The 72,089-nt window shown below is 31.5% G+C and overlaps 3 protein-coding genes across 8 annotated transcripts; 1 reads left to right on the top strand and 2 right to left on the bottom strand.

Moving 5' to 3' along the window:
- Positions 1-12,543: 12,543 nt before the first annotated feature.
- LOC143062509 (heat shock protein Hsp-12.2-like) lies at positions 12,544-13,017 on the bottom strand. Its single transcript, XM_076234181.1, has one exon. It carries the CDS (start codon positions 13,015-13,017, stop codon positions 12,544-12,546), a length of 474 nt encoding a protein of 157 aa, XP_076090296.1.
- A 7,213-nt stretch (positions 13,018-20,230) lies between these two features.
- On the top strand, positions 20,231-68,768 carry LOC143063909 (coiled-coil domain-containing protein 180-like). Of its 5 annotated transcripts, none has more exons than XM_076236351.1 (38): positions 20,231-20,393; positions 25,007-25,206; positions 26,134-26,222; positions 26,662-26,719; positions 28,222-28,273; positions 29,289-29,393; positions 29,884-30,018; positions 30,414-30,509; positions 30,955-31,118; positions 31,613-31,732; positions 32,528-32,607; positions 33,118-33,206; positions 33,618-33,740; positions 34,262-34,435; positions 35,117-35,232; positions 35,735-35,858; positions 38,543-38,596; positions 48,168-48,203; positions 49,174-49,397; positions 50,013-50,094; positions 52,840-52,933; positions 53,262-53,442; positions 53,799-53,945; positions 54,615-54,791; positions 55,165-55,348; positions 56,082-56,217; positions 57,393-57,498; positions 58,327-58,388; positions 59,036-59,171; positions 61,996-62,055; positions 63,363-63,510; positions 63,859-64,003; positions 64,795-64,955; positions 65,554-65,691; positions 66,015-66,126; positions 66,599-66,715; positions 67,219-67,343; positions 67,840-68,768. In XM_076236351.1, exons 1-38 carry the CDS (start codon positions 20,325-20,327, stop codon positions 67,966-67,968), a joined length of 4,548 nt encoding a protein of 1,515 aa, XP_076092466.1. In that variant the 5' UTR covers positions 20,231-20,324; the 3' UTR covers positions 67,969-68,768. The 5 variants fall into 5 exon arrangements, with proteins under 5 accessions (XP_076092466.1, XP_076092468.1, XP_076092469.1 ...); XM_076236353.1 differs by lacking the exon at positions 61,996-62,055 and adding an exon at positions 60,298-60,336; XM_076236354.1 differs by lacking the exon at positions 61,996-62,055 and adding an exon at positions 60,225-60,248.
- LOC143063906 (arrestin domain-containing protein 4-like) lies at positions 43,663-47,675 on the bottom strand. 2 transcript variants are annotated; one of them, XM_076236348.1, is made up of 2 exons: positions 47,527-47,675; positions 43,663-44,987 (listed from the first exon to the last, which is right to left on the bottom strand). In XM_076236348.1, the coding sequence occupies exon 2, from the start codon at positions 44,948-44,950 to the stop codon at positions 43,811-43,813; it is 1,140 nt and encodes a 379-aa protein (XP_076092463.1). In that variant the 5' UTR covers positions 44,951-44,987; positions 47,527-47,675; the 3' UTR covers positions 43,663-43,810. The 2 variants fall into 2 exon arrangements, with proteins under 2 accessions (XP_076092463.1, XP_076092464.1); XM_076236349.1 differs by lacking the exon at positions 47,527-47,675 and adding an exon at positions 46,101-46,122.
- Positions 68,769-72,089: the final 3,321 nt, after the last annotated feature.

The following is a 72,089-nucleotide window of genomic DNA, read 5'->3' as shown; positions in this document are numbered from 1 at the left end:
GGTGTCTAAAGTTCAAATAACTAGCTATTCAGTAGCATAGTCGTACAAAAATATACGTAGTTTCACACCTTGTGTTTAAATCTTATAACATTGATGTTTATTGTTGACTAAAACTGTAAACCTTCATTAGGTGTTTATTGTTCATTTAAAACATACATTGAACAAACTGCAAAAATGTCACAGTTAGCTAAATGATATCCACAGGGGTAAGAGTATTTACCAATGCAAATGTGTGATGGCGTTTTTCTTTGAATCATATGTATTACTAACCTTTAAAAGTATTAAAGTGTCAGAAAGTAAAATAACAAAAATACAGAACTCCAAGTAAGATTCAAAGCGGTAAATCCTTATCAATTGGCAAAAAAAAGCTCAAACACATCAAACTCATGGAAAACACATTTCATATATTCCTGACTTGGTACAGACATTTCCTTATGTAGAAAATGGGTAATTAAATCTTGATTAACCTAACCATGTGCCTGTCAGGCTAAGGATTCTGTCCCAGTATTTAAAATCTTTCAATCCTTTATGGGGGGATTATTTAACATTGATAAATAGAATCATATATTATAACAAAAAAGCAATAAGTGAGGTTGTTAAATTTAATATATGCCTTTTTGTGCTTCTTTGTTATATATTTGTTTGTTTTTGTAGTGATTAAGATTTTAAGACAATGTTGACTACTGTGTCCCTATTTTTGACATTTTTACCTATTATGACTGTGAGTTTTGTTCACGCATCGTTTTCAATATAATGGAATGTGATGCGATTGCCATACAAGTGAGAGGTTTAGCTACCTATAAACCAGGTTCAATCCACCATTTTCTACATAAGAATATTCATGTACCAAATCAGGAAAATGACAGTTGTTACTATCAATCCGTTTGATGTGTTTGAGCTTTTTATTTTGTCATTTGACTTGCAACTTTATGTTTTGAATTTTCCTTGGAGTTTAGTATATTGTGATTTTACTTTTTGTAAGGAAGATCTGTAATTTCGGTAAATATAAGAGATCGAAAGAAGAACCCGTTCTTATTTTTTTTTTTTTTTTTTTTTTTGGTTAAAAGGAACGTTTAAATCGCTAGTGTTGTTCATAGCTTCCAACCGATAAATGTTATCGATATGAAAATGAAAGTTACATAATATTCAGTGTTACTCATGAATGTGTCCTACCGAATTAGACTATTTACCGGGTTTGTAATAACATAAGCAACACGACGGGTGCCACATATGGAGCAGGATCTGTTTATACTTCCAAAGCACCTGAGATTACACCCAGTTTTTGCTGGGGTTCGTATTGTTCAGTCTTTGGTTTTCTATGTTGTTTCTTGTGTACTATTATTTTTCTGTTTGTCTTCTTCATTTTTATCCATGGCGTTGTCAGTTTATTTTCGATTTTTGAGTTTCAATGTTCCTCTGGTATCTTTCGCCCCTCTTTTCATACATGTTCTTGTGAAATATTGAGATTTAATTACCTAAAATCATTATATATCATCGATGTAATTGGGTATGTTTCGCTGTTTCATCACTGAAGATACCAGAAAGAAATACGCAAATTAAATTGTGTCAGACTTCTTATCCGTGACATTTTGAACGAGCCTAATTTCACTTGGTATCGTTCTACATTTGGATTCTTTCGGGTTTTTTTACAAACTTAGACAAAACTGTTTGACTTATAATAAAGAAACGATTTTTAAGTCTAGATTGCCAACTTTCCTTTTTGGACGGTGATATTCTTTTAGGTCCCTTTGGTTGAAATTATTATTTTCAGTAGTATTATATACACTTTCATGAGGAACAGTTGACCTTATATAAGTTTGGCTATTCTTTGTATGTCCCTTTTGGTCATATATGGCCTTGTTTATTTATGCATCCATGATTTTCCTATTTTTGTTTTACAGCGTTACTGGTGAAGATAAATTCAGAAAGGCGCTTTAGACGAAAATAAAAAAGTGTCATTTTCATTAACAATTCATTGCTTTCCAGTTATGAATACTTATGAGTCTTATTATGTCGATATTCCAAAAGACTCATTTCAATGGTATTACAGCAAATATGTCATAATACCTTGACAGTATATTCTGTTTCAGTATACTTTGGTTAAACATGCAAAAAGCCAATTTAAAACAAGGTACCCCAAAAAGCCTGGCAATCTCAAACATATGTGTGTTATTTCTGTTGTTAGACAAACGACAAACACTAACTACAGGTTCCTGGCTTGGAACGGGCACAACCATACAGAATGTGGCGGGTAAAATATGTAAGCGGGGTACCAATCCCCTATAACAACATGAAGACAGAAAGTACAGATATGAAAGTACTAGCAGTTACTGTTAGCTAGTTCAAACTTACTAAATACGGTACATATGGATTTAGCTCATTGAAGAAGGTTCTGTACTGGCCTGCAACTGTTCATATCCTTGTCCGTATGTTTTGGTGGATATTTATCTCATTGACAATCATGCACATCGACTAATTTTTATATTGAACATTCAAAATGGTTTTCGAGTTTTGAGCATAGGTGAAATACTGTTGAATCTAATTTATTTACAGTTGGCCCATAATTTGTTCTTGGTTTGGCGGTTGTTCTCTTTGTAAATATCGACAATTTTGCAATGACTCAAAACTGTGCTACAACTATTAAGAATACAAGAAAATTATCTAATTTTTATTATTGTTATTGATGGCTTTGATACAAAATAACTCTCAATAGCGGACCAATTATCTTTTACTTTTGTCCTGCGTTGACTTATTTCAGACATGTACTTTTGTTTATCTTTTACGCATAGTAAACATACAAACATGTGTACCTAGGGCAAAAAAAAGAGGTAGAGGAAAATAAATTTGGTAGGTTGTTTGTGTACAAAGCAGGTCATTTTTTATGCATTTGTGATTGATTTATTATACTAATTCACTTTCCTATTATTTTTGTTTCTCTAAGTTAGACTCAAATAGACAACAGTATTAGATAATAAATAAACTCATCATAGATACCAGGATTGAAATTTTATATTTACGCCAGACGCGCGTTTCGTCTACAAAAGACTCATCAGTAACGCTCGGATTAAAAAATGTTAAAAAGGCCAAATAAGGTACGAAGTATAAGAGCATTGAGGACCAAAAATTAGTTTTCTTACTATCTGGAAGATATGAGTTAACCTAAGATTGTTGGTGGAGTTCATGTTTTTAAACCCCACATCTGGTCCCACTTTTTTTTATAAATTGATTCCCCAATTTTAAAGTTGATATAAAACCTCGCATATTTCTTATTCTCAGAACGGTTGGTTTTAACTCATTGTTCCGTTACGAACTCAATATCATTGGCTTGTCGTTTAACATGGAATTATACCAACAATTAAAGGTATTTTATCAAAAAACTCCGACGGTTATAAAAGCGATCGTAAGTTACAATGAAATGTTCATGTTTGGGGGTATGTTCACTTGTATAATCTAAATAAAACGCTAGCCAATATCGCGTTTAAATCGTTAGCAAAAATTGTGCCGAAAAATGAAATATCAATGTCTTATACGCTACAAGAGAGGTGAACTAAAAAAACTCAAATCAAGTTCTTACGTTTGAATCAAAAGCTCCAAACACTTATGTCTTCTTTGGTACTATTATAAAAGTACTTTTAAGAGAAATGTTAGCGGCATTAAGGTTTGACGTAAAACCTGATTTTGGAAGTATTAACAAATATTTTATCGTTTTATAGGTGTCAGTAATGTCATGTTTGGCCTTTTGTTCCTTCTTGGCCTTTTTAGATATAACATATCCTATCTGTCTCACTGAACTGGTGATCTTTGCCTCATTATGACAACCCACTCATGAAGATGTTGCGTATATTGCAATACATGTAGTGATTTGTCAAAATTCATTCCTTTCAATTGTTTACAGTTTATTTGCTATTCATAATTCCTTCTATTGTGAATATATATTTATATTTGTTTACTATCTTTCCTTTTGAAGATAATATATAATAGTATATAGTCAAGGATATGAGTTCCTGTATGGCAATGGTTTACACGAGAAAGATATTATTGCACTAAAACGTGTTTATATCATTTCAAGATTCAGTTCAATGGTTTGTATTTTCAGGTGAAATTTGTTGATTTAGAAGTGAGATGCCGAATATAGATACAATATGTTATGATTGTTTGTGTACAGGTTTTAAAAAATAAGGACATGTGGTATGATTGCCAATAAGACAACTATCCACAAACAATATGTAGCCAAAGAACATCCACAACACTTCTTTAAAATTATTAGTGACTGAAGTTACTCTACACTATTTGGCGCATTATTTCATTTAGATCTCTAAGTCCGTACATTTCTTGGACCATTTAACATTTGTCTAGTTCTGTGAGGATAGCATGCATCTGTCAATGTTCTACATATAATCATAGATGACGGGATGTCTCTCATATTATCAGTATAGCCCTAAGTGTGATGATTGATTATAAGCACGTTCTGATGGTACCGTATATGGAACTGTAGGGTTGTTACAGGATAGCTATATACTGATTAAATAAGTTCATCATAGAAACCTGGATTAACACTGTGTACGACAAACGGTCGTTTCGGCTAGAACATACTTAGCGAACGACCATTTAACTTCCAAAGGGGGGGGGGGGGATATTCTGGTCAAGCAGATAATAAAAAAATATTCTGAATGAAATTCCCCCATTAACTTATAGTGTTATTTTTTTTTTAAATAAGAAAATACTTTGACTTAGAAATAAAAAAAAAAAGACCCCCCCCCCCCTTTTCATTGAAGTTAAATGGTTGCTCCCTTATCCGTGACGCTCGATTTAAAAGATGATGTATGTTGACCTTTGTTTCTCCATATCCAGTTATGTTCTTCTTCACTTCTACTTAGGGCTCGTATCGGCATAAATAGTTCAAATTATCTTTTGCCTAGTTCTGTTTATTTCAATGACGTGACTTTTTTTAATAAATAAGTGCATGTTAAGTTTGTTTACAAGTGGAGTAGAATCTTCTCACCCTTCCGGAACACCTATTATAACCCTCAATTTACAGTAGGGTCATGTTGCTCAGACTTTACTAGTGTTAATTTTGTGCACGTGCTTTTCTTTTCTTTCTGTTTCGTTTTTATCATGGTGTTGTCAAATTCTCTTCGACTTATGAGTTTTGATGTCAAATTCAATTTGATATATTTTGCAACTCCCAACTCCCCCCTCACCCCCCTTTCCAAGTTGTATCCTTGTATGATTAAATTAAGATGTGCCGTGCATTTAAAACATAAGACGAAGTTTTTGAAATATCTGTAGGATGGTACTGTAAATAGTAGTTTGTCTTAAAAAAAAAAAGCGATAAATGCTTACTCTTTCGACGTACGTGTTCCACATTCTATGTATTAAAAGCCTTACAGGAGATTTGTCATGTTTTTTTTTTAACTTCGGTTTAAAATATATCTATATATTCGTTGACAGCTGTACTATTGTTTTTTATACCCTTACCATCATTCGTAGCCAGTCTAAATCATTAAAAAAATATGAACAAGGCAAAATTAAAACAAAGAACTTAAAACTCTTGTAATTGATTTTTTCGATAAAAATGTCTCTGAATACATATTTATTGTATTTGTATAAAATTCACATAACTTCAAGGTAATTAGACAAATAAGTACAATTTCATTTTATTTTCTTTCCTCGATTTTGTTCCTTTTTATTCATACTTACAATTTATATTTAGATTCATAAAAACGATTCAAATTGGACTAAACATTCATTTACACGTCAGTTCAACATTTGAATCCAAATATGAATAATGAACTGAAATAGTTTTCTATTAGGCTATTGTCACTCGGACAACAAAAGGGATAAAAATCATTAGGTTAACAATCATATTATTTCAACAGCTAATCAACAGCAAATTGATCTTCGTATTGTTAGGATTTTTTTTTAAATACAACACATTATTGTTATTATTTACAATTGCCGTCTATTCGGGTATGGAGAATATATGCAAAACACTGTAAAAAAATTTTCTTAAAGTCAGATACCACTTCATCTTCGTGTACCGTCGTAACTCCCTTGGAATATCACTGTTGTTTTAACATTGAATTTCCTTTCCATGTCTTAGTTCCCTTATAATACATGTAACATATAGACTAATACACATAATATATACAATACGTGTTTTCTAATATCCATATTCAACCGGAATTGAAACGTCTCTGTTTTTTCGTTGAGAACCAAAAATCGGTGCTTCGAGTGTTAGTTTTCCTGTTCGACTTAGTTTCGATGTTATAAAGTCCGTACTGACCTCGTCTGGAAGGAGAATCTCGCGAGAGTATTCTCTTTTAGATGAATTACTTGGATCCCTGTCCTGATGTCTTGCACGTATTGTAAGATAGCTCCCACTTGTTTTTATCTGGATTTCCTCTGGTTTGAATTGCGACAGATCAAATTCAGCGTAAAATTTTCGTTTTCCAGCTGCGTCATGTACAATGAAGTCATGTGCTTTGTTATCTCCTCCAGTAATCCAGTCATCAGACTCGGTAACAGGGACCATTCGTTTTGAGATAGTATCGGCAAGAGACCATTGGTCAGCTCTTGGTGCTATTTTCTTGAAGGTATCCTCCCATTCCTTTCTTATTTCGTCACTTTCATGAGTCATTTCTTTGTCATATGTGATCCAGTTATCGTCTGAAGTAGAAGGCTTATTCGATAACCTACTGTTGTATGTAATTGGTCTGCTCGTATAACTGGAGACCGGAGTATAGTGGAATGGTCGACTTTTATAGCTGGAGACTGGCGTATAGTGGAATGGTCGACTCGTATAACTGGAGACAGCAGTCTCGTTGAAAGGTCGACTCGTATAACTGGAGACAGGCGTATAGCTGAGCGGTCGACTTGTATAACTGGAGACAGGCGTATAACTTAAAGGTCGACTAGCGTAACTGGAAACCGGAGAATATCCAGAATACGGAATGTCCTTTTTATATGTAGAATATGTGTTAGTATGTGTCGATGGTTTGCTAGAGTACTTTGTTGGTGTGTCCCTTGCGTATTTATTCAACCGGTGATCAATTGGCGTGTAATCACTATAAGTTGGTATACGCCTTTCAGATGTGGTTTTACTTCTGTATGTTTCTCGTTCATATTTAACAGGTACAGTGTCTGAAAGGTATGACATTTTTTATAAAATCCCTCCTTTTTCCTCTGAAGGTCTAGTAAGATAAATGTCTTATGTCAAGGAGCGTTAGATTCAACAATGGCCGCCAGCCACGAGTTGTTGTGTTTCTATGCCCTTGTTTATTTGTGTTTTTGCCAACTACGCCCTGGAAAACTTGCACCACAAAAGAAAAAATGTTCTAGCCTTTTCGCTAATCTTCTTTAATAACATATATTTATTATATTAAAGTTGACCAGAGGAAAAATGTCAATTACTCTATTAAAAAGATATTTTGTCTTTTATATTTACACGCCTCAGCAACTAATACTTATTTGCATCGTTATTAAAGTATACAGTGAAACAATTATAAAGGTGATGGGAGAGTTTAACATAAAATATGATAGATAAATGTTACACATATTTCATTCCGCTTCGATTACGTCCTTTTTAAAGTTATGTTGCAAATTGATATATGTATACCGGTATGTCTTTTTACAAATGTTTGGTTTTACTTTTACTAACTAGAAAATCTGTTTAGTTTCAGTTACTAAATAAACTCATTTTACCAGGAGTAAATGCATTTACGCTAGACGGGCGTTTCGTCTACCAAAGAATCATCAGTGACCTAATATGATATATACGGCGTCAGTAAATTTCATATGGGGTTCGAGCTTCGCTCTCATCCCATATGGAATTTACTGACCCCGTATCCGTATATATCATATTAGGTCACTAACACACTATATAACTAATATTTTTTTATGATTATAGTTCATAACTTTACAATGTAGAATACCTACATATAGCGAAACATATTTTTTCCCCGAAAAGCTCAATTTGTAAATTATTTTTTTTATGTAATTACTGAAGTTCTCATGTACGAACATTCAGACATAGGATAGACACGCGTTCTTTTAAATGCCTTCAATGTATTGTAGTAAGGATAAATAATGTTGCAAAGGTGGTTAGTTTTATGGGAGACATACATTATGATGTCTTGCATTTATAAAATCAGGTAATGGATTTACGAAATGAATAAACCGTACATTGGCATCTTTTACTTAACCAAAGTAACATATTTACGGTTTTCCGAAATCACCATTAATTGACATCTTTTACTTAACTGAAGTAACATATTTACGGTTTTCCGAAATCACCATTAATTGACATCTTTTACTTAACTGAAGTAACATATTTACGGTTTTCCGAAATCACCATTAATTGACATCTTTTACTTAACTAAAGTAACATATTTACGGTTTTCCGAAATCACCATTAATTGACATCTTTTACTTAACTGAAGTAACATATTTACGGTTTTCCGAAATCACCATTAATTGACATCTTTTACTTAACTAAAGTAACATATTTAAGGTTTTCCAAAATCTTTTTATTCACATATTAGACTATGTTGCGTTTTATAAACTGCGTTGCTTGTCTTTGGGTCGTTTTACCGACTTTCATTGTCGGCGTCGTTTTGTCGGTTTCTCTAAGACTTTTTTTTTATTATTCTTTGCCTCATTTTGCATACATAAATAATGTGATTAGAGACTTTATCAGATAAAAAATATTTGTCATGTAGTCAAACTAACAACAAGTTCTTAAGTTTGAAATAAAAGATAGTACATATTTTCTTTTTATGAGCAATCGATTAGTCCTTAAACATGAACAATAGTCCCTTAGCAAGGTTTTGTTCCACTAGCTGGACTGAGTTGTAACAACGAATATTTACCAGATTCTTTTTTGTATTACATAGTTATTTCAAATTCTTGTAAAAGCTTCTGTTCGAGATGAGCTGCATTGAAAATATCGATACATGTATAAATTAAATCTTGAAAATAAATTTTCAATCACTCCTCAATAGTTTTAATTTTACTAGTAAGACTTTGTCTCCGGAAGTAAAGAATCTCAAAGATGAACATAAATTAAAACAAGAAGCATTTAACTGAAGACATTTAAATCAATTATCTATGTAAAAGCAATTTTAAATTTTTGAAATAATATTTTTTTAGCGTTATTTCATATTTTGCTCAGTGATGTAACTTTCGTTTTTCACTTAATGGGAAGTGTTTTACGTTTTAAAAGTTAAAAAACGTATGGTACCGAGCAAGGTTACCTAATGAACGCTTCTCTCGAAACAGGTACGAAGATACCAGAATCGGCATAGAACCACTAGTTGTGTACCCTTTTTATGAATTTTAGTCCGAAGAGAAAACTAACAATTCAGTTGCCAGTGCGTCTCTCATTGGATAATGTTGTTGACTAAACACTATTTTTTTATTTGATAAATTATTTCAGCGATTTAGAAATAAAGGTGTCTTCATGATATTATAACATTGAGATTGGAAATGGGGAAGGTGCCAAAGAGACAACAGCTCGACCAAAGGGTCGAAAGCAACCGAAGGCAATCAATGGGTCTTCAACACAGCGAGTAAATTCCACATCCGGTGGTTGGCTTAATTTGGCTCCTTAACCAAATGTGTACTAGTTCAGTGAACATGAACATCTCAATATAAATGAACTAAAATGTTAAAACATACAAGACTAAGAAAAGCCAGAGGCTCCCGACTTGGTACAGGCGCAAACATGCGTCGGGGTTAAACATGTTTTGTGAGATTTAAATCCTTCCCTGTACCTCTAGCCAATGTAGAATAGACAAACACACTACAATACATACAGTTAATCTCAGTTCAATAGAAGCCCACGTTCGGTGTCAAAATAGGTAACAAAAAAAAAATAAGCAAAGTGACAATGAAACAGAAATTAACAATGGACTACTAGCAGTTACTGACATGCCAACTCCAGACCTCATGTAAACATACCCTGTAATAATGACCTAAAAACAGTATCGGAACTATATCCCTCCTGAATAAGTCTGCTTAAAGGTTTCGTTAGCTTTTGAGGTGAATGCCGACATTTTTGCTTTGTATAGAATATTACTAGAAAAGAAATGGATGTGAAATATCTTACCGTATAAGATGTCTGCATGTTGATTTATGTTAACGAATGATGTCCTTGTACTAATGATTGAATTGAGTAAATGTTTTGACAAATTCGTGATCTTGAAAACGCTGGTGTAATAATTTTTCAGTTATACAGAAATTTCTTTCGTTAAAATCAAATATACATACGACTATGTAGTATCAAATCTAATTGAATGCTAAATTATACCGAAATGTAGTGTAAAAATGTTTCATCATATTTTTTTATGTATTCATTTATTTCACATTCAGTTTGGGTTTCAGCATCCGTAATAACAATTGTAACTTTTTCATATGATTTGATCTTTCTCGAGATTTGGTTTGATTTTTTTGTTTTTGTTGTTGTTTTTGATTGTTGTTGTTGTTGTTGTTTTTAATTTTTATGACATTATACATTTTGAATTACCGCCGATCTAGATAATACGCCTAGTAGGGTCAAAAACAAGAAAAAGTCAACCCTTCCACATGTTAACATCTGTCTTTAAGTTACAGTATCTATCGTTTTGTTGAGAGTTTGGTATTGGTGACAGGGTGGTTTTTTTTGTCAATTTCACTGACGCTTTATTGAAACTAGGAAGCTTTAATTCCGGTATAATCATATCGGAAATTGAGTAGTCAGAGCTTTTGACAGTGCTGTTCTTGCATAAATCAAATAAATTCATCGAATGAAAAGCATTTTTCTAAATGCAACATAAATTTAAACTAATATCTATATTTTATCGTTTTTAAGAAAATATGCATTAAACACAAGCTGTTGGTTAAAAACTGGCATTAGTTTAAACATATTTTAATTTATAATGGATTGGGAAACAAGTTATTGAAACTTATATAAATCCCTTTTCACTTTGCGGGTGCGAGTTCTGCCTTGTAGCGGCGTTAGCCTGCTCTTTTTCAAAATCTACAAGGGTGTCTTTTACGTGCAAGAGATATGACCCTCTCTTAACACGGGTCAGCCATTTATCGTCCCCTTCCGACGGACTATCATCGTTTCCTCAAGACCGTACTCGCAAAATGGTGTCAAGGGAGAGCCGAAAATTTAGTCCCTGAAGTTATCATCCCAGAACGGGAATCGAACTAGTTACTTTTGTGTTAGTAGTCTGATGCACTAACCACGTCTCTGATTAAGGACAATAACTCCTGTAAAGAGTCGACCAACGATTTCAGCAATATTGACTTAATTTCAAGTTCTTGACTTGTAGTTCATTTTCTTTCAAAGTAACTCTTCTATCAAAAATGAAAGGCAATAACGCATGCAATGGTTTAATTTGTCATTATGATTATGGGCATTAACTCTTACTAAGAGTAAACTGACAAATGTCCAGTAAGACCCCTTTTGGCCCCAACATATAGCAGTTTTACAAAATTGGTTTTTAAATATGTAAACTTTGAGCTATTTATTGGAATGTAGAATAGTTCTGCTACATGATTATGGACTGAGTTTTTTTACAAGTAAGTGCTCTTATAATATCGGGTACTAGCATCTTTAAGAACATATTGGGTGTCTTTCGCCATCTTAGATTGTAAAAAAAAACAGAAAATCTAAGGTCCAGATTTTCAATCCAGTTAGCAAAATGTGATGCAGGAATGCAGATAACTAATGTAAATTTAAATTAAAACTTATAAATATTAAATATTTTTACAAGTGTTGATTATTTCTGCTTGATTTTTAATATTTTTTAAATAGGCATTTTAAGGGGAGATAACTCTGAAATAGTGCATTTCCTAAAGGAATCTACATGGAATTTTGATATTTTGTATTTTAGCCGGAAAAATGCACGGTGACCCTATCTTTTCTTTTGATATTCTCAAAAAGTGTTTAAAAAGTGTCCAAACTCTTTCAGCAGATAAATCTGAAATTTGAGGCCAAAACCGGCCCTTACCGGAACTACTACTTTGTCTGTGTAAACCAAATTTTACCACAAATTCTGATTAAGCCATTTCGGTCATGTTGGTTTGTAGATTGGGTCGTCGGATCAGATTTTAAACGAGATACTTTTAAAATAGTAATCATGTAGTTTTCCCTATTAGTTTTAGAGGAGATAATTTTGAAACTAACAGACGACGGACAACGACCACATGGACGCCATGTGATAAGAATAGCTCAGCGGCAAAACATTAAAAAAAAAAAAGAATATCAATGAATTCATGTAGTTTTAGCAAGTCAAACATATTTTAATTGTATAATTTGCAGCAACCTTAAAACGATTTATAAGTAACCACAAATTCAACAATCGAAGAAAGAGACATTTCAACATGATACAATGTGTTTGAAGACCTGATACATATTCTATAAAAGCATTTAATTGTCATATATAAAGCAACATTGTAGATAGCTTACTGTTAAGTCAATATGTTAATCCAAGAAAGCATTGTTAATTTGTTATTCCTGTGTCTAAAGCTAACAGAAAAGTCTAACATTTAAAGTTATTTCCTATGTTCAATTGGAATTAGCTTGTCCCTCCCTCCTGTTAAGGCTGGTAGTGGTGCTTCAATGGTCAGTTTTCCCCTTTCGCTCAATTTTGATGTCAAAAACTCTGGTCTTACTTCTTTTGGTATGACATATTGTCTTGCAAATTCACGGTAAGCAGATCGGTTTGGGTCGTTCTTATCTTCATGCCTAGCATGAACAGACAGTTGATTTCCGGTTGTTTTGACCGTAATTTCTTCAGGTTTGAATTGCGCAACATCGAATTCTAGATAAAATTTTCTTGAACCGTCACGTTCCTGCGTGATAGGATTGTCCATCCTAAAATTTTCTGTTAGGCGCCAATCGTCGACTGTTGGCAAGATTGGTGGCTGTGCTGGTGCTACTGCTACACTTCGAGACATACTATCACACATGCGTTTCATTTCATCGTTCATTCTCCTCATTTCATGGTCGACGCTACTACTCGGCATCACTCTAGTTTCTTGCAAAGGTCGTTCATATTCGAATGGAATCGGGTCTCTGTATGTTGTCATAGGCATAGATGGTTGCATTGACGTTGAATATCTATAGTCATATGAGGGGAAAGAGTCGTGATAAATCGGCATTCGACGCTCATAAGACGACGGCCAAAAGTCTCTTTCATATCGGATCGGCACCGATCTAGGTAACATTGACATTTTGACTAAGTCGTCAAAACTTATTCCAACTTTCCTGTATAAATGAACACTGACAGTTTTTTTTATAGGAAGTCCAATTCAAACAGCTTTATCATCCAGAATCTATAGACGAACTGTATAATGATGTCAGGGCTGTCTTTTTATATACACTAATGAACACTTTTTCTGGAACTGTCTTTTCGTGATCTTACAAAAGGTGAATAAATAAAGTAACAAAGATTCTTTGATAGAGATAATGTCCTAAAGCCATTAATTTATATCACCACATATATCTGGACAGGTAAATTAATCTATTGCTGTATGGATATTTCTCCCAGGTAAAAGATGCTCCACGGCAACTGGTGAATCATGTATGTTTATTTTACCTTTGTTTTATTTGTGTGATTTCATTACCTATTTTATATACCTTTAAAATATAGTCATGTTCTAAAGAAAAAAATAACTTTATTGACTGATGTGATATGACGTCACTTTGAACTGATACACAACTGCAAGACATCAAATCGTATGAAATACTATGTAGCTACAGAAAATTCTGAGATCTCTGAGTGATATACATGTTAGAAAGTTCGTATACTTTGTTAAAAGGATTGCAGCATCCAATAGAAAGTTCGTATACTTTGTTAAAAGGATTGCAGCAACCACGACGGGCATCCATGGAACTGATTAATAATTATTGAAACATTTTAAAATATCACCGTAAACATATACTGATTTTGTGGTCGTTCAAATCAGCTAACACATGCTGAAGTTGTTTGACATGTGAGATGGTCAAATATTAAATTGCAGCAAAATCTTGCTAATCTAATCATGTACTTCAGTGTAAATGTTAGATTGTCGCTGAGATGCAACATTCGCTACATGTTGTTACCTACCTTTAAACTGTAACCAAACCATTACAAGTCAACAACAAACAATGCATGGTGCTCACAGTATGAATTGGTGCGGGTACAATATGTGATGAGGTCACATACCCGTAGCCAGGGGGTTCGGGGTGTTCGTACGACCACCCCCTACAAACTTCACACTTTTCCCTATCTAGATGCGATGTGATAAAACATAAAACACACAGTAAAACACCTACACATGCAATGCAGCTACCAACAGACCGAACGCTAACATGAACAAGGACATATTAAACGGCACATTATATGGAAAGCATTATCAAAATGTTATATCTACTACAGAAAGCTAGCTAAGGTAGCTACGCTTTTGGTTTGATATTCCCGATAAAGAAAATGAAAAAAATCATAAGAGTTGTTCGGTATACCCTCGAGAATGTACCATAAGCTAAGAGCTAACTAAAGGAAAAGTGATTACGTTCCTGACTTAAAGATAAAAAAAATCTGGGAGAAAAAAGTTATATATCTCGTATATTGATCGATATTCTTTGAATACATCTTTAACTATTTTACTTGTATATCTCATTCTTAATCTCACCACATTTGCCGTTGGATATTTAAATGTAAATACACAATGTATTTTCGGTTGCCCGCTAGGCTGTAAACAATAGTACAGGTTAATATGCATTTCTGTTTATTACTACAACAAGTCTAAATGTTGATTATTTATTTGGAGTTTGACACGAAATTTTATAATCGGTTCCTTTTTACTGTCTTGTTTTAGTCACATTTGCGGAATGTTTTCGAAATATTTCTGAATTTTTACCATTCATTGCTCACAAGCAAATTATATAAAGTATCCAAACCTATAAGAAGCCCAGAAAACACCATGACAAACAAACAGATTCCAGTAACTGCTGATGGAATGTAATTTTCTTAAACCAATAGAATGACATTATTTACAAAATGTATATTTGAACAGAAGTATAGATGTCCACCTGCATCGTTATAAAAGGTGAAACTTTCTAGAATTACAACCTGGACTTGTATTGAATGTCGAATTTCATTTAGAATTAAAATAGTTGATACCATAACTAATTGATAAATCTGAAACAATTTAATACAGTTTATGTACCAAACAATTCAAATAAAACAAACACCATGGTTCTCTGTTAAAGAATGTGATTCAACGCAATTTTAAAAAGATATCCAAATCAAATTCTAGATTGTTACGACTGTATTTCTATTTTTCTTCTAATAATTTTGATTTCTAATCAAATATTTCAAAAAAAAAAAAAAAACGTTTTTATAAAATTTTCATTCCCCCTCTCTCACATCCTCTGTCTTTCCCTTTCCACAACCACTCTCTCTGTCACCACGCAAACCCCTCCGTGCTCTCATTCTTTTCTCTCACACCCACCCGCGCACACATAGAAACTGTTTTTGCTCTCTCCAAAACATACCCAGACACTGAGGCAATTCTCTCGCTCACAGTCATTATGTCTACTCTGTCCTCTCACACGTTCTCTCTTATTGTCTTCTCTCACACGCTCCTGTGCTCACATACTTACTCCTCTTTCTCTACTCCCAAACACCCTATCGCTTCTCTTTCACCCACTCTCTCCTCTCACACTCATTCATCTCTCACCTTGCACACTTCTCTCTCGCACACACATACTATGCTCTCATACACATAATTCACACACTCACCTCTCACACATTCACACACAATTTACACATTCACCTCTTACACACTCACCTGTCACACACTCACCTTTCACTCTCACACATTCACACTCACCTGTCACTCTCTCACTCGCACGTCACTCTCGCACTCACCTGTCACTCTCCTCTCACTCTCGCACTCACCTCACACTCACTCTCTAACACTCACACTCACGCACTCTCCTCATGCACTCTCCTCTCACACTCACCTCTCACACTCACAAACCCTATAAATCCCAAACCCTACAAATCCCAAACCCTACATGACCCAATCCCTACCCCTTACTCCTTGCCCAGAGAATGCTCTGTATACGACTATTTCCCATCCACATGAGAAATATCAATATAAGAGATATTCGTCACGGCTGTGTACACCACAGTCCATCGGAGAGGACGCCACTGTCTACCGTTGTCTGAGAAAGGTTGGTACTCGTCCCTTCAGTTAGTCTTCATTAGGTCAAAGTACAACACCATATAAGAAAACATATGCTTTTTATTGAAATGAAAATGTCATACTTCACCGGTCTTTTAACATTTTACTTTTTGCAATATATACCTGTATGAAGAACCAATTTTTTGTGTTTTCATTTGCATATCACTTTTTAATATTCTTGACCCTTTTTATGTTCGGTTAGCTATAAAAATTCTTGCATTTTGTATGCACAAAAAATATTAAATGAGATGAAATAAAGGGTGCTAACTGTGACAATTCTTAAGTCATTGTTAAATATAACGTAACAAATATACGGCTAATTAACAGATTGCATAATGTATGTCAAAATCAGTTCACTTGTAATCATAGTAATCTCTGAACTGTTAGAAGTATCAACTGAACATTAATAATTTAATTTTGGATGTAACGCGTCTTCTGATTGGCTGACGTTATTTTGTTATGAGCCCATAGACATAATTTAGTCATGTGACCGTAACGTCATCAACGTTTTTTCATGGTTTTCTACGGTTTAAAATGAAATTTAGAATTAAATTATAAGAAATGACTGTAATATTTTTTCTGTCTATTCGAAATAACATAAAAAAGGTGGTCACACTGTTAAATAACCCGCTACGCGCGTTATTCAGTGTGCACCAAATTTTTAAAGTTATTTCTTCATAGACAGAAAAAATAATACAGTCATTCCTTAAATATCTTAAATTTTAATTTACATTATAAGGTTTTTTCTAATGAATTAAAAGTGGTTATACAACTTTTTTTATCTGACTCTCAAAAACTCTGTTTAGGAGATAACTGTATTGTATTTTAAGCTCCGACGGCATCAATTGGGGATTTGATGGTCGCAAATTAAGTTTACTGGCGACGCGTTAGCGGAGACAGTAAACGGGTATTTGCGACCATCAAATCCCCAATTGATGCCGTCGGAGCTTAAAATACAATATTGTTATCTCCATTCTAATGAAACTTACAGAAAACAACGTAAAAACATGTATTTAAAATCTGTCGTATGCCGTCTGCGCTTGTGCGTATGTCCCATAGCATCAATTGTCAATTGATGCCATGTAAGAAAGTGACGTTATCCAATCAAAATGAACGTTACAAACGTTGTTGCATTAGAATGAATAATATCAGGCCCTGTTGTTTCCTATTATCTTTAGTTGGTCCATTTGTTCATCATATTTGTGATGCTTCAGGTCATCTCTTGATTTACATTTTTTTATTGTTGAATTTCGCCGTTTCAGAATCTAATGCATTCTGGGTAATATTTTCAGAAGTGTACACCAAAACGTCATGATTGGTTGAAAACGTCAATAACAATGGAAATTCAACCAATGTCGTGACGTTATTTTCATTTTGGGGTACGAACAATGAAATTACCCATAGTCCTTTATATTCTGAAACGGTCAACTGCACTTAGTTGTATTCTTTCTTCTTGTAATGTCTTTTTTTTATATAGCCTTTTAATTGAGCATTATTCGTTGGATACCAGCTTTCGTTGATGTTGTGGTTTCATGTAATCCACAAATTTGATGTTTAACACATTATCTATAACTAAATATCCACGAAAATAAATAAATTCACAGTGATTTTATCTGGTAGCTCGTTGATTTCCGCTTAATGTATTTCGCACATAGGTTATAACATTTATATTTGTTTTAATCAATATCTAAATTCAAACTTGATTTAAGGAAATCATTGCTATCCCTGCATGCAATAATCTTATATATATCAAGCACCAAATTGCCAAATATGAGAGTACAAGGTACAAGGGGAAAGGCTGTTGATTTTTTATTTTTTAAAAAAATCCTTATGTTTATCATTGAATCAACACTAGGGGCGTGTTTTATTGGTCTCTTGACTTCTGCACATCTTCAGAATGTCTTCTGGTGAAGAGTGAAAGAAATTGAATCTGGACCTCTTCTGGAAATATTCTACGGAAGATCAATAAAATAGAAATTCAATTTACCGTCGAATATAGCCGGTTTAAGTTATGTTGGATGACATAAATTAAGTTTATGATTTTTTTCCAGAAAATTAAGATACTGTCCTTCGGAATTCAGTAAATGAGGAGATTAAATTATTTTAAACATCCTGCTATCTGAGGTGTTTATTAATAAACTGAATATTATTATCTTACTCGAGCGATCTCAAATTTAAATTGTGCGTACAAATTTTTTTTTTAAAGGCTGGGGCTGAGTATTTTCGGTACGGCAGCAAACGAGGGGCGAAAGATACTAGAGGGACAATCAAACTTATAGATCGAAAATAAACTGACAACGCCTTGGCAAAAAAACCCCAAAAAGATAAACAAACAAATGATAGTACAAAAGAAACAACATAAAAAAACAGCAAATTATGGTACGCCGTATTTATATTTCCTATCTATAATCCTATGTCCAAAAAAATACCCTACCATACGTGTCACTGACATCTTTTACAGAGGAAAATGAACCAAAACATAATTTTAAATTTGTCGACTATATTTCTGATTGTTCCAGCCGAATTCATTCAATTTAAATTATAAATAATTATTTCTAATTTTACAAATCAAAAACTAGGAAAAATCTGTGTCCTTTTTATAATAAACGCTGGACGAGACATCAATCAGTAATGAATATTCAAAACAGCATTCAAGATATTGATAAAATGGAAAATCGATGAAATAAACAAGGTTTTGTCTTTTTGGTCTTCGTATTATATTTATTTCCGCTAAAAATGCGTCAAACCAAAATGAATCAATCATTTATTCAATCAACCTTTTCAAAGAAGTAAAAAGCTTAAAATATCTAGACTGTTTCAAGTAATTCATTACTGTTTGTTGCATACATGTAATTTATTTGCTCCAAACATAGATAAATTGTTCACTTTCTTGATGACTGCGCATCACCTAGGGTAATAACTTTGATGATTGTAATTATAAACAGGTGAAACTATAACATCATGATTTGTCACTTTTAATAGTATCACACCCTGTTGCATTTTACATGCCTCGAGTTGTTTACGAATACATGATGCTTACTAAGACGAAAATCTTTTAAAAATCGCACGTTTAACATATAAGTCATTGAACGGTAGAGCACACACACAAAATTACTAAGAGCGGCTGAATATGGGAAATTAGAGAAGGAAAACAAATTGAATTGAAAGTTTGGAAAAAATAAACAATGGCTGAAATAAATGAGGTTTAGATATGATAAAGACAATGAATGAGAATACAAAGTGACGGAAGGTAAAAAGAAGAAAGATATAGTTAGAAAAAAGGTATTGAAATGGGAATAAAGCTACACCGTGGCAATCCGGTCTCTATGTTGTAGTATCTTATTTCAGTATTTGATTTGATACTCTCTTTATTTTTATATCATCAATAATAGTACTATGAATCATAGTTATATAAAACACATTAATGATAGCAACCAGCCACTATAGTGGAATTTTATTTTGTTCCATTTTTTCAAAAGTAGTAAGAATGTCTTTAGTTTGTCTTTTGAACTTAAAAGCTCGACATGGCGTCTCCATCCGATTTAGTTATAACATATACCTTATATACATACAGAGACATGGTATAGAACATTAAAATGATTTATTTTTTTTAGTATCCCATCGGACAGGTTTTAATTTGTATGTTTCATTCATTTATTTATCATCATTTTTGAATAACTATTTAAAATATATATGAAATTCATACCACGAACAGTTTATGTTACAACAGACGTTGTAATTGTAAAATTTTGAATTAAGTACGTTTTTGTATGTCCTCTGACAAATGCTATTATTGTGGCATTAGTTGAACCTTAAAAGTATTTCTAACAAAACGAATTTTAGTTTTCTATTTACAAAAAATCTTTATGAATATCATCAATGGTTCTTCATATTAATATTAAAACAGAAATAAAAGAGAAAAATATAAAAAAAATCCCCAAATTCTAATCAAATTACAAAAATAGTTCATTGATATTGACATTCGTTTTGTGATACAGTCCGTTTATATGTTGCTGTGGAGATAAGCAATATGGCGGCCAAAATTTTATTTTTAATCTGACTTTGTTTTGTTTGCTCTGAAGCGACGTACCGTAGATAAGATGTCAGAAACAGCATCTGCCAGAGTTGTCCCAAGTGGAAAAATTTACCGGCAGATGTTTGATGCCCAGGTTAGAGATGGATTTTCGAAATCTAACCCAAAATTCTGCTTGTTTATATGATACTGTTATGAAAATGTTTTCAAATTTAAAAACAAAAATCTGTATTTAAACTTAGTAAGATTAGGATAAAAAAATAGACACCATAAGCCTCATGGTGTCAAAACATGAAACACAAATAAGACATACCATCAGGGCTCACACTACTTCAGAATTATAGGGAGAAGTGACTTCTCTTTTTGAAACTGATAGGGAGAAGTGGTGAGATTTGAAAGAGAAGTGCTCATTCGCGCGGGTGCGCTACAATGTTTGGATTTTACAATAGTATAAAGGGCCATATGTAAATAATGTTCTTTTTATGTTGTTCAATTCATATGAGTAAAAAATTACAATTAAAGTAACATTTGAAATTAAAAGTTGTTTAAGTTTTACTAAGGTTCTTGTGAGAAACTACTAACTAAATATCTAGCACTAAAAAAAAAAAATTTATTTTAAAAAATGTAAAGAAATTATATCAATTACAATTTAATTAAAAATTATCTTGTGTATGAAATTCAGTGTTTCTCATAAAAAAAATATAAAAGTTATTAAGCTGGGCCATAATATATTGATATTAGTATAATAGTCTCAGAGTTAAGCAACTTTAATCAATAGTTTGAAACATTCATAAAAAATATAGGGAATTATATACACCAATCAATTAGATGTAACCAAAAGTCTCTTAATGCGTGTGGGATGCGTAATTTTTCCCTTTGGGATCAATATTCTTCTGTCAGCTGTTCCATCCGTGCGTCCGTAGTAATTATTGTAAAAGTACGGATTTCGGTCATAGCTGGTCCAGTTCAGATCCGTAGTTTAGAAATCGGTCAATGGCGGACGAATGCAAGAAAATTTACAAAAATAAACGATGTTTGACAAGTTATTTGGAAAGGAACATGACGGTTTTAATGCAATAAATGGATTAAACATTTACTGGAGGCAACTTTTATCACGTTTAAATGAAGTAACAAACTTATTTTGCCGCCGAAATTTAGGTTGATGTACGTTTTCGAGTAACAAGCACCGGAACTTGCGAAAATGCACGAAGTGATAAAAAGTTGTTTTTTTATCAAATAACCTGATACACACTGCGAAGACAATGCTTCAACCTCTTTTCTAAAGATAATGAATAGTTTATGTCTGAATTTCTTTAATTATCAGTAAAAAATTGATGTTTCATCAACTTGGTAAAAATTGATTATGTCCGATGACGGAAGCGACTGAAAGCGACTTTCGTCAAGAACAGGGCGACTTGTTTTCGCTTTTGGGGGTCGGGGAAAGCGAAGTGACGGTCGGGAGGGCGACTTCTTCGCCCAAGTCGCCTGGTAGCGTGAGCCCTGACCATACACCCAAAGCAAATAGATTGAAATAATAATAATATGACAGGTGCTCCCTCTGGCCATATCCTACTGTAGTCTAAAATCGTTCATCTTGTCAGTTCGTTAGGTATTTGTGTTTGAACTTAACACACGGGGAAACTCCGCATTGACGTCACTTCGCTACTTCCGGCGTAGAAAAACAATGTAGAATACATTTTTTCTGCACTTTTGAATAAAAAAAACATTTCTGAAGGTACATGTAAGTTTTCATTGTTGTTCTCAATTATTGCTAAAAAATGCCAAATTTCTAATGCCCGTTTCAATCCCGACTTCCGAATGTCTAAAAGCATTCTAGAACTTCACAAAATCCCACTTCCGGCCTCCATTGCTTTGTGTACATTCCATTCAGCATCATCAATCTTGTGGCAGGCAATACAGGTCAAGCAAATCGTATTTTTAGGAATTTTAAAATGACATACTCCTTACGTCTTTCGCGATTTTCCCGCGAAAAAAGCCCAACCAAAATGAAAGGAAAACTAATTGAAAAAACAATGCTCATGCCATAATTTTGTACAGGAATATAGAGTAGGTTAATGAAAAATAATTTACATTTATTTTTCATAGAATTTTCTTTTTATTCATTATAAAAAGATCGATATTCTGACCATCATGACTGTAGATAAATATTCATTGATGTCAAAAGGGATGGCAAAAAAAGAGTTTTCCTGTTGAATAAAACCCAAAATTATTGCAAACTATTTTGAAGCAATATCCCACAAAGAAATAACGTAATTGCCGTAGACTGGAAAATCCCCTAATTGACAGTAGAGCAATTTGATTGGGTAGAACGAATTGACATCACGTGATTTTGACGCCATTGAAATTTAAATGTAAACAAACAAGGTCAGAAGGTTCAGTATGGGACAGCATCGTACATTTAGTTACTGACAAATAATTATGAGTTACCAAGCTTGGCAATGCATGGTTATAAAAAATGAAAGCTAAGTGTACAGAAAAAATAAGAAAAAAATAGCCTTAGGATAACGACTTATCATTACACCTGGGTACACCTTATCGCTATTTGTTGGGTCTCACTAATTAGAGACAAGAAGCGACAAGAAAACATTTTTTTTATTAAATAAAAAGAAATAAATTGATAATATTATTTCCTTTCTAACAGTACACTTCATTGGTATTGATAGGAACAACATTAGATGTGGCTTCACCCTAAGGCTAAGGTAATAACAGTGCACACACTGTGGAACATCATATGAGATTAACGAGGCGCCTGTCCCTTGTTTTATTGCTACAATAACATCCAGTTAACACCTTCGACTTTGAAACACGCGTCGGACTATACAATTACACGTGCCAGAATATATAATCAGTGTAAATAGTGAACACCTGTTGAAAACTCATGATTGTCATTCCTGTAATCTTCAATCAATATGCATAAACATGATAAATATCGTTAAATGAGGCAATACACAAAATAAATTGATGAAAAATATTCACATTTTAATTTTGTTTTCCTCTTGTTTGATTTCAGTTCATTAAGTCTGTATTTTCTGGGCTATGATGCACAAATAACGCATCTTGCAAGTTAATTATTATTGTACAAAGAGAGCCTTTTAAAAAACAAATTATAAGATAAATATTTGTTCTAAAACACAAGTAAAAGTAATATCATAATATAGGGTAAACATAATACTTGCTGTTATACGTAATAAATAATAAAATATCATGTAAATAAATGTAGCATTCAATAGATCTATGTTTCAACTTTTTTCTATCAATATTAACGCTAAAATTGTTTTCTTTTGCATATTTTTTAGATATTTATTTGGAATAAGTAATTTTAATGAAAAAAAAATGTTTTCTTGTCGCTAAAAGACTTCTTGTCGCTAATTAGTGAGACCCCTATTGTCCACCATTACTGGACATCACACAGGTTCTCGTAAAATTTTGACGTCATAATACAAAATATCTGACGCCACAATGGAAAAGTGTTTGTTGTATGAAGTCAATAGTTCGAGCGGGACATATTCTGGGGTCAGCCCGGATTGGGTAACACGAATGACCAAATAACACTGTTATTATCCGAATAACACATGTAATGACCAAATAATAACACTTGAAATTTTCATATTAGCACATATTGGTGACTTTTAAACATTGATAATAAAATAATAATATATTATCGATGTATTTTGTAACTTATAAATGATTTATATAAAGCCGATAAATTCATAAAGATCATTTTAAATTTAGTGTGTACATCGAACATGGCTGCCATTGTGATTTCCGTGGTCACCATTTTGGATGAACATGCTAAATTTAAAAAGTTTTTAATGAACTTTTCTGATTTCTGTAAATCATTTATAAGTTATAAGATACACCGATAATATACTATTATTTAATAATCAATGTTTAAAAGTCAACAATATGTGCTAATATTAAAATTTCAAGTATTATTTGGTCATTACATGTGTTATTCGGATGTTAACAGTGTTATTCGGTCATTCAAGGTACCGGCCCGGATTAGCGATAAGGTGTATTGATAAGCTCCCGTTAATAAAAGTTTATTTTGTTTTAACATCATACTCTTTGTAAGCAGATTTAAGTTTTTTCAAAGGAGTATGAAGTGTAAGACCCCAGTTTGGCCCCTATTTCCAGCTTAATTTTAAAATTAGGATTTCATGGTCATAAGACGTTATTTAAATTCAGACGCATTATTAAAAAATTCTGTATTGCATTACATGCTTTGTAAAAAAAATTACAATAATCTATATATTGTTATCTTGAAAGAATAGGACCTGTGAAATTGTGTGAATCCTGCTATGCAAAATTTGATGGACACAAAATCCATTTTTTGGAGTCCAAAAATAATATAGGATATTCTAGAAAATATACATGGGTAAAACTATTTTGCAAATTGTATTAGTAGGTATTTTGAAGCTTGAAAATCAGAAAAAAAAAAAAGCATGCAAGAGTTTATTAATATAAAGCTGAAATTGAAATAAAAACCAAATTACTATAATTTAACTTTTTTCCCTATTTTTAAATATTTAGATCATATATAAAGTCAGTAAATCTGAAAATTTAGATAAAAGTAGATAGTACATATCGGCTGTTGTCTGCTCTATGGTTGGGTTGTTGTCGCTATTTTAGTACACATAAATATTTTACTGATTGATGATTGTAGCTGAGAACTTTAAAAACTGTGATGATAAAACATTATAATGAACAATGTTATTTTCTTTTCAGCTACAACTGACACAAAGTTTAACAAAAATAAAGAGAGAAGATACACAAAGTAGTAAGGCTCTGACAAGACAAAGTACAGGAATACCATTAGTAAAACTTACTAGAGATGAAGTAAGTCATGGTTTACTTACTGAAAGACAAAGGACTTGGGCAGATGGTTTCCCTAATGAGCCATATATTGAAAATCCAGCACTTCACAAGTAAGTTTATTTACATAATCATGGTCCAATATATTTGTTTGATGTTATGTATTAGTTTTGTAGAAGGAACCAAGTTCACAATGACTGTTTTCTTGCAATTGTGCTATTTAAGTGAAATATTAGCAACATTCTTTCAAAAAAGTATGGTATCATCAGAATACTTGTTTCCATAAGGTGGTCTTAAGGGCTTGCTTTGGAAGTCACAACTTACTCTTAATCATGGAAGCAAAACCAAGATATTCACCAACCTAGAACTATAATCCACATTACTTTATATTAACTTTTACTGATATTTTCAATTCGAAGAGTCTGTATTACATTTTTTTTATGTACGTAAAATTGAGAATGGAAATGGGGAATGTGCCAAAGAGACAACAACCCGACCATAGAGCAGACAACAGCAGAAGGTCACCAACAGGTCTTCAATGCAATGAGAAATTCTCGCACCCGGAGGCGTCCTTCAACTGGCCCCTAAACAAATATATACTGGTTCAGTGATAATGAACACCATACTAAACTCCAAATTGTACACAAGAAACTAAAAGTTAAAATAATACAAGACTTACAAAGGCCAGAGGCTCTTGACTTGGGACAGGCGCAAAAATGCGGCGGGGTTAAACATGTTTGTGAGATCTCAACCCTCCCCCTATACCTCTAGCCAATGCAGAAAAGTAAGCGCATAACAATATATTTTATGTTGATTATCAACTAAACAAGATTGTTTGTACAACCATAAATAGACATATTAATTTGTGTTGGCCTTATAGCAATATGAACACAGAAGCAGACTTTATGTTTGCAAAATAACTTTTCATACAAAAAGAAAACTTGGAAGAATTCCGTTAAGTCATATAAATATTTGATTTGTTTTATTTAACTAATCTCTAATATTATTAGATTGCTAAAATGAACACTATTATTTTATAGGCAGTATTCTGAGTTTATTCAGGCAACACAGAAAGAAAGTGAAGGCAGTTTATTTGGAAAAGAAGTACAAGGTCTGCCAGATGTTGTTGGTAAGATATTGTGATAAAAAGGTTACTGCATCCATCTACATCCATGAACATGTTTTGAACATGTTCTTAATTAACTGCTATTCTAGAAGAAGAAGAAATAAATGAATTTTGGTTTAAGAGGGAAAACACTTCATATTACAGCCTTCAGCAATGCGCAAAACCAATACAATATAGTTAGCTTTATTTATATTCATAAAGTTAAACAACCGTTTACAAAATACCTAAAAAAAACCTAAAGATTCAGCCACACAAACTGCAACTGATATTGTGGATAAACTCGGGTTGTACTTAAAGATCAGCGGTTCCTGCTCCACCATTTACATTTGTCAGAAAGTTCATGTATTCAGTACACCAAACACTTTATTTATATCCAATAAAATCTTCAGTTCACAAGGGTTCAGTTATAAGTTTCTACATTTTATTTCTTCAATATTTTCAGTTCCTGCAAAAATGGGATCTAATATAATTGATAGAATTGCAGCTAGCAGAAAAGAAAGGTATGTCATTGTTGAGACTTACTCAATAAGTCATAGCAAAAATATTCATCCAGTTTCCCTCTTATTTCAATCATCTACAATACTTCCAAATTGAAAGGTTAAGGTATACAATGTTGGGCTCCAGTCTTGGAAATCAGAATAAACAAATCAAACAAACTAGATTATTCAGAAATTAAACCAATGCATAGATACTATTTTTTTTTTAAAGTTGTGCCGCTTGGAAAAAATACCGATATGGAAAATTTCATTGTTAGCGCTCTCGTCAATCAATTTTGAATGAGTTGTGTCACTTGGAAATATATGTAGTATGAAAAATTTGCCTTGTTAGTGCTCTTATGTTTACTATTCTTGCCATATTTTTATAAAACTTATATCTAAGGTTTATATCAGCAATGTTTTGGACAAATTTGAAAATCAGTGCTGATCAATAAATTTTAAGAAAAGTTATGAACTTTGGAGATATATGTTCCATGGAAAATTTCATTGTTAATGCTCTCATGTGTACAATTCTTTATTTTAAATAACTTTGTATATCATTGGTTTATGTAAGCAATATCTAGGACAATTTAGAAAAATAGTGTGTATTGATCATTTTTATCAATAATTTTTATAAAGAGTTTTGCCCCTTTGGAAATATTAAGTTTATTCCAAATTGCATTGTGTTTGCTCTCAAGCCTACATTTCTCTAATATATTTTTAAAAGTTCTAAAGAACATGAAAAAAATAGGTTTTTCAGTCATTGCCATTAGATAATTAAAATATTTGCAATGAGGGGGATATTGCCACTCTGTTATTAGGTGTTTTATATATGCAATATCTAAGTTTTGAGAAAAAATTTGAACAAAAATCAGGTACTTAAATCCTTGATTTCAACATAAAGTTGATATGAATATCATTGAAAAATGACAGATAAAATTCTCGTGTGTGTCATCATTAACTGTCATGTGAAAACAAGTTGTATGCACTTCAGCAGTGGCGGATCCAGGGGGGGGGTCCGGGAGTTGGAACCCCCCATGTTTTTGGCCGATCAATGCATTTGAATGGGAGCATATAGTTGGAACCCCCCTCTTTACTCTGTGTTGGGAACCTCCCTTTTTAAAATGGCTGGATCCGCCGCTGTTCAGGTAACATCCAGGAAATACAATATGGTGCTAATTGATATATGATCTAAATAACAATACCTTCTTGAACATTTGATAATTTGGTCATGACATTTACAAATAAATCTTCCAAGTATCTGATGTGTTATTTGTGTTGATACTTTTCATAATGATAGAAAAAGATATTTTTATTGAGTACACAGATAAACAAACAAAAGTCATACAAATGTGATAATTGAAAATTTAAATTTAGTTTTGTGTTGTTATGATACATGTATATTTAGTCTTAATTATGACCAAAGCGATATTGTTTTGTTTATCATGTTTATATATATATTAAAACATTGAACTTGTTTTTCTATTATTTCTTTACAATTAATTTGTTATTATTTGTTTCTATAGACATGAAGCTGAAGTTGAAGATATGCATCAAGAACTTAGTGTGATTAACTCTGTAAGTTATTAGGTATTAAACTCCCTTACATCCAGCTCCAAATGGATACAGAAGAAAATAAAAATGTGAAAAAAAATAATTCATATCACATAGATACAGGTCTATAATTTAATTTTGGATGTAACGCGTCTTCTAATTGGCTGAGGTTATTTTGTTATGAGCCCATAGACATAATTTAGTCATGTGACCGTGACGTCATCAACGTTTTTTCATGGTTTTCTACGGTTTAAAATGGAATTTAGAATTAAATTATAAGAAATGACTGTAATATTTTTTCTGTCTATTCGAAATAACATAAAAAATGTGGTGCACACTGCTAATAACCCGCTACGCATGTTATTCAGTGTGCACCACATTTTTTATGTTATTTCTTCATAGACAGAAAAAATATTACAGTCATTCCTTAAATAAAAATAAAGAATAAGTCATTGAAGGTACATTGGACAACTAGAGACAATACATAAAAAAAAAACTTCTGTATAAAGATGATTTGATCTGAAAATTAAAACTAGGATCTTTCCTTGTCTAATTACAGTAAGTACATGTGAAAATAAATCACATGAAATAGAGCTAGAAAGGGCTAAACGTGAAATAAAGTATCCACTAGAATAAGTTGGTTTACAGTATTTGTGTTATATACTAGATATACTAGGCATCTGTCTGGCATCAGTTACCAGTTAAATTCCAGGTTTTGTGACTGTTTTTTTAGTGCATAAAGAAAGCATGCCCTTGCAAGAAGGTGATATTGATAATGGAAAGGGACTGAGTTATTATGGTTATAAGGTTGTATGTATTCCTCCTGAAGTTGTATGAAATATTGGTCACTTATGGAACTTATCAATAAACAAAATACTCAATCAGTATATCAAAAAAAAAAATCTTTCGGAAAGACATATTCCTTAAATAGGAACACTTAATTGAATCAATATCTGTATAAGATTATCAGCATAATAGACTTATTTTATCAATTTTATATGAATTATTTCTTTTAAAATGTAGAATGATTTGTTTTTAGGACATAGAACCAAGAATAGAAAAGAATTGTGAAACGCTGATGAATAAACTGGAAGAAAATGATGAACAAATAGCAGAAATTCTAGAGAGAATCAAAACAGATGAGGTATATAAGACTGAATAGACTAAAAAAAATATAAACATAACCAGAAGCTTTACTTGCTATACTGTTATTACTTAATTTTTCTCAAGTCTGCAAAGATGAGAAATAGGGATCCCACTTTTGGGCGTCAGTGTAATCAATAGTTAAGTTCAGTCTGTTGTTTAATTCTTTTAGACATCAATAACCTTGTAAAACCTTCAGGGAATATATATTTAATTCAAATTTGACAGACGCTTCTTCATGATGAAAAGACAGTATCCAGAAGAACATTTAGTTCTTAACAGATGTATGGATTTAGTTTTTGTAGTTTTGATGTATAATAGATTAAGGTTGTCACAGCCTGTCTTGTTTGTTATTTTATTTTGTTTATAAGGGTTTTTATGCAATCAACATTACACTTGCAATAAGTGTAATAAATACTATTTATAGTTAGCATTGGAATTTTTAAATTATGAAAAAAACAAAATATGTAACCTTGATTTTTTCATTTCAGGATATTTTGACCTACACCTTAGATGATTTGTATGTAATCTGGGAAGAAGTGCAAGGACATACATACAAACGACAGGAATGGATTAAGTTTCTAGACGTACAGTTGTCTGAGATAGAAGATGAGAGAATGGATAGGGTAAAACAAATTAACGTGTAACCCTTAAAAATTACAGTATACTCAGATATTATCCAATATTGTTATTATTGTGAAATATCAGACAGGATAGGTTTTGCAAAAAATGTAATTCATTTTAATTCATTATGTTAATGTAAATTCTTTATCAGCAATTAAATGAATTTTCAATTTCATTCTTGAACAGGTAACTCACTGTTTTTTATCAGATAGAGAACATCAACTATTTAAACTAAATCGCTGTGAAATGGCCTAGAAAGGGTTAGATGTGAAATAAAGTCATGGCGAAAATTATAGTTTACAGTAAATGCCTCATTTCTTAAATTCAGGGCTTTTTATAAACCAGAATTAAGAATATTTCAAGGTATTGATCAATCAAACTTTATTGATATTTATAGATCAGAGATGTTTTTCTTGACTATGCCAAGAAACTGGAAAAGATATCTCATTTGATGTCTCCAGATCTACAAAGGTTCATGGACCAAGAAGCTCAGGTTAGTTATCAATGTACTCAATCCTAATGACATTTATTTTAATGGGAAGTTCTTTACTTTAGAATGATTTTTTCAGGTAATGATTTGTACAGAATAGAACAAAACATTTGATAGGTTTATAATATTATAAAAGTGGTTGGTATATAAGTTATAGGTATATCATAAACCAACGATTTCAAGTTATTTCTTTTTTTGTATTTGTATCAAGGGGATACATTAATAAGGGAACAATGTTTAATCTTAATACATGTAATAGACTACCAAAGATATTCCATGAACACCAAATCATTTTGTTTGACAATAACATTTAAGATAAAATCAAAAGTCGGATGGCAAATTGTCCAATTGTTTTAGACAATTATTGTTGAAAAGTTTAATAGATATAAATAATTTCATGATAAGTTAGGTAAAGAACAAATAAACTGATGTCATGAAATATTTGTAGGTAATTAATCAGACCATGTTGAGTAATAGAAGAGCTTACTCTGACTTGTTTGTCAGACTTATGTCATCTGACATAGAGAGGGAAAAGACACAACATACGACTTGGAAACGACGTGTAGAGGACTGGCGACAGTTGAAGACGGACCTTGCCATTCAAAAGTTTATGTAAGTTCTTAACTTACTGAGGAAACCTAGTGTTACTGTAGATTACTGAGTCTTTTATAGACAATTCATGTCAATTTATGTTTACAATTTGCCAACTTTTTTTTATGAATAAGGGCAGATCAAGATGACAAATTTACAACATTTATTTGCATTATTTTTGTTAATAGTTGGCTTACAATTTTTTCAAAATTTTTAAAAGTTAATGGTAGCCAAATTCCCAAACAAAAACTTTTTTAAAGTTTCACACAGTCAGTAGTTAAAAAAGATTGTTTTCTTCAGTTTCATATTTGTACAGTTTATTTTGAATATTGTAAGTGTGAATGTGTTCGTTTAATGAGTTTCATATGAGACTTAATATAAAATTTGAGAATATCATTGAATGAGTCAAGATACAAGCTTTTCTCTGTAGAAAGATCAGACATTTCATTTACCGATAGATATTATATTATTTGAATAAAATAAAGTATAAGAATGTGGTAGAATTTTCCTTTCAGTGATTATATCCAAGGAGACAATATAATAGACCCACCCAGTGTACAGAAGGTTATGCGACAACTGGCTGAAGATCAGAACATACTCAGTAATAAGAGGAAAGAACTAGTCATACAATTAAGGTAGGTCTCATACCTTTTTTTTTCGAAGGATCCTCCGTGGCCAAATTGTCTTATTAGTCCACTTTCTGTATCACTAGCCTGTCAACTCTGAGATTGTGAATTCAAATCCTGCAGGATGGAGGTTTGTTGGACTACAATCTTAATTGGTTAGAATTGTAAGATTTTCATGCCGAATGTTGGTTGTTCTCTCAGGGCACTCTGGCTTCCTCCACCAATAAAAACGGACTGCCACAAAATAGCCAATAATGCTGAAAGGAGCACGCATGAAATATAAATAATTCAATCAATCAAATATTTTTTGATAATATTTTTATTGAGGATAATGTATTAGTTATTGGAGACAAATTTAGTATAACTGACTGAAGCTTGTTTCCTAGTAATATATTTAATAACATAATGATTGTTTTAGATTTTTATATGTCAATCTAACTGATCTCTCAGTTTTTCTTTGTTACTTCTAAAATTAAGGTGGTACCCAACACTTTCATTAAAATTAATTTGGCTCGTTTAATTTTCATGGACAATGTATTTACTTTGACCCTCTAACAAAAATATAAAAAATTCAAAAATTTTGAACCAACGGTTTTGTCAGAAAAATTACACTGGTTGTATAGCAGTTTGACGAACACCAATTTTGATTATTGAGAAGCTTAACATTCCCTTTACAACACAACGTAATTAAAACGTTTAGCTGACTTTACAGAGTTATCTCCCTATAGTGTTAGGTACCACCTTAATACAAAACATATAAACATTCAGCTTACTTTTAAAGGCTGTCATATTTAAACATTTCAGGGATTTAAAACCACCAGCATCCACCAAGTCAGCTGTTTACCAGTGGAATAAAAATATTCAAATGGTATCAAAAGAAATAGGTTTGTACTATCTACTTATATTGCACTTACAAAGTACAATCTTTAACACAGTACCCATTGCTCACATTGAACAGCAAGCTGTAAAGGGACCCAAAATGACTAGTGTAGAACAATTCAAACAGGAAAACCAACGGACTAATCAAAATAAAAGATGAGAAACAAAAAACACCCATGAACTACACCAACAAACGACAACCACTAAACAACAAGCTCCTGACTTAAGACAGATGCATAAAAATGAAGCAGGTTTAAATGTTTTAACAAGTGCAAACTTAACCCTAACCTAAGACAGCAAGGTAACATTACGTCATAAAAAGACACACTATAAAATATCAATTGAAATGGCTTAACTCGATCTTAACAACATTTAAACATAAACAAGTAAACAATTAATGGACGCCTTCAGATGTTTTTTTTAAGGTTAAACTGTTTCATATATTAAGGTTCTAAATGATAATGCTTTCCTTTTTCATGTTATTTTTTAAGTATAATCATTTCTTCTCATTACAGATAGTACAAACCAGATATTTTTAACTAAACTACACGAAGAATATGAAAAAGTTTGTCAAGATTGTTTAGAACAAGTTGATGCAATAAAGGTAAGTGCTTTGAATAAGCTTAAAGTATAGATTTTGAAACTATGTTTCAAGTTTATTATTGCTTTTTTTTTAAAGAATGCCTGCGGGCTCAAAAATGTCAATTGTGAATTCATAGTAAGATTTGTATTGTTTTGTTTCATATTATAAAAAGGTCTTGAATTTCAGACATATTGGGGATGAATTCCTAAAATAGACCTTTGACAATCATGACATATATTTTTGTAAATTTTAGTTTTTAAGTATTCAAGTTTGCTTTTTTTATGTCCATGTAACACAAATCTAAGAGGATAATTTGAAATTTAAATATTTTTCAAGTAAATCTTATCAGCTGGAAACAAAATTTTTATTGGAAATAAATCATATATTTCAATATTGCCACAAAAGTATATATGACTCATATTTTGTTTACAGAAATATATGATAGAAGCAGGAATTTGTGGTTTGTTGAAAGCTAAACACATAGTGGAGAATAAGATGTTACCATTGGTTGGTGACAGACAACGAGTATATGAAGAAAACTTAGAGACCATGGAGGTATGGCCAAATCAATTTCATCTTTCATATTTGTGTTTAAAAAGATACAGCAGAGGAGTTTTTTTTTTAAATAGTTCAAATATCTCAATAACATTGGTCTTAGCTTATACAGTTTATTCAGAAATTTTTGTGAAAATTTATAACAGCAACAGGATAAGTTTTGCCCAAATGAAAAGTTTGATTTTTGTAGTAGTATTTATATTCTGATTATTGCGACATACGCAATATTCACACAAATTAAAAAACCTCACAATAATTTCTGAATTTACAGTATTGCGATTTTGGGCAAAACTGCATACATATATATATATATATGTATAAATATCAGAATGAGATGTTCTTATTATTACGACACTCACCCAGTTGCATTCTTCATATCTATCAAAAAAAAACTCAGAATAATTTCTGAATTTACAGAATGTAATTTGATGAAATTAATTATTCAGCTTTAAGACAGAATTTTTTTTAAATACAAAAATCATTCCAGAATATATAATATGTTAACCATTTTTTCTCTCTAGAAAAATTTAGATGACCACAATACAAAGACGAATGATCAGCTGAAGTCCTTATTTAAGTATGCACAAGGGTCAGCCCATGTCTGGGATGTACATGAAATTGGATTGGCTAAGCAGGAGAGAGCTCTACAGGAGAAACTGGAAAACTGTAGACAACAACATGACAATCAAAACCAGGTAATAAGGTTATCCTAAAAGGAGAATTATAAACATTAACATCAGAATCAGATTATAATGGGAGATAACTCTAAAAAAAACTTTGAGAGAAAGCAGAAACACAGAAACATTGCAAATAAAAATTAGTGATAAGGGTAGATAACTCTGTAGTATATTGATTGAGACTCTTAAAGTTGTTACTCTACCAGTTGTACTATTTTCTCATGGTCAGTTGTATGGAAACTTGTCAATTGAAATTTTTTTTTATTTCATAAAGACATAATTCCTAAGGGGATTTAATACTGAAGCAAGGGCAGATAATATTGCATCCACATTTAATGCGTTGTTTTCTTATTGGTGCATATATGAACTTTTAGTTGAATAAATTAAGAACAGATTGGTTTAGCCTATGGTACCAATCAATTACTGTCAGAATGTAATGTCTATTCCTTACAAAATTTTGCATATTAATTTATCCATGACAAAATTTGCTTCTTAGGTAACACAATTAATGGAGAGAAGTCTGTAATATCTTTTTGAAATTGTTGTTTAATTGATGAATTTTAGAGCAAAGTTCCATGCCACATCTGTAAAAAAAAATTCCTGTATTTCAGATTTAAAGATAAATTACTTAAAAGAAAAACTGAAATCACTAAAATGTATGATTTAACCTATGGGAAAACTATTGCTTATTTTTTTCAGGATAAAGAAGCTAATTTAGATATAGTGATGGATAAGATGAGACAGGATGCTACTGAAGGAGCACTTAAAGTCAACCTTAATAAAGCTCTAGAAATGCTCGACAAAATTAAAGATGCGTAAGTATTTTTTTTAGAAATAGTGTTATCTTTGACACTATTGGTAATTTGTCTAAAAAAGGTTTTTATTTTGATAATCACTGACCCAGTCAAATATGAAGCCTTTTTACTTGTCAAAAAAATAATAGTAATAATATAGGGTTATTGCATGAATATTGGGGAATATTGTCCCGAGTAGAATTTTATATTGCACAAGCTTGTGAGTGCAATATATGTTCCACTAGGGACAATATTCATGCAATAACCCTTTTATTGTATAGCAATTCAATATTTGAAAGTAAAAACTGATTTAAACTAAAGATTTTGTCGTTGATGACATCATAAATTTTGAAGATTTATTGCACTAGTGCAATATTGGAATTTATTGCACACTAACTTTTGGTTACTTTCTGTAGGAAATATTATATTGCTATGCAATAATACTAAATTCTGAAATTCAAAACAAACGTTAACAAGTTCATTAATTGATAACTTTTAAAGATACATTTATGTTTTACTATAGGTATGAAATATTTCATCAAGACGAGACAGGAATTGTTAAGACATACCCAAATATGGTATTACAAGAATTGGAGGGTTATGATTTAGCTGTTTGTAAATTCTTCATGGTTGGAAGGAATCCAGAGGTAAGGATATAAGTAAAGTATTTACCCCTTTGTATTAGCTTTAGAGCATGCCCAGTCAGATCTCTGTGAGGTAAATTACAGCAAAATGCTTTGAGTGTGTAGGTAAAGGTAATATCTTTGACTATTTTGCTTGCAAGCAGAACTGTGAAGGCATTAGGTTAGATATACTACCCTCCTTTTGGAGTAGTCTAGTCCTATAGACAGATAGATTGGTTATCTGTTGGGCTAGTCTGCTCTTAGGGTAGTATACCTAATTTAATAATGACTTCACCGTTCAGCTAGCAAGCAAGATAGTCAAAGATATTTCCTGTACCATACACTCAATGCATTTTGCTGTAATCATTTTTCCATAACAGGTCAATAGTAGTGTTTATTTGATATCTAAATTCATATGTACAGACAAATATAACATTTTGTTAATTAGTTTTGTTCATTGTTTCACATATCATAAAAAACTACTAGTTGTATTTTAATGAGAAAAATGCATTTAACGGCCATGCACTATTATAAAATGTAATTTGTGTTTAACAGAATTGAATACTGATATTTAAATAAGATTTTAAAAAGAACTTGACTCAACTTTGAAACTTGGACAAAGAGAAATAACTCAATGTTTGAAAAGAAAATCGTGTAGATTTTCTATACCAATGTCAAAGAATATTAAATTCTTAGCACCCTGATCAGAATGAAGCAGGTTTATTTGTGCATTGTCTTAATATATATATATATTCCAGTCACTGTATGTTTTTGATGTATGGTATTTTAGTGTATTTAGAATATCTATGCTATTAAACGAGAAGACCTCATTTTGTGTGTCGCTTCTCTTCCTTCCACAATAAATCAATCATCATGCCTCTGTGTCCTATAGGTAACATGCATAGTCACATTTGTCATCCATTCTTATGATTATTCAGATTGAGTTATTTTGGGAGAAAAACGACAAAAAGGAGTCCGGATATGATTCCGTCATCAGACTGTCTTTTAGTCATAGATAAGACTTCCGGTTTGAAACATTCACAAACACAACCAATCGTATGATAGAAAACAAAAAATGAAAAATAAATAAGCCAATCAAATCGTTCTCCATATCATGGTGTTTAGATCGCAAGAACCACAACTATTATACCTCCTTATAGAGGACAATTATTTTTCGCGTTTATCTACATGTAAACTACGGTTATACTACTTTAATATATAGAGACTCTCTGTATCCTGTCTACTGTTTTCTTTGAATTGTTTACTATTTAAGGGGTCATACCAGTTGCATATATATTAAAATAAGTCAAACATGTGACACATTTTTAAAAAACCAATCGTATGATAGATAACAAAAATGAAAAATAAATAAGCCATTCAGAGCGTTCTCCAGATCATATGTTCGCGTTTATCTACATGTATACTACGATTATACTACTTTAATACATAGAGACTCTCTGTATTCTATCAGGGACTTTCTATGTTAGTATAGAAAGTCCCTGATTCTGTCTACTGTTTTCTTTGAAATGTTTACTATTTAAGGGGTCATACCACTTGCATATATATTAAAATAAGTAAAACATGCTCAACTTCATCTAAATCTACCTGGACCAAAAACTTTAACCTGAAGCGGGACAGACGGACGAACGAACGCACGGATGCACAGACTAGATGGGGCATAACAATTTATTGTTGAAAGTGAAAATAGTGATTTGGCAAAAATGAAAGTAAGGTAGAGATTAGAGGGAGGCAGGACCTTTTTCGGGGCGTCAGGATCTGGGAATATATTTTTCGATTTCAGGATTTCGGGACATGAGTTTCTTTAAATTCTGCATCTCGTGATTTCGGGATCAGGAGTAGATTTCACAAAAAACTTACGACTAAGATTGATCGTAAGTATACTGTTTTGTTCATGACTTAAGACCAATCTTAGTCGTAAGTTGTTTTGTGAAATCGACTCCAGGACCCCTCCGACCACCCCTCAAATTAACCTCAATCGGTCTCAGTCATGTATACAAGATTCATATCCTACCATTGGCATGTTAGTAAGGCTCTCAAAAGAAAAAGCAGATGGATTGACCTTGAAGCATATTTTATTAGACTTATAATGGTCTATATATAAGCAGTTACTTTTATTTGATGTTTGAAACGGTTCAAATTTTTAATTTAATTTGACTGTAACCAAAAGATGCATTGTAGCAAAGGAGAAGAATAATTGTGGTCTGAGGCCAGAAACACGAAATAATTGAATTTAACAGAAAGGAAACAAATATCGGACTTTGGAAAAAAGGAGAGGGCTTTTGATACCTTTTATGAAATTCTCCATACATAATATCTTTTACAAAAAATCATCCTACAACAGTTTGCAAGCTGTATGTGCCCGCGATTTCGCTGGTGTGTTCTAGTTAATATTTAAATACAGTCTGGGATTTATTATATTTTCTTTAGACATCAATACTTTTGTCATACTTATTGACTTAATAAGTTTCCAGTCAATATAACTCACTCCAAAAACAGGGTTCAGCAAAACCTCTCAAAGTTTTTTTTCAGAATCCTCTCCATATTTAAGTTAAAAATACACAGAACATTCATCCATTTTTTAAGACATGGTTAAATCAATTAAGATTGTAATATTTACCATAAATGCTTTTAGTTCTTGCATTCAAATTTATTTTAGTTTATTTCAAGGGTTGTATAACTTATTTCAGGATGGTCAAGGCAGATCAGAGAAGGTTACTAAAAGTCCATCAAAGACTAAAAAGGTAGTTATTACTTAATTATTACATCACAAATATATATATATATATATATATATAAAAGTATGTGGAATGTTTGCATTGACCTGTAAGCACATGTTATATATATTCAAAATGTAAGCCAGTATTATATATATAAGCATGTTTTGTGCAAGTCACTTTTTCTTTTCTATGACTCTCGACCAGAAAATTGGTAAAACAGGCCAGAGAATTGTGTACTATTTATAACTTATACTTTTTGAAAAAGGGATAACTTTATTACGATGACTAATTGAAAAAGGTTGAATTCTCTTTCTATTGTGATTTAGGAATGGGTAAGCTATACATTGTTGAAAGTTTTTGTTCCTTTACATTGTTGAATTTACATTGAACACAAGGAAACTTTAAACATACACATAATGAATAAAGTATATAAAATTTAAATCAAAACCCCTCAAAAAGTTTGTTTTTCTCTTCATGGAAAATATCATCAAGACAAAACTGTCACTTCTAGTTTTATTTGAAAATAGTACACAAAGAAAGAACTTTATATGTAGTGTTGTGTAAGATTGCATTAAATTTTACAAATATATATTTGCACCAACTACTTTGTGTTGGTATGAGCAAGAACATGTTGGATAAAATTACTGAATTGAAAAGATTAGTTCCACAGAAAATAATTTTAAAAAATGGGAGTTGTCAATGAAAAAGAATAAAGAATGATTTTGATCATTCTTTCAATTTATTTTGAGTGGTTAAAATTTGTTCATATGATTATAAAATGAAAATTTAATATTATGGATGGTTTCGGTCCTTAACAAGTGCCACTCGCATAATTTCAGTTCCAGAACAGCCCTTGAAAAAATGTATGACAAAAATGTACCAATTAGTTTTAAGAGTTAATTCCTATATCTTTGGACTCCTACCTTTATACTTTTGATAAAGTGTATAGGTTTTTTTATGTATCAGTTTTGCATGGTTTATAAATAATCACCTAATTTAACAACTTTAAAGAATAATTACCATATATTTCTTTACCTAAGCTTTCAATTTTATTTTCATTTAAAATTTGTGTATGCATTAAATTGTATGAATTATGAATATGATCATTGATGTGTACAGTTACAAGTTATAATATAAAGATGCATCAATTTGAAATGAGATGGAAAAGTTTTTAAGTAGTTGACATCCAGTTACCATTATGTGTAACTTATTACCATAAATTCATATTAAATTTGATTATTTTGAATACAATGACTTGTACAACGCTGAGTTACGACAAATTCATATATTTAAGTTTAAGAATTGCAATAAATGATATAAACTTTTACTTTTTATGGCCCCGCAACGAAGGTGTCAGTGACATATAGTTTTACCCTTGTCCCAAATTCCGAAATTCCATAAATCTTAAATTCAATAATTCCGTCATTCCGTCATTCCGCAACAAACCGTTCTACGGAGTTTTTTTCTAAACGCCTTCAGATATTGGGCTGAGTTTCGGTATGTGAGTTAACCATGATGAGTTACAGATCAAGTTTTGTTCTGCTCCACTAATTTTTGTCAAAATTAAGGGGCTTTGGATTTTGAGAAATTGTTGAAAATCACAGTTATACAGACTTTTTTTCTAAATGCCTTCAGATATTGGGCTGATTTTTTGTATGTGAGTTAACCATGACGAGTTACAGAACAAGTTTAAGTTTCGTTCCGCTCTACTAATTTTTGCTGAAATAACAGGCTTGGACTATGAGAAATTGTTGAAAATCACAGTTATACAGACTTTTTTTCTAAATGCCTTCAGATATTGGGCTGATTTTTGGTATGTGAGTTAACCATGATGAGTTACAGGTCAAGTTTAAGTTTCGTTCTGCTCTGCTAATTTTTGCTGAAATTACTGGCTTTGGACTTTGATAAATTATTGAAAATCACAGTTATACATATTTTTTTTCTATACGCCTCCAGATTTTGAGCTGATTTTTTATATGTGAGATTACCATCATGTTTTTGTCCACATGTGTTTATATTGAAATTGCAGATTTTTCAACTTTTTTGGGACTGGGCTATTTGTGTCGCTTTGACACATCTAGTTTTAAGATAAATTGTATATTTATTGCTATAGCGATGTAACACAGCTACTCTGCAACAATAACATGTCATCTCAATACAATGTACAATGATTAAGAAAAGTCAAAACAATATACTCTATATGCCTGTACCAAGTTTGGAGTATGACAGTTGTTATCCATTTGTTTAATGTGTGTAAGCTTTTGATTTTGCCATTTGATTAGGGACATTCAATTTTAAATTTTCCTCTGAGTTCAGAATTTTTGTGATTTTACTTTTTTCTAATGTAAAACTAAAAAATATAAAAAGGCAATCTTACTGATTTAAAGGAGCTCATTTAAGTGGTACATAGATAAACAATGGATATATAGATTCAAAAATAAGTTGAGTAACAATGACATTGTACGTTCATGAATAGGACAATGTTTAAAAATAAGTTGAGGTTACAATCCTATTGAATATTCTTGAATAGAACAACCTTTTGTTGAAAGTTAGCAATCATACCACATCTTTCTTTTTTATATTTAGCTATAAGGAAGTAAAGCTTTGTTTAGTATTCCTAGTTTGATAAAAACATAGATTCTAAAATTTAAAAATTTAAATAGAAAATAATTCAAGGACAAAAATTTAAATTATCTTTCCAGTTATAGTTTGAATTCTACTTTGCAAGGAATATACAGTTGTAGCTAGAGGCTCCAAGGATCTTTCACCTGGTTACATAACATATAAATGTTTAAGGTGGTACCTAACACTATAGGGAGATAACTCTGTAAAATCAGCCAAATGTTTTAATAACGTTGTGTTGTAAAGAGAATATTAAGCGTCTCTATGATCAAAATTGGTGTTTGTCAATCTGATATATAACCAGTGTAATTTTTCTGATAAAATGGTTGGTTCAAAATTTTGGAAATTTATATATTTTGGTTAAAGGGTCAAAGTAAATACTTTGTCAAAATTTTATGAAAATTAAACGAGCCAAATTAATTTTAGTGAAAATGTTGGGTACCACCTTAAAACATGCTATTAATAAAGACATCTCATTATATGAATATCTTACACTATGTTGTTTTTTTTGGCATCATATCATTCAACAAAACAAGCTACAGTAGATAAAATGTACTCTAAAAAATGACTTCATGACAGGAACCAAAAATTTCTCTAGGCTGCCAAGTTTTTCATCAAATTGTGTTTTTTTTTTTTTTTTTTTATTAAATTCTTACATTGTATTTTTTATAATGGCCCTGTTTGCCACCTAATCTGCAACCTATCAGAACGTTTTGTAGAGGCTTTCTTCTCAAAAATCTTGAAAATATTTTGCCATTTTATTTCAGTTGATATATTATTTATTTGTGACATTATATTTTGATTTTAACTTCCATACTTCAGGCCTGAAGCATGGAATTTTCAAATGGAAAAGGAGGAAGGGGAGGAGTGTTATCTACTTGAAATAAACAATATCTTAACTCACAGTTCATACCCAACAACGACTTTTAAAGTGCATTTTTGTTTTCAAACGGGGGTTAGAACCTTTATAGCTACGAGCCTGTACTTTATTGTGCTAAGTTTGGTATTGAGTTTGAGATATGAAATCATTGCTGTAATGCAAGTTAATCAATGATTACACATTGACAATCCATTTTAATGGATCTCCTACTAATGAACTTTCCTATGAATTTTTAATGCATTTGACTTTATAGCGTGCAGAAGAAAACATTTAATTATTAATCAATCAGGAGTAAGAATTGCTTTAGGTTATAATTTTTTTTATACCAGATTAAAAAAAAATGTGTTCATACATATTCACTTGTGTTTATATGTCTTTTGACTGAATTAAGCCATTTCAAATGATATCTTATAGTGTGTCTTTCTATGTTGTGATGTTACACTATTGTTTCGGGTAAGGGTGAAGATTGGTACCTTTAAAATCATTTTAACCCGCTGCATTTGTTTGCTCCTGTCCTACGTTTGGAACCTAATTTTCAAGAGTTGTCGTTTGTTGATATGGTTCATAAGTGTTTTTGTTTTCTTGTTTTTTATATAGATTAGACCAAAGTTTGAATGGTTTTACACTAGTCATTTTGGGGCCCTGTATAGCTTACTGTTCAGTATGAGCCAAGTACTTTTACCTATAATGGTTATTCTTTTACAAATTGTGACTTGGATGGAGAGTCGTCTCATTGGCACTTTCAATTTCATTTTACAGATTGATTGATATGTTGGTGTTTTAACGCCACTTTTAATTGCCATTTTTGGGATTTTTCATGGTGGCCAATTTTTATTGTTGGAGGAAGCCAGAATGCCTGGACCTTCGATAGCAAAACTGACAATCCTAATCCTAGTCAATTAAGATTGTAGTCCAGTGCACCTGCACTGGCAGTGTTCTAACCGTTATTGTAAGAGTTATAAGAGAGCCGTGGTGTAGTGGTTAGTGCATCGGACTACTAACACAAAGGTTCCTGGTTCGATTCCCGTTCGGGATGAAAATTTCAGGAACTCAATTTTCGTCTCTCCCTTGACACCATTTGCAAGTATGGTCTTAAGGAAACGATGCTAGTCCGTCGGAAGGGGACGATAAATGGCTGACCTGTGTTAAGAGAGAGCCATATCTCTTGCACGTTAAAGACACCCTTGTAGATTTCGAAAAAGAGTAGGCTAATGCCGCTACAAGGCAGCACTCGCACCCGCAAAGTGGAAAGGGATTAATATAAGTTGCAAAACTTGTTTCCCAATCCACTATAAATAAATATGTTTAAACTAAGTGTTCTACCTCATAATCTCAGTGTTGACTGGCTAGTGATTCCAGTAGCAGAACTACTTAGACCACTTGACCACCGGACCTCATTCACAGATTGACATATAATACACAGTTGGTGTTTTTAATACATTTTGTACCTTTATGTATAATTTTTTTATTGTTGTAGACTTTGTTTGCCATTTCACAGATACTTTTCAAATTTGAGTGGACAAATGTTTTGAATTAGAATAATAAATGTTTTGTTTTGTAAATATAAGGAAGAAAATAAAACATTGCATTTTTGGAAAAATAATTTAATTAAAGCACCATTATTTCATTTCCAGCAGTTTCCTCAAATTTTAAGAAAATAAGTCAATTTGATAGCTTTGAGTGAACAGCTGAACTGAACATAAATTCAAGAATGTTATTTCTAAAAAGTATTTTGATCAAAGTCTTGAACTTTCAATGATTTCTTCTGGTAAATCAGCTTTTCCCGTATTGTCAAACAAAGGATTCTTCATTGTGGTGTCAAAAGGTCGTAATTCAGGAACAATCCCACGATGCCATTCATTGGCCTCATGACTATAATCTACCTCATGTTGATTATTTCCATTATTTATAATATCATCACCTGGACTACCCCAGTTTTTGTTAAGTAACGGATTGTGTGTAGTTGGAATTTCTAATCCTTTTGGCTTGGATCCTATTAATAACGGAATTTCTGCTCGTAGTTCCTTCCCTCCTGATATTTCCACCCTGAATTGGAAAGAATAAGATATTTCTATAATATCACAGTAATCCAAGTTTGATTCTGGTATATATGGCGGCACTGTCAATCTTACATTATGCCACTTGCGGCCATCTCCCTGTGTCATTTCTTGTTCATCACGTCTTTTATTTACAACTTGACGGAAGGGAATAAGTTTTTTACGTGCATGGTATAGAGTGTTCATTACAATAGATGCCTGCACAGCTGTTATATATAGAGGACTTGTATTAGCAACTTCAGCCTGAATGTAAATATCTTCTCCCGGACAAACACCCACTTTATCGATTGTAATATCAAATTTTATTTTTCCAGTTGAACACAGGCCCCAAAATCGTTGTTCCATTGACCTGCTTTCAGATTTTCGTGATGTATCCGGAATCTCTGCTTTCCTTATTACCAGAAATGGTTCACTTGTAATATTAGTCTCACTTTTTTCACCATTTACAATTACTTTGAGGACATAAGTCACACTTCCAAATTTTCCAATGAAAGAGGAAGGGAGATTATCTGGGAGTTGATATTCAAATGGAAATTTATGTTCTCCTTTTACAAGTAGTAAAGGATCATTCAATCCTCTGTCTTCCACGGAGTGTTTGGCATTGATATATTCCTCATTTGCATTGAATGATCCAAACTGGGGGTCTTCCCATGCAACGGCACCTTGTCCTGTTATTGAAATATAGATTTTTGTGATAAAAGTTTGGCGAGACGTTGTTACGGAAATATATCCTCGAAGTATTTCACCTGGTTGGTACTGGTACTGCTCATCTATATCATGTTCTAAGTCCACTTCTAAAGATTCTATAGCAGTACCCATGGTGACCAGTATATTTTACATTGATCTTTATTTATTTCTGTAAAATAATAAAAAAATGAATTAATATTTTTTGCTGTAAAAAGTATAGACATATGTTGTGATAACAATACAAGATTTGAAATTTAATGATATAGAAAACTATGCATTTTTCAGTTTATGTAAAGGTGAAGAAGTCGTTGAAATCTATGGTTATCTACTAGATATAAGGATGTTCCTATGCTTTTAAGAGATTTTGGGGATTTATTTAGCTTTTCATTTGATAATTGAGGATTTCTAGAATTCTAACTCAATATATTTTCACATATTTTTTCTACAATATGTCTGTATTCCAACTTCACAGCTACTTCTTTCTGTGATTTTCTAATATTGTTGATGTATTCATATAGAAGTTTTCGGTTTGACATATTTTGAATAATGTGTATTCAAGTTATTACAAATCTATTTGAGAAAATTATATTCAGTACTGGTTTCAAGCACCACTTTGAGAAACATGTTCCAAATCTGCGTTTGTTGCATTTTTTTTTTTTGTCATTTTGGACATATTTCAGGTACAATTTATATACTTGAACAAGCTTATCAATTACTAAGGGGCATGGAAGTTCATGTCTGTGTTTCAAATGAAAGATGTACTGTTAAAAAGTTGTAATGATATAAAGTACTTTTAGAATTGAAATTTAAGAAAAAAATTGTACTGTTTGATTAAAAAAGAAGGATTTACAGAGTAAATGGCAACAAGACACTAAACAAATAAAACTAAAAGCAGACATTGAATTATTGAGTTGTTGTTAAGAGATGGCTAGACAGCTAGACACTTCCTCCACATACACCCCCCCCCCCCCCCCCCCCTTTTCCCACATCGACATAGAAGTACTTTATCACTCATTAAAGTTCCTAGGACTTGCATAAAGCAGAAATCAGTCACTGTGAATTTTAACTTAAACAAACACTTATTAGATAAGTGTTCAGCTTTAAAGGTTTATTTGTACATGTAGATATATGCTTTTTATGTAATACATTGTACATGAAAAATATATAAATAGTTGTTTACATTCTTTTTAATCATTTCGTAAACATATAAATTATATTCTAATCAATGTCTTCCAAATAAATAATTAATTTCGCAACCGAAAAAAATGTATTCCTTAATTACCTTTGCTAATGTAAAAGAATAAGAAATTCCAAGAATGTTTTTAACTATTGAAAATATAATTGTTTCTAAGATGATTTTGATAACAGGTTACAACACCTATACTGCATTATTGACATCAAAGTTATTTAATGATATTGTGTAGGAATATATTATTGATTTGATATGAGGTTACCAAGAAACAAAGATATGTTTTATATTTATTGTATACTTGAGGCTAAAATAATGTTTTCATGGCCCATTGAAAAGTTTAAACATGATGGTATCAGTATAGACAAACAATAAACACAAAAAATAGAACATTTTTTTTTCATTTAAAAAAAAACTTGAATATTTATAATGTTCATAACAAATAGTATTTTGTTAAATACTGTTCAGTTATTTAGTTACTTTATTTGTTACCTTTTTTTTGAAAGGATTGTTGTTTATTATTTAAAGTCCACAAATTTAATGAATTGATACATTTACCAACTAATTCATTAACTCATTGGATTGTTATACCTAAAAAGGCTATTAAATTAAGAATTAAAGAAAGTTCAGAAACTGTTTGAATGATTTTTGTTTTGCTTAATGTCCAGTGATAAATATTTCATGGATAATCATGTGTTCAGAAACTGTAACTGTATATTTCTCCCAAGTTTTAAGAAAAGGTTAAAAAAACATTGACAATAGAGTATAAAGGAATCATATTTTTCTGAGTGGGATTGGCATTTTCTGTGATTACAATATAAGCTTGATTTTAACATGAACCAGTTTCTCCTTGGAGCTGAATTGTATTACATATAAGACTTATTATAAGTAATAATAGTTTATGTATACATGGAAATACTTACAGTACAAAAGACTTAATATAATATTTCCTAATGGATATTTACAGGCTTCATATGCATGCAAAGCCCTGAATTTTAAACCCGTTTTTAGTTGGTACTAATACAAGTACAAACGAAAACATTGGAGTTTTATGATTTGAAAGATTGTTCGCCCTTTTCAATACCAATTATAAGTAAAACATATTTTTTGTTGGAAACAAATACAGGGGAAGGAAATGATATGGGGGTTGGGATTGGTGGGGGTCTGTTTTTGCATCTTATCTGGTCAAATAGGATAAGCAGTATAGTATAGAACTGAAATGTAATTTAATTTAAAAAATATAATCCATCTTTTATTTGGGGATTACGTTTTAAGAATTTGAAATCAGATTATATTAAAATAAAAGATTTAATAGAAACAGAATTTTAAAATTAGTATATGAAAGACACAATTTTTGACCCGCATGGCAGTAAAGTTTTCAGAGATGAAATCCAATATCCAATATCAATGTCCATAATAATAAAGTACATATCCATATTTTATCATATTATAATTACAGAGTTCACTCTTAAGGTCAAGCTATAATAATGAAAAGTGAAAAATGATTTTTAAATCTCACCTGTTCTTTACTGAATAAGATTTCCAATTGTGTATTAAGTCACCTGGGTAGTTTTTACTTTGATGTCACAGGTAAACAAGTAGCTTTATTTAGAGCTGTAGAACTGGTTTGGAATTCTTTTGAAGAGTTGTAGACCATGAAGAAATCAATACTGAGTTTTAAATATTGAGGTGCAACATGGGAAAGTACATACAATGGGGTTAAAGAAGGACAAACATATGGTCAAATTATCTCCTGTTTTGTTTTCACAGATATTTTAAAGATTATCCTTTTTTAATTGTTTCTTTTTATTTAGATTTTTAGATAATTATACAAATTATGATAGTTCTAGAAAAAAAGTTATTTCACACTGATCAGTCTTTACTCAGGTTTTAAACAGAAATAAATTTGAAAATGCATAGGGGGATTAAAGGGGGGGCCCTCCTTTTGTGGGAAAAAAAATGGTTAATTATATAGGGAATCACTGAAGCATGACTGCCCCCCCCCCTTTAGGTCAGCCAGAATACCCCCCCCCCCTTTCCCCCCTATACTTTTATTTTTAAATATAACTTTACTGACCCTGACATTAAGTTCAGTATACATTGTACCGTATAAAAGCACTATGATACATTATTTAGATAGATAGCTATATTGTATTTTAGCATGAGGACGATGATGATGATGATTTTGAGTTTGATGTGAGTGACATAGCAATATGCATGGACCTTCGTAGCAACTTTACCAATCTCTGATCAATAATTAACTGCACTTTGCATGTTTTATATTGCACATTGTCTGTCTAGATTGTATTCTATTCCAGATATGCATGTTGCTGTGATCTCCTATTTCAGGAATTCCTCTTGCTCCTCAAGCATGTTTTCACCTAATTATGTCTCCTTTCTAATTTGTAGACATACTTGTCTGTGATTGTACATTTAGTAAAAAAAATATTTTAAATGAACTAAGATGTTTGAGTACTTCTGCAAACTTGCATCAGATTATATGTATTGCTTTCTAGTAAATATTTTGTTAGTGGGCCCTCTGATTGAGATACAGATTTGACAAAACTTATCTTTTAAACATATGAACAAATCATCTTTTTTCAAACACAAATCTTCAGTTCATATTTGCATTTTGTTGTTGATGAGGTGTCTTTTTCTTTAGATATAATTTACCAACTTTATTGTTTGTCTTAAAGTCTTCTTCACTTAAAAAAATAGGGCCAATATCATTATTTCCTTTAATTCTCAAAATGTATATCAGAAATTGTGGAATTTGACTAGTTTTCCTAAGACATTATTTGAGTGGAGTTATCTCCCATGGTCTCTATGTAACAAGGCCAACTGGTTGGTTAATTTAAACATGTATGTGTGATAAAAGTTTCTGAATGAATTCTTTAAATTTTACTTGGAATAATTTTGTGAATTATTGAAAAATTGACCCTGAGCACTCTTTCCCTGAACTTTATATTAAAAAAAAATCCATTCAAAAGTGCATCAATATTGGAAAAGAATTTGTATTATATTCCTAAAAAAAATTTGGTTGCTGGGAAAAAAACTACTTAATTCCAATATCTATATATAAAAAGTTTGATTCATACACCTGTCTATTGTTATATTTTATGTTTGTTATTTCAAATGAAATTTTAACAACTGAAACTTTTAACAGGGAAAATCTAAGGAGACTACTAACTCAGAAGCCATCACAGAGATTTTGTGGACAGAAAAAGGAACAATGTTTTATATATCGACTGAGTCAGGGGAATATGGTCTGACAGGAGACAAATCACAGACAGCTGCCTTCCTGACTGAAGTAGAATCACCAAGGACACAACCAGACTACATCAAAAATATAACCGTGGAAGTCTCATTGATAAATGAGACAAAAAAGGGGTAAGTTAAAATGATTCTGGAATTCATGTTCTTAAAATAGAACATCAACATCTGAAATATTTATTAATGAGTGGAAATTGAGAATTTAAAAGTTTCTTGCACAAAGATGTAAAAAAAAAATCTTGAAGAAATCCAGCCTTTCATCGTGAAGGGTTAAGTAGTAAAGGTGTATTTCATTAAAACTACCTTAACCTACATTAAATGCTTCAATGATTTTTAATAGTTAATTTATTATTAGAGGAAATAGGTGCATACTATATATAGACCTTTCTACTACTGTGTATTTATTAATATTAGATGGATGCCAAATTTTGTGGATTTCGTGGGTACAGGGGACCCACACATTTAAATGTTCAACGAAAAACAAATTTTCTAAAGGAATGTATACAGACTGTCAAAACCATGAATTTAAATATTCATGAACATGAAAGTTTTCATCAATCCACGAAAATTGGTACCCACAAAATACATTAATCCACAGAAGATTGCCTCAGATATGTTTTGTCTGAGTTATTTGACAGGACTTTCTTCTTGACGATATCATTGGCATATGTTGTATTTCTATTTTATTTAATGCCATATCATTATTTGATTTCCACTGATTGTATATTACAGCATAAGATTGAATTTCCTGAACCATTTAGAAGAATGGACAGAACAAGCCTCTGAGAGATCTGAAAGTGTTGTTGTTTCTAAAGTAAGCACATAATATTACCTTCTGAATATGTTATCTGACATTACTGTATGAATTACAGTATTACATGCATTTATTAAGTCTCCCAAACAAAGTTTGGAGACTTATTGTTTTTGCTCAGTTCTTATTATTTTTATTATTATGGCACCCTCAACGGAGTTGGGGTGACGTATTGTTATTCATCGATTCTTTTTTTCCTTATTCTTCTTCCACACATTTTGTCCACGCAGTTTCTTGGAATTGAGTTGACCAATGTTGATGGAACTATACCACAATGTGCACCAGCATGTGAAGTTGTGCACCTGACTTTGGAATGTTCAAAATGGCTGCCGTTTCCATGGAAACAGCAAAAATCCGAAAATATTCAAAGTGTTCCAAACTGCACGAAACTTCACTTAAATAGTAACAGGCATGGCCTGAGCTGCATTTTGATCTTGGAATTATTAAAATGGCTACCGTTACCATGGAAACAGCTAAAATATCAAAAATTCTAACTCTGTCGTTATAAGACCCAACTGGATGAAACTTAATGAAAATGTTACCCAGTATGCCAAGATACCAAGACGATATTTGGAAACTCCAAAATGGCCGCCGTTGTCATGGAAACTGGGGACAAGTTTAACATTGACCCTATGGAAAAATGCATAAAATCAGCATTTTCTCAGAGAGTAGTGCACCAAAGTCAATGAAACTGTATTGATATATAGCATGACATGTGGCAATGAGATGTACGCTTTTAGAATTTTGGAATTATCTACTGTAACCATGGTTGCAGCACAAATGTTCAAAATTTCAAAAAAAAAATAAAGTGCTGCAAACTGGATGAAACTTTACAGGTATAGTGACTGACATGTGCGGAGTTGCATTTTGAAGTTGGAATTTTCAAAATGGCCGCCGTTACCATGGAAACAGCAAAAATATCAAAAATTTCAAAATGCTTCAAACTTAATGAAACTTTGCAAAAATGTTACTAGACATCTGTAAATGCATTCTTCGACTTTGGAATTTTCAAAATGGCTGCCGCTCACCTGTCAATGAGGGGAAGGGTGCCATCCGTTATTGCTAGCAATTACAAATCTAGTTCTTCTTCTTTTTCTTCTTTTTCTTCCGCCGCTTTAAAAAATGAACTTGTCCGCAGCGTTTCTCCAAAACCGCTTGTCAGATTGACTTAGGATTTCATAAAATGGTAGACTAATATGTCTAGGTGAGCCATCAATCTTTCGTTTGTGCATTGGGGTCTATTAAGGGGGGTTTTGGGGGGTAGAAAGCAGGGAGGGTTTTACTATAGAACCCTATGGGATTTTATTTTCAAATTTTTTTAAATGAATATAACTTGAAAACTATAAGTGATAGATACATGCAGTCTTCAGAAATGATTATAGGACAATAAAATAAATCACATGAAATATAGGGGGATGCCCTGGGGGGTCATCCCCACCCCCTTCAATTTGAGAATGTGCTATTATCTTGTAAACGGTCCAGATCCCCACCCCTAAACCATATATATTCTTGTAGGGGACAATAAAACAAATCAAATGAAATAAAAGGGAAGTCCCTAGGGGGTCACCCCACCCCCTCTTGTTGGAAAACTTGTAAACGGTCCAGATCCCCACCCCTAAACCATATATATTCTTGTAGGGGACAATAAAACAAATCAAATGAAATAAAAGGGAAGTCCCTAGGGGGTCACCCCACCCCCTCTTGTTTGAAAACTTTGTAAACGGTCCAGATCCCCACCCCTAAACCATATATATTCTTGTATGGGACAATGAAACAAATCACATGTAATTAGATGGAAGTTCCTGGGGGTCACCCCCACCCCGTTCAATTTGAGAATGTCCTATTATCTTGTAAACAGTCCAGATCCCCACCCCTAAACCATATATATTCTTGTAGGGGACAATAAAACAAATCAAATGAAATAAATGGGAAGTCCCTAGGGGGTCACCCCACCCCCTCTTGTTTGAAAACTTGTAAACGGTCCAGATCCCCACCCCTAAACCATATATATTCTTGTAGGGAACAATAAAACAAATCAAATGAAATAAAAGGGAAGTCCCTAGGGGGTCACCCTAACCCCTCTTGTTTGAAAACGGTCCAGATCCCCACCCCTAAACCATATATATTCTTGTATGGGACAATAAAACGAATCACATCAAATTAGATGGAAGTTCCTGGGGGTCACCCCCACCCCGTTCAATTTGAGTATGTACTATTATCTTGTAAACGGTCCAGATCCCCACCCCTAAACCATATATTTTCTTGTAGGGGACAATAAAACAAATCAAATGAAATGTAGGTAAAGTCCCTAGGGGTCACCACCACCCCCTCCTGTTTGAAAACTTGTAAATGGTGGAGATCCCTACTCGTAAGCCATATATATTCTTGTATGGGACAAAAAATCAAATCAAATGAACATGGGACCATATGAATGGGGAGTTATCGGAGCTTTGTTTGGGAGACTTCGTAACAGCATCCTGTTACAATTACTTCTTGTTAAATATTGAATTTACAGTATACAAATCAATTTTAGGGCTTTTAAAGCAGTTTTTGTAAACTTCTAAAATTCTAAAAAGTAGTAATCTTTATACAATAGAAACATACACATATGAAGTTGTATTATTAATTATCATTTTTAAATAGTTTTTAGACATATTTTTTATGTTCACGTATAAAAAATTCTCTTTTAAGCTTTGTATGAGGTATCTTAAATAGCATTTGCTAAACAATATTTTACTTATATTTCAGTGTGAAGAACTGAACAGTGAATTAGATTTACGGTTACATCTTCACAAACCAAGGTCTCGTAGAGCAGAATTCGATGTACACAATGTCAGAGCAGGTAATTTGTTATCTCCCTTTAATATTTGGATGTACACAATGTTGTTAAGATAGCATTTTCCCCCTTTCTTTTTAAGGGAAAGGGAATTGAGGGATATGAGTCACTGTATGACATTGTAACATTAATTTTTAATTTATTTTTTTTTATCTTTCAGCATATATTTTAAAGAGTTCATTGAGGAACATTTTTAAACATTTTCTGATCTAGAACGAATAAAAGCTTTGTGCAATTAGTTTCTAAACACATTGAATATAAAAAAAAATTAAAAACATGACTTTTTCAAACTTGGAATATATCAATAAACAATGACAATCTGATTTTTTTACAGCTGAACTTGTGATGCATTCTGAGAGAGTGTCAAGACACACCAAAGGTGTTCAACAGGCTCTGACTGATCTGAAACAAGAATTTACAAACATGGAAGAACAGCATAATAAACTAACACACAAGTTCAGGGAAGATATTGAAGCTCTAGAACTGGTCTTTATAAATGCTACTAAATCTTCAAAGTAAGTATTGTGCAGTTTAGAACCTTGTAGGACTGTAGTTCTCTGTAGTATCTTTTTGGTTAGTTGTTAGACTTTAATTTGCCATATTTATGTAATGATAAGTCATTTTGGCCTACTTTGCCTTTCATATCAGATATATTTTGAGAAATTGCAGGTTTGTTTAACTTAGTTATTTTGCCATTATTATTTTTCTATTTCTATAAATAATGTGCATGTGGACATAATTGTGCAGAACTGAAGATTTAAGAAGTTTTTTAATACATATGATGTACTTTTTGCAACTGGAAATCCAAATGAATCTTGAGGATTAATTATTTGAAGAATAGATATTACATTTTTTAATGTTTTTCTTGTAGATTGGCTTCTCTACGTATGCAGTTGAAAGAAGAATCAGAAAAGTTTATGACAATGATTAGAACATCATTGAAGAATTTCCGTCAGCATCTAGATGACACACTTCAGCGATTACGTGAATCAAATGCCAGATTTATAAAATCATTTAAGTAGGTTTTGATAGTCTTTCTTTATAATCCACATAATCAGCAATAAGTGTATTAATTTCTTTGATGTTGATTTTTTCGTGGATTGTTAAAAAGTTTGATGGTTCTTGATTTGTTAAATTCATTAAGGAATGACTGTAATATTTTTTCTGTCTATGAAGAAATAAATCAAAAATGTGGTACACACTGAATAACACACGGTCACATGACAAAATTATGTTTTTGGGTGATAAAAAAAGACGTAGGCCAAGCAGAAGATGTGCATGATCAGTTACATCCAAAATTAAATTATTTGTTAATGACTTTGTATTGTACAATTTATAGAAAAGTATGTTTTTATTTGAAATTATAACTGGCCTTTCATTTATACACAAAAGTAAGACTGCACATTAGTGCCACTTGAAGTAAGGAATTCTATATTGGGTATTCATTGAATATAGTACAGTATTTCCTAAAATTTTAAAAGTACCGTCAACATAAAAGTTATCTAAATATTATTTTTATCAAGACCTACATATTTTACAAAATTTAGTTACTAATAAATAACAAATGATAATACCCATGCAGTCATTCAATTAGTTAAGAAATACAAAACAAACAAACAAACAAACAAAAATATGTGTAGAGAAATTAATAAGATAAGTCATTGAGATATTGGGAAATTATTTTCAGGGTATTTTCTGATGGTGGTAATTTTTGCCCAGAGGAAATTAGAGAATATTGTAAAAAGTTGGACCAATCTTCCCAGAAAATAGATAAATGTGAGGGTGCTATAATGTTAGAACTGGAAGGACTAGAATCCAAACGTAGGGAACAGGTCACTAAAGTGGTTGTAGAATTTGATGACAGGTAAGTAAGAAATGAGTGATCATCTCAAACTGATATGACGTAAGTTAATGTACTCATTATTGTGGTTATAGTATTTAAGCAACCAAATTGATTTATAGTTTATTGCTGAATATATCTAATGAAACAAATATATAGCAAAGATGAATGAAATCGTAAATTAAGAAAAGAAAAATGGCATGCTGCTTTTTGTACTCACAAAATAGTAAGCAGGGAGGTTTGCTTTGAAGCTGTCTACGAAAAACATCAAAACATACATGACAGGAATAGATTTCTTTTTTCCAAGACCTTTGTCTTTATTTTAGTAAGTTACTAAAATGTCTACTTCAAACATTTTGAAAACGAATTCCTTGCTGATTACAGTTTATGCTTTTAGATTTAAACACCACATGATAGATCTTGTATTTATGGAAAGGATAGCCAGATGGTTGACAAACACACAAGTTAAGATTAAGGCTGAGGTAGCCAATAGTAATTCTCAGGCTCAACAACTAGCCCAGTACCTCAATGATGTCGTCAGGAGGATTGATGCTTGTGAAAGACCTAACTTGGATAAAGAGGTGAGGGCTTTTCCATTAAATTGTATGTGGGAGGGTAGGAAGGGATTTTCAAAATATTCCTACAACTGAGAACAATTTTAAAGATAATTTTGCATAATGATAATGGACACATACTAAAATAAGACCTATAACCCACATAGAATAGTAAAACTTCCCTTCCTGTCCTCCCACATACATTTTAATGGAAAAGCCCTGAGATAAAAAAACAAAAAACAAAAAAAAACACATTTTTTGAAGAAAGAAAAATCATAATCAATATTAAAATTAAAAGATGTGGTTTCATTGCCAATGAGGCAACTCTAGCCTAGAAATCAAACGATGTAGAAATCAACAACTATAGGTTAATGTATGTCCTTCAACATTTAGAAAAACAAATTGAGCATAGAAAGCCATAAAAGTCCCTGAATAAACACATGCAAAACAATTCAAATGAGAAAACTATGAGCCTGATTTATGACAAACAATTAACGAAAAACAAAGATGATATACAGCATCAATTATAAATACTGAATTATAGACTCCTGACTTGGGACAGGCAACTACAGAATGTGGCAGGGTTAAAGATGTTTGCTGGTGAGGGTTTATTTTTTGGATATTGATTAATAAATTCTTATCTGCTTGCCTCAAATATTGATCCTTTGATTGGAATTGAATTAAGCAATGTTATTTGTGGCTAGATCTCACAGTTTTCTTATAATTCTGTACAATAATGATGTTGAATTTATTGTTTTAGCAAATAACATCAACACAATTGAATGAATCACTGAAGTTAGTGTTTGATTCCTACCATGCCAGAAGTACATTCTTGAATTGTACTAAGGACACAATTACCAGACCAACCTCTGCAATGCAGGGACCTCCAGCTATTGGTAAAATTTTCAAATTATTGAACATTTTGTCAGGGGAGTTTATAGTATTGTTAAAAAGAATATCTGAGCCTTTTGTGTTAATTGTTATATGAGAAAAACTGTCATGTTATTTAGACATTTTAAAAAGCAATCTTTACGTAAAACCTTATGACACTTAAGGTGGCTCTGGCCTATTTGAAGTGCCGTATTTTTTGTTATTTTATTTTTTACAGAAAGTGAATCAAATTGGTCGGAAAAAAATAGGGGGACACGGACCATTTAGCTCAAAATTTTACTTTTAAACAGGTATTTTTCAATGAAATGATAGGGAAAATAGAGGTGTTGACATATTTTTATCCGAATATCAAAAAAACGTTCTATGACACTTGGTCCAAAACTGTGATATAAAAAGCTGAAATATAGCTTCAAAGAATGAGCAAATAACAAAACATAGGTCACCGATGAGGAAAAAAATATATTTTGCCGTTAAACAAAAATTTTGGCGGGAAAATGGTGATAATGGGTGAAACGTCTTTTTGAGCCTTTCACAGATACACATAATAACGATAATAATCTTTTAGTGACATAACTACTATTATTTAACATTTCTAATCAATCAAAAGATTTTAAAAAAATGATGTTGAATTTACGACAAATACTTGTCGTGGGCATTGTAATTCATGCGTGAAATTATGTACAGTCGAATAGTCCCGATCCACCTTAACAAACGTAAGTCATTAACAATTCAGTTTTAATTAATTAACAATTTAAGACATGAGATATTTTGAAAAACTGCTGCTCAATGAGTAAAAAAATAAATCATATATTTTAGTATATTAAGATGGCATTATTATGATTTAAAAGGGATTTGTTAAAAAATCATATATTTTAGTATATTAAGATGGCATTATTATGATTTAAAAGGGATTTGTTAAAAGATCATGTATTTTAGTGTATTAAGATTGCATTAAGATTTAAAAGGGGTTTGTTAAAAAATCATGTATTTAGTATATTAAGATGGCATTATTATGATTTTAACGGGATAATCACAAATTTAAAAATTCATTATAAAATATTTTATCATATTTAAAAAAATAAAATAGATGTGTTTAGAGATAAATGTCATGTGTTTGTCATCTGGTTATGACTATAGAATAGTTTATGTGTGATTGATCTGTTATCCAATGTTTTCACAGCACGTGTTGTCTTCACTGGAGCAGACTCAACACCTACACCGATCAGTAAAGCAGGAAAACAACCAACCGAAGATCCCTCTGTTGGGGTAATCAAGAGTATATTAAAGTAAGTAGATTCCTCATCCAAATGCTCTCACATGTTATACTCATCAAGTTGGTGCATAGCTATTATGGATTCTATATCTGCTGTCAAATTTCATACTTTTTGTCACCGGCTTATTATGCTCCTTTTCTAATTAAAACTTGACAGTTCTATTAGTTTCAGAACTTGAAAACAGGTTACCAAATTTGGCATATCAAATTTTGCAGATTTATTATTGATTCCAATTATTTTAGCATAAGTTTGAACTGGAAACTTTTTGTTTATGATATATATTTTTTTTACATCAATATGATAATAAAAAGATATGGTATTATTGCCAAGGGGAGACAACTCTCCACTAGAGACCAAATGATGTAGAAGTTGACAACTAAAGGTTGCAGTATGGCCTTCAACAATGAGCAAACCTATACCACATAGTAAGCAAGTTTTTGCAACTGAAAAAAACTCATTAGTTGTCAAATCCTCAATACATTATAGTTAATCAAATAAAATATTTGATTTAATGATGTATTGCTGAATCTGAATTATATCATAACAATTAAATAATCACTAAAAATTCCCTAATAATAATTATAATTCATTAAACTCTTATTTCGAACAATTTCTTTTCACTGTCATATAAGATTATATACTACAAAAAAAAAAAGGGAAATGCTGTTTTCCTGAATTCAACCATTTGAACAGCTTGTTCTTCAAGACATAGGTTAATTTGACAATTTGTGCAGACTACAATTGTCAAAAGTCACTTTTTCATTTTAAGTTTAAGGATGATATATGAGTTAACTAAACATATGATATAGTGCACTGATAAAGTTTTGCTTTTATTAATAGAACACAGAAAACCAAGATGAGGTTTGGAATGGATGCTGACATAGATGGGGAGACAACTCCATGTAAGTATGGATTGTTCAAAGTTTATTTGTCTCACCTGAAACATCTAAGTAGAGCATTTGCATTATTCACGTATCAAGATACGTGCACGGATCGACGTATACGTATCGGACAGATTTGTTTACAATAATGAATCAACCCCGATCTCAATTAAAATTAGATGCATTATAAAATATATTCCTCGAAACCAACTTGACTTAATTTATCCTTTCGTCATATAAGTGTTATACGATACGTTGATACAGATACTTGAGCAAATACTTGATTAATGCAAATGCTCTAGTAATAACAGAGAGTTCAGACACCCCTACTATGTATATGCACTCAAATGAGTCATATCACAAATACAAATACACATAACTAATGTCTAAATAAATTTGAAATTATCAATATTTTGATTTAACCCATCATATGATGATCACTTCTTCAAAATTTGTCATTGCTATATTTCTATACAGATCCTATAGAAAAAAGAGGAAATCTCATGCCTTTTTCTCCAACTCAATATTTATGAAAATAGTTCTTAATCCATAGTGCAAAAATTACTTGTCTGTTATTAGATATTCTGGTACTACTACAGATTAGTTGAAAAACTTAACATTACCAATTAATATTTTATCAATTTGATGAATTTTTGAAATATTATTAGTTGGACAGCAATTAGAGATGAGAGAGAAAATGAAGTCATCATTGTCAGTCAGTACCCCTACAGACAAATCCAAACAGAAACGAGGACAAAATAGTGGACTTCCAACAGATAGTCCTCCCAAGAGAGTCCAATCGGGGTATGTATTTCTTTCTTGTTTTATATCAAAACAACTTATAAACAACCACATTACATACAGTTGAATTTTGTTGTTTATTTCTTTTCCAGGGTTTACATCAATTTAATTAATAAGGTTATTTTTTAAAATCGGCTGCTGATATTTGATGAATAGATTTTGATTTAGTACCAATATTCAATTTGAAATTTTAAAAAAAATTGCATTTTGGAAATTTTGTCTAGATAACCTTAAAAGATGGTATATGATAATTTCTACATGGGATATATGTGTTGCATGAATTATGGTATGAAAATCAATGTGGCAGGGATTCTTTTTTTTTTTTTTTTTATTAAACCGTAAATTTTATTTTTTATTTTTTTGAGGTTTAAATAAATAACACAAGGTTAAGTTTGTTTAACCACACAATAAAATTCAATTGTATTATTCCAATATCCATATATATTTTTTTGTGTATCCCAATATTTAGATATATTTATTTTTGTATATCCCAATGTATTTATATATTCATAACGGTGTATTCCAATATATGTGTCTTTGTGAACTTGTATTTATCAAATGGATTGTTAATAGCATTATATATGTACACTTCCTATATAGCACAAATTTACCATTATTTAAAATCTTTAAAGAAGAAAAAAATAAATACTGTGAATTTATTATAATTCATATGGTATCAATTTTACGTGGATTATGTCCTTAAAGGTAAAGCACAAATTCAAAAGTTCAATAAGTTCAAATTTCCTATATGTTTATATGCAGACTTTGGCATAAACCACAAATTCAAATATCAACAAAAAGAAAAACTAGAATGGAATAAAATTATAACATACAAAAAAAGTTTCAAGATAAAACGACCAGTGAATGTTACTGGTTCAATGGTGAGACTTTTGCTCATGACATTATTTTGATATTGGGGGAAAAAATAGCATTAATTAAAACAAAAAATAGAAATCAAAACAGAAAAGTGTATTCTTTATTAAAATCATTAATGGAGAACTAACTATTAATTGAAAATTTGCATTTTATGTATTTTATGGAATTTCTTTTTGTTAGTGAAAGAGAAGGATCAGTGTCTAGGTAAATTTTTAACCTTTTGTAAAACTTACAAGAGAATTAATTTTTTTAGAGAACCAAGCTTTCATGGGACGCCTACTGCGGCCCCTAGGTAAAGTGTGGTTGTGTGGTGCACGTTATAACAAGTGGTGGTGTTGGACAACAGATTTTACTAATTATTTGATTTGAGTTATCTCCCTTCCTTTAACTTGTCTGATATATTAATTATTTTGGTGGTCATGTTTTGTTCCAGGATGCCTGCTATTCAAACATTAACTTTCATAATGAATCCTAAGCTTAACTGATAAATAGGCAGTATTTTAAAGGTGTTAGTGTCTTAATTAAAAAAGAAATAAGCTAATACTGTATGTGTGCTTTTAATATTGCAATTCTGGAAGAAAGGACAAAACTGCAATATTATTCATCGCCATTTTAGAAAAAGCTGCATACAGATATATGTAACAGATTTCAGGATGCAAATTGTAATAGTCATCCAGTTTATAAAAACCTTGCAATAATATCTGAATTTAAAGTAATCTGTATTAAAGCTGTTATCCTAATGCTTGAAAGTTAAAGGTTTGGGTGACTTGCTTGCTTTGTTTGTAAAAATATTTGCTCAATAGATAGAAAAGGATTCAACTTGTATACATTATACTTATAAATGTTATTGAAAGTTAGGGGTGTTTCAAGTTGAAACACCCCTATCTATTGGTTGCAGATGTGAATCTAAATTACAATGCTTCAGCAAACATTTCTACAAACAAAGCAAGAGGGCAAACCAAACCTTTAACTGGTTAGTATTAGGATAACAGCTGTAAAAAAACAGAATTATTGCTTCAACAGTTAAAAATATGGTCCATTGATTATTAAAGAAGTGTACTCAATTATATAGAGTTTATTTTAAAATCTTGTGTCAGGTTCAGGGTAAGTTCATTACTAAATACTTTTAAATAAAATCCTATCTAAAGACTCCCCAAACCCCTGAAATAGATTATTATATAAATGATTGTCAAACGTTTGTTTAATTTGGTAGACAGGTTGTGTAAAGCTAGAAAATATGCCTTTGTTGTTTATCAATAGTGATTAGACAACTTATAAAAGAGTTTGTTTAAGAATTGTTCTGTTCATGTTTTATGCTAGTGTCAATCCCAGGCCTGTAGCCAGGGTTATTTGGACTAGCAAACTCAACTTTAACAGTCACAATTCAATCAGAACGCTGACTTTGACAGTGCTAATTTATCTAAATTTTAAAACAAACCTGGCTACCAGTATGAATCCCATGTACATAAAGGACCATTTCTTTACTGGTAAAAACAAAAAAATTAAAACAATCAGAAAATATTACAGATTTAAGGGATAAGGATGATTTAGTATGATATTACAGATTTAAGGGATAAGGATGTTTTAGTATGATATTTTGATAGCATTTAATAGAAGACAAAGGATTGGGGGTATCCATCCATTACTCAAAATCAGTACATGCAAAGTAAAGAAACAACGATGGTATTGCTGTTCATATCAAAGTCACCGCGAGGCTGTTGCATGGAGAAAAATACTCTCACCTCACTGCAAGTTTAAGTTAAAAAATTTAGGGTAGACGTGAATCATAATCATTATTTCGACAGCTAAATTATAGAAAACAAAGAAAATTACTGGTGATAGGATCATAAGAAAGTATCAATGAAAACCAAATTATACCCACCTCTCTAAAAGTAGTCTACCACAGCTTTTTATTTTTATAAGAATAAATGAATTAGTATTGTTTTAATAGTATGGTACCATTACAAACTATTGGCATGATTGTAAGTGTGAAAGCAGCCATAAAGCCAGGGTAATTTCATACTGTGAAATCTGTATTTACCAAACCCTTCTGATGCTAGAAAGTTTGAATAGATTTTTTTAATTATTCGTGATTAATGCAATGGAATTATACAAGGGAGATATAGAACAAGTAAAGTTCAAATACAACTTTTAGTTTTCTTCAGGGTTTGGTTTACACAGATTTCACTAAAAATCTTGTTCAGGTTCAGGTTATTATTCTTTTGTTGAGTTTTAAAATTTTGTTACATCTTTACCCTGATATATGTGTGTACATTGTGTACTATTGAGGAAAAGCTAAGTTTATTGTTTTTGGGTAATGACAATTTCAGAGAAATGTTAAATTTATTCCCTACATTTCTAGACTTGGGATGAATTAAAACCACTTGACATCATAATGAATTACCAGAGATTTTTTAGTGTCCTTATACAAGAAGCTTTGTCCATTCTAGTTGCCTATGGGCAGAACACTTTCTTTAGCTGCAGTCTTTAGATGCAGTTGACATGAATTTCTTCATACTGATTAACTGGTATATAATGTGCTTAAAGTAATAAAGAATTGAGTTGATTTGAATTGGTGATTTAACTTTGTCCTAATATTATTGCAAGGGGAAATTTGAGGTTAATAAGCAGGTTAAGAAGTACATAATAATTATGCCAATATGCAAGGCAAAATTCAAAAATATACATACTGATGGCCGACAGATTAGAGTCTTGTGAACATCTAATTGGTATTGTTTTGTAGATTTATTATACTTTTAGATTGTCCAGTTCAAGGGTCCTAAATATGACCTTATCATACCTTTTTCTTTAAATTTGAAAAACATATGATGGGTTTCTGCTGCTAGCCCAGATTTATTTTATTTTTTTGTTCTATATGTTTTTCGGTTGTTTTTTTTTTTTACTTCATTTGAAGTTATGTGACTTTTGGATATGACAATGTTTAGGGGAATTGCTTTGTTCTGAAATGTGTTCGGATTTGTCTTTTTATAAATTCCTTTTTTGAAACTGAATTAAATGAAATTGCTAAATAAGTATTTTTTAGATTTAAAAAAAATACACTAAGAGGCGGTTTTTCTTTTGAATTTTGAACATATATATATATCTCGGGTTGATAGTATTTTATGATAATCATTAACTTAATGCTAATTTGTTTAAGTGTTATGCATTGCATAACTTGATCTTTTGGTTTTGTTAATTTCAGTGATTTTCATTTTTCATCGTCCTATCATTTCAAGTATATGTAGCATTTCATAAATTATTTATAACATTGTTATACACCAAAATCTAAGCAATACATGCTCATTTATGATTTTTCAGGTTAAGGAGAAGTAGTAAATCTACTAAATTTGACAAAAAATATTTGATATTTGGAGAAAAAGATGAAGAAGGAGAAGAGTACCACCTGTTGGGAATTATAAGGAGAAATTTACGTGAGGCATTAGATGGTCTTTTGACATCTGCAGAGGTAATCTTTCAGTCTAGAAATAAATTTGAATGAGCAATACTACAAATGTATTTAAGAATTAATGTTTTGTTTCTTAAAAGTTTTTTAAGAAACAAAAGCTTCGGTTTTAGTTTTATTGGGTTGTAAAGCATTGACAAAAGTACATTGCATTATAAAGGGCGGAAGTATTCAATTGGGGAAATGCTTTCAAAAACTTAGTATTTCTTGTTCTCCAGATAACTGTATTTATAATATCTCATACGTTTGATTTTGTAACATTTTCTATATCGAATAGCATTTAGTATGTATACAATGTTCTCGCTATTCAGATAACTCAATTCATTTACTGATTTTTGTTCTTTTTAACAGTTATACTACAAGAACAAAGGTAACAGACAAGTTACCAGACCACAGGTTTTACAAGAGACATTTGAACTATGTGCTGATGTTGTTGTACAGAAATTACAGTCATATTTCACACAGGCTGATGAGTATCACAATCAATGCTTACAAGGTTTGTATGATGTCATGTCAGGTCAATTTTACTGTATTGTAAATAACTATGTAAAGAGATGTAGTGTAAAGTTGAATTTAAAATCACGGCAAGAATACGAGGTAGCCAAAAGGATATCTTAAGGTCAGCCTCTTACTTTCTTTATATGATACACAACCACACTGTATAACAAGCTCGGTAGAAAGAGGGACAAAAGATTCTAGAGGGACAGTCAAACTCATAAATCTAAAACAAACTGACAACGCCATGGCTTAAAATGAAAAAGACAAACAAACAACAGCACACATGACACAACATAGAAAACTAAAGAATAAATAACACAAATATAGAGTCTTGGATAAATTGTGTATTCTCTCAACAAAGTGATCAAATGTCTGACACAAACATATGCTTCTTTGCCTAAAAAGATCATACAATTAAAATTGATTGTAAGCTATGCTATAATGACTACAGGACTTATGTGAACTTTTTGTTGTAAGATCTTTTATGAAAAGAGTTGTCGATACTCTAGATCTGTAGACACACACTTAAAAAGACTAGATTTTTTTTTTAAATGCAGTTTTATGCTTAAATAGATGCTACATGATGCTTGCATAATAAATTTAAAGCAATATTGTCTCTTTTGAACCACTCATAACTAAATGCATATGCTTATCTATGATAAGACTTGAATAAAATGTAATAGAAATATTGTCAGAAGGAGTAGGCATGTGTTTCACACAAAATAAGGCCTGAATTAGTTGCAGAACATATGACTTACTTAATTAAATTTATTATTTACAAATTTACAGAATTTAGAAATCAGTTGATACAACTTGAAGAGGCTGTTTCCCATGTACCTGATTTATTACTTAAAGATTTACTGGAGGCTGAGCTTAACAAATCTAAAGATGCCAGGGACACTGTATCTGAACAGTTCTCTGTAACACTCAGTCAACTTCACAAAAAACAGGTAAATTTATCAGTATCTAATTGATCTGTCAATTTAAAAAAAAACAGGTATCAATTGGTATCTAATTGATCTAAGTCAAATTCACAAAAGTCAGGAAAATCTGTCAGTTATCCAAATTTTTGTTGAGCCAGCCTCTTCTGTTGCAGAAAGCTTGACATAGGTATGGTTATCCTGAGACGGTGGTGGGGGCTGCATCGGAGGCGTCAACTAACATCTTAAAATCTTTATATTTAAGAAGGTGGAAGACCTGGATGCTTCAAACTTTGTATATAGATGCCTTTGTTTGCACTTGTCCATTGTCTTTGACCTCATTTTCATGGTTCAGTGAATACTTGAAAAAAAAAGAGTTAAGAATTTTTGTAATGTTAATCTCTCTTATTATGAGTAATAGGATAACTATATTTGGTATGTTGGTACCTTACAAGGTCTTCATGCCGGTCACACAGTTTATGTCATTTATGTGAGATTTAAAACGGGAATAACAAGTGTACTTAACTATAAGGTATATTCTGAGAAATCATACAATTTTAAAATGGCAAATGCATGATATAAGATGATGCACTATCTATGTTGTTGACATACATGTATATATTTTCAGAATGAACATTCAACTTTGTTACGTCCTACTCTAGGACACCCACATCAGAAGACTGGAATAGCTTCTCTTGGTGAAAAGGAGTTGGAAAGACATAATTCCTATATTTCTGCTGTAGAAAAACAGACTAAAGAATTGCAGGTAGGATGGGATTAACTAAGATTGAGGATGTTGTTTGAGATAGAGAGATGTTAAGTTTACCTTTTATCTTTACTGGAAGTCATACTCTGAATATAAATCCTTTTCTCAGCTGCCAACATTAAGTTTTTGGGTTTTGAAACCACATCTTCATTAATTTCTCACATTGACAAAATTGTAAAGTTAAGACTCATGCACACATTTTATGACGGTGCTTATTATTACATTTACATTAAACTATTACAAAAACATGATTTTGATGAATATTGAAAAAGATTAATTTATCTTGTAACATTTTTCTATCAATGTTGATGTATTTACAATAGGTTGTGACATTAGAACAAGCTAAGACATTTGTGGAGCAGTTGTCCAGAACAGCAGAAAATCAACTGGTTCAGTATGATAACCTTCTGACTGTTGATGATGTGGAGAAAGGAAGTAAGTCATGATTTATCATTATATTGAGGAGAAATATTTTTGGAACGTTTTGGGAAGGGAGATGAGAATGAGAAATATTCATATACTATGTCAACCTTTTTTTCACTAGAAATGATGATGATGATGATGATGATGATGATGATGATGATGATGATGATGATGATGATGATGATGATGATGATGATGATGATGATGATGAAGGGAAAGTCAGTCTAGAATATTACTGATAAACAAACAGTGTAATGTTGTTTTTTTAGTTTCCATTAGTCAAATTGAAAGCAGTAATTTAAGCTCTCCATACTTACAAGCACTTTTTACAGTTTACCACTTTGCTGAATTATGATTCAAATTTTCGAGTTATGCATATAAATTCCACTAGAAATCAAGCCAACAATAGGGTATCATTAATTGAAATGATCTTTACAGGAAAATATCTTATATGATATTCATGATCTTTAATCTATGTTTGCAGGGGTAGAACCAAAGAAATACCCAACCAGTGAACTCATAAGAAGAAGGAACCAAGGTTTGCCTTTAGAAGATGATGAGGACAAAAATGCCCTTCCACGAGGAAAAAATACGTGGACAGGTTAGTAATTTATAACAAAGATAAATATCAAGAAACCAAGTCAATCACAGTTTTCTTTAACCAGTTATTGGTGTGTAAACTAGTCCAATTAACTCACTAACTGAGGACTTTTATGTAGTTTTTGAGTTTTACACATCAGGAACTTCTAGCAAAAATGTGTTTAATCCGTTTTATTCTCAACCTATACATTTGATTTATTGTTTTCACCCATTTTCAATGTTCTCTGGACCCCAGTATTCCAATTATGTGTAGTGTGTGTGTGTGTTTATCACAGTGAAATTGACATAGTATTTTCATACGTTATGTAAGTAGTCTGTTTAAATGTAAACCAAAGACTATTCACATTCAAGCATGATTTAAGAATGTCATTTCTTGAAATTTCTTGAAAAAAATGGTATTTATAAAATTTGAATTTTTTTTCAGTATATATATGTTGTTTTGTTAAAATGTTAAAAAAAATTTGTTTATTAATTTTGAGATTTTTTTATTTTTTTAATATTTAGGTATGCCCTCTAATGAACTGGTTACTGAAGCTTCTGCTAAACCTCAGCTAACAGCCTCGGTCACTACAGCCAAAACTACATTGGGACATACTGCTACTATTACTGCCAGAGACAAAGCTTATCAGGTTTGTTTTAAAAGATACCACCAAAATATTTGCCACAATTTACATATAAAAAAAATAATTTATATTATAATAAGGGAGAGGGGAGGTAAGGAGGGCAACTGGAAGAGGTGAGGAAACTATTCAAATTTTTAATATGAAAAATATAAATAATGAGAATACTAGACTATTAAACTATGGGAAAGTTTTTTGCTTATCACTTTTAGAAGTTCTTACAATCTTTCAGTCTACTCCTGTGTCACCGAAATGTAATACATTAGCTATGGATTAAAAATATACACTTTTTTTATCTTAAAATGATGAGAAAGAAATGTGGAACAATTGATTTTAATACATGGTGTAAAAACTAAAAATAATTGTACAAGACCAACATAATTTCATGAACCAATACTTGTGTATTGACTTCATTAACATTTATGAAGAAAACAACGAATCTTTCTGATACAGTTTTGGTCAATTTTTTTTATGAAATAACTTATAAAACTCTCTTCTCTTTCAGGAGTATAAAAATAAGTTTGAAAAGACATTAGAAATGATAGAAGAAGAAAAACAGAAATTGTTATTAGCAGAACAAAGATGGATGGATAGCTGGAATACTTCAGTGGAAAAAGTCAAACAATTATACTGATAAAACTGTTAATAATAGCATTTACTGTGATAATTTTAAATTGCGATATTTTTTTAAGATTTTTTTTTATATTTGACAATTTTCTCATTTATTAAAATTCCGTCCTGTCATATTATTTATTTTAGTTTATATTATGAATTCTCAGAGATGCTTCTATGAATCTGATAAAGCAATTTATTTTTATAAGTTCAAAGTTCTTGCTGCGTTAATGTGTAAAACTTAGACATTCTGGAAGTTCTAGAAAAGAAAAGAAAAGGAAAATTATTGTTTTTTTTGCCTCATTTCTATACGAAATATGTAATGAAAACTGTGGAAAGTCAATTTTGTTCATCACCATTTCCTTAAGTGCTATAGAAATAATTGAAAGAATTTACAGTTTTGATAGAAATGAAATTGAAATGTGAAAAAAAGGAAAATGAGAAACACTTTAAAGATGTGATGCTTTTCTTGTGTAGCTTTTTTTGTTATACTGCATAGCTTTAAACAGATTTAGTTGGAAATGCCTTAACTTCCAATGCTCCAATACTATGGACTCATTTATTATTGTGTTACTAAAGTTTGTGGAATGAGGTTAAAATTGTAATTGTATTTACTCAAATTCTTGGTTTAAAAAAAATCTGTGACATTTTTAAAGTTTGTTTATTCAAAAGAAATCCAAGAAAATTGATAATGATGTATCAACAGTTCTTGAAAAGAAACATTCCAAACTATTTATTATTTCAAGACCTTAGTGTAAATGTTATATGTATACTATTTATCAGATTTGTGAATTAAAGTGATGATGATATTTTAAATTTAAATATATCTTGTTGTTGATTTGATTTAATTTTTGATGTTTAATGCCACTTTTAAGCACCGCATTTAGGCTATTTTGTGGCGGTCATTTTTTTTTTGGTGGAGGAAGCCGCATTGCAGGAGAAAACCACAGAGCTTTTGATAGGAAAACTGACAATTCTAGTCGAGTGCACCAGCACCAGCAAGGTTTGAACTCACAACCTCAGTGTTAACTGGCTAGTGGTTACAGTAGCAACTACTTAGACCATTTTCTAACCTTTCTTGTTGTTAAAGCCTGTTTGGAATAATATTTTTAAGATATCTGTTGTTTTCTGTGGCAGTATTCTTTAAATGAACATAAAAAAAAAGGAAGTGGGAAATTTTACTAAGGATCACAAACCTTCATCAGGAATAATCGGTACAAAAATTTTAAAGTCATAAATGTATGAACACATTAGGTATAATATGCACAGAAAGACATGTCCTCCAAATATAACAAATATGTTGTCATTCAAGAAATCAAGCATCTTGATAATGTCAGTTTCAAAGAATTTTTTGTTTGAATCAGAGTGATTCTTTACAAAGTAGAATTCATCCATCCCTTGAACAAGATACTTGTATCACGTTGGCAATTCTTTTTTATGAAACAAAGCAATACCAACTCTTCAATTTGTTTTTTAGTTTGAGGTTTAGCTAGTTAATAAACCAGGTTAAATCCACAATTTTCTAAATTATGAAATGTCTGTACCAAGTCAGGAATATGACAGTTGTTTTCCTGTTAAAATGATATTATTTTCATAGTTTATGTACTGTTGCGTAGGGGACATTTGTCCACTACGAAACTGCTTCTAAACGCACATCTTATTGCATTTTAATGTCACCTATAGACATTCCATTTTGTTTTACTTTATGTACTAGAAAGATATTATTTTTTTTTGATTTGGAGAACCATTTTTTATCAACAAAGATTAGACAGTATGACATATGAAGGTTCAACTCATGTTACGTAGTGGACATTTTGATGAGTTTCGTAGTTGACAAAACCGTTTCGTAGTGAACAAAAATTTCGTAGTTGACATCAACCCTATTCTATGCTTATTAAAACATAATGAAAATTACATGAAAACTAACCCGTGTGATTTGTTTTGCACGAATATAATTTAAAAAAGAGTAAAAAAACGACTGCATGGTAGTGGTAGTGTCCTCTATGAAACGTTTTTCTCCCATACTTGTTTCGTAGGTGACCGTTTTGAAGTGGACATATTCACATGTTTTATTTTTTCCCAAAAATCCCTATATTGCAATAGTAACAAGAATGATTCTATTCATCAAAGCACAAACTAAGCTGTACACTGATGTTTTTTTCATAATTTTAAAACCAGATACTGAAGGAAATTTGACCCGTTTCGTAGTGAACATTAACAAAAATACGTAATCACTCTGATCCATTTGATGTGCTCAGTTTTTTTTTTGCCAATTATTTAACTGCCGTTATAAAAGCATCACTTCTTTTGTAAGACCCTAATGTTTATATCTCTTACAACATGTACAAACATTGCTGGTATAAAACTGTTTACTATCAAAATTTTATTACTTCGTTTTGTCATGGACATTTTTTCAGGGACACACCTTCTAAAATTAAAAAATCTTTGTAAAAAGCTGTTTATTAAAATAAATTGGCTCTAAACATACTTTTGAGTAGTTAAAGAACTTATATTAAGTAAAAAACAACATTTATTTCTACCTTTTGTACAATATTTTAGAGTATGAATGTTGAGCAGTTGGTCAATATCAATATCTTACTAGCCCTCTAAAAACAAAATTGAAAAAGGAAATGGGCAATGTGTCAAAGCGACAACAACCCGACCATAGAACAAACAACAGCCGAAGGTATAGTATGTTTCTATGCTAAATCTAATTCAATGTACTGACTGCACCAAAAAAATATTGGTTAAGATCAACACATTTTTTTAAAGTGGCTGGGACAAGAAATCACGTTTTTATTGAAAAACACCCCTTTAGCAATGATAGACAAATACAAAATGTGTATATTATATGCTATCACCAGCTAGATTGTCAAATGCTTCGATCGACACCAGGAATAACATTGTAATGTCTTGATTAATATTCTTATTTTCCAATTTTTAGACACTTTTCTTTTATTAAAAGGAAGTTATCATGGTGTTTGGTTGCTGTATGACCAATTATTATGTTTGCATAATCAAACTCACAGTTGTAGCATTTAGTCATTTTCGGTTTCTTAAACAATAAAATAAATAATACACGATACAAGACAAATAGATAATGAAATATCTAAGATGTATACTCTTTGAAGAACAAACATACATCTCATCTTATACAATATATTTATGTACGTCTCAATTCGAATTGTCTATGCGTATGTTCCGGATCATATGAGTATTAGGACCATATGCGTATGGTCACGACCATATGTGTATACTCATATGGTCAAACTGTACGCATATGGTCGGACCATATGATAGATATAAGAAGGTGTAGTATATATGAGTGTCAATAAGACAACTCTCCATCAAAATAACAATTTATAAAAGTAAACCATTATAGGTCAAGGTACGGCCTGCAACACGGGGCCTTGTCTCACACCGAACAACAAGCTATCAAGGGCCCCAAAATAACTAGTTCGAAACCATTCAAACGGGAAAACTAACGATTTAGGGGTGGGGTGGGCTAGACAAAAAAGAAAATTTTAAACGAAAGATATATTTATTTTACATGGCGAAAAAAGTAGTAAAGTGGAGAAAAATATATTGATTTGGCGAAAGAGTTGGCGAAAAAAATAATTGCCAAAGGGGAAACCCAATTTGGGACCATATATGTACACATTAGAAACGATTCAATAATACAATAAACTTATCTATACCAATGACGGTTACATGGAATGTATTAATTTTAATAGTTCAAAGACTACCCAAAATAGCACATGTTACAAGTTGAAACCCACTGTCTTTCAATTTATTGTCTTAATATGGGTGTATCTGTTTTCTGTAAGTCTCTAGTATCAATTATTAGACTCATATCGACTTTTTTTGTCAGTTAGTAAAACAGTTGAACAGTTGTTTAACAGTTCATGAAGACATTTTTGGAAGTTATCTTCCAAGTCGACATTTTGCTGTTCAGTAATAGTTATCCCATGAGGTCCAAATACTTACTAGTATATTGTCCGGAACACTCACATTAGATTGTTTACATCACGGATATATACTGTACATGCAATTTATAAGATGTGAGAAAAAGAATATATACAAATGAACGATACTTGTTTCGTGATAAAATGCAAGTATTGATACACCATGTGCCTTGAAAGT

This window comes from Mytilus galloprovincialis, chromosome 2 (assembly GCF_965363235.1).
Source record: "Mytilus galloprovincialis chromosome 2, xbMytGall1.hap1.1, whole genome shotgun sequence".
NCBI classification, from domain to species: domain Eukaryota; kingdom Metazoa; phylum Mollusca; class Bivalvia; order Mytilida; family Mytilidae; genus Mytilus; species Mytilus galloprovincialis.
Note: the sequence above shows the minus strand (reverse complement) of the source record. Positions and strands in the feature narration are given on the sequence as shown.

Excerpts from the sequence above, each read along its gene's own strand:
- LOC143063906 (XM_076236348.1), bottom strand. The coding sequence starts at position 44,950 with ATGGGTACTGCTATAGAATCTTTAGAAGTGGACTTAGAACATGATATA.
- LOC143063909 (XM_076236351.1), top strand. The coding sequence starts at position 20,325 with ATGTCAGAAACAGCATCTGCCAGAGTTGTCCCAAGTGGAAAAATTTAC. Across the intron at positions 38,597-48,167 it reads GTCCATCAAAGACTAAAAAG|CATGAGGACGATGATGATGA; the intron begins GTAGTTATTACT and ends ATTGTATTTTAG. Across the intron at positions 52,934-53,261 it reads TGTACACAATGTCAGAGCAG|CTGAACTTGTGATGCATTCT; the intron begins GTAATTTGTTAT and ends ATTTTTTTACAG.
- LOC143062509 (XM_076234181.1), bottom strand. The coding sequence starts at position 13,017 with ATGCCGAGTAGTAGCGTCGACCATGAAATGAGGAGAATGAACGATGAA.